The sequence below is a fragment of the Gymnoscopelus microlampas genome, assembly GCF_963454915.1.
Source record: "Gymnoscopelus microlampas genome assembly, chromosome: 21".
Lineage (NCBI taxonomy): Eukaryota > Metazoa > Chordata > Actinopteri > Myctophiformes > Myctophidae > Gymnoscopelus > Gymnoscopelus microlampas.
The window spans coordinates 46573181-46643275 of NC_139958.1; the positions used below are offsets into that span (position 1 = coordinate 46573181).

The 70095-nt window shown below is 41.9% G+C and overlaps 2 protein-coding genes across 2 annotated transcripts in view; one reads left to right on the plus strand and one right to left on the minus strand.

Annotated features, from left to right (window-relative positions):
* Nucleotides 1-34014: 34014 nt before the first annotated feature.
* On the minus strand, nt 34015-60327 carry bhmt (betaine-homocysteine methyltransferase). The gene is made up of 8 exons (XM_084047051.1): nt 60205-60327; nt 58615-58747; nt 54952-55064; nt 47704-47895; nt 47320-47467; nt 40256-40438; nt 36803-37031; nt 34015-34213 (listed from the first exon to the last, which is right to left on the minus strand). Exons 1-8 carry the CDS (start codon nt 60226-60228, stop codon nt 34033-34035), a joined length of 1203 nt encoding a protein of 400 aa, XP_083903177.1. The 5' UTR covers nt 60229-60327; the 3' UTR covers nt 34015-34032.
* A 7301-nt stretch (nt 60328-67628) lies between these two features.
* dmgdh (dimethylglycine dehydrogenase) overlaps nt 67629-70095 on the plus strand; it is a 65178-nt gene continuing 62711 nt past the window's right edge. The window contains exons 1-2 of the mRNA XM_084047049.1: nt 67629-67826; nt 69181-69346. Of these exons, the coding sequence (XP_083903175.1) occupies nt 67696-67826; nt 69181-69346 (297 nt within the window). The 5' untranslated portion in view covers nt 67629-67695. The remainder of the gene's footprint in view (nt 67827-69180; nt 69347-70095) is intronic.

Genomic DNA, 70095 nt, shown 5'->3' on the forward strand with positions numbered 1-70095 from the left:
GAACGCCAAGCCTGGCTGAGAAGGAGTGACTTTGTCAAGCCAGGATCGTTAAACCAGGCTGAATGTGAGTTCACCTATTCCTATAAAAGACCATGAAAGTCGATAGCAGAGTCCTTGAATTTGACCAATCATGGAGCCCAAAACCAGAGTGGCGTTCTTCTCTGTGGCTGAACAGCAGCACTGCAGCAGCTCATGGAATCATACAAGGAATTAAAATGTATAATAAGCAAGAAAGGAAACACGGCCGCAATGAATATAGATCCAGGGAAAGCGAATTAGCAAATTAAATGCAAAAGTTGTCCAAAAATATGCAACTAATTGATATACAAGTCAATAAATATATAATTCAGTTAGGCTTAAACATGAGGAGTTTATGTGAATATTGGAATTATAATTATAAACACTTTTCTAATTTTCTAATTTTTAATTTCTAAAATCGAAGATCTACAAGTGAAAAGCTTCCCTTTTGGTGGCCGGGGGTCCCCGGTCAACGGGGGTCAATGGGGGTCCAGGGGTACACAGGGCCGGGGGTCAACGGGGGTTCGGGAGTACCCGGCCCCCCGTGTACTCCCGGACCCCCGTTGACCCCCGACGGGGGGCCGGGGGTACACGGGGGTCCGTGGGTACACGGGGGGCCCCATGGTGGCCGGGGGTCCACGGGAACCCCGTGGACCCCCGGCCGCCACGGGGACCCCCGTGGACCCCCGGCCGCCATAAGACAATTTTTTTCCGAGCATGTAGATCTTCGATTTTCGCATAAGAATTGAATAAGTGTGGAAAAACTCATTGGTTTACGATTGGAGTCATTGGACTAACAGCTATTTCACAAAAAACTGAAGAACAAGGCACTGGATCAATAAAGCTTGGCTGTTAGCCTGGTCCGGACTAGGCAAACTTCACAGCTAAATTGCCATGGTAACTAAGGCAGGATTGCTTCAATTTTCTTTCGTGAAACTGGATCATGGATAAACATATCCAGGTTTACTGGCTAAATTAATCTGCCAAGCTAACTCAGCTTTTGTGAAACCGCTTCCTGGATAATTTAAACCAGGATAGCCGATTAAACCCGGGTTAAACCCGGCTTATCCCTAATCCAGGTTTCGTGGAACGGGCCCCAGGTCTAGGAAAACAAGCCCAAAAGAAGCACCGGGGGCCAGGGGTCTTCAAAGTTTTTTCAAACTGATGGGGAGATGCATGGAGCAGGGACCCCCTACCCTACCTCGACCCCATATATTGTATAATTATGTATACAATTGTGTTTCATAAACATACATGTTATTGTGCATCAATACAAAGCTATTAAAAATAATAGACAGCTTAATATATTCGTGCTTTTATATTAAACAAACATGTACAGGGTACAGTGAGTAGGGTGGCCGCACTGCCATTTATAAACATACCTTATTAACCGAGAACAACAATCTGTCAATTGCACAATAATCATGTATACAAGCTATTCAAAATGGACAGAATCATTTATAGATTTCATCATTTATTTAATACATAAATGTGGACAAATGGATGGATGGATATTTGAAAACATATATATATCAAATATTTGTATATATATGTATAGATAATTTATTTTTATTGTCTAATCAAGCAACAATTTCGCGGACCCCCTGCAGTACCTCGTGGACCCCCTAGGCGTTGCGGACCCCTGTTGAAGACTTGCACTAGGCCGTTATGAGCACTTTAAACCTTTACTGTATACATTGAAAATAGCCGATCTACAAGCTCACAACGCGTTGTGAGCTTGTAGATCTGCTATTTTAAAAAAATATCTTGAAGTAAAATGTGAAATATTGAAATATTTTTGAAACACTAACAACACAAATCTGGTACTTTCAGATGGGGGTTAGGGACAAATACATATTAATTTGAGGGTCCATGACATAAACATAATTAAGAACCACTGGTTAAAATAATTTTAAAATTGTGAAGCCCAAGTCCAAATAATCAACTACACTTTAGAAAAAAGCCCATAAAACCGCAACCCGCAACTACCAATATTTACAAGCAACTTCACAGAAAAATAAGCCCAAAGTCGCTTATAATAAGTGGACATGGCAACACTGGTTTCTGTCTCGGCAGTATTGCCTACTTTGTGCTCTTTAGATAGCTCAATAAACTTATACAGTGGACACATCAAAAAGTAACACAGCAGAAAACAATGTGTGATATGTCTTCTTTTATTTTCCAGAAGCAATTACTTTACAAAGGTCTCAGTCATTCAGAAATATATTTTGTTCATGAGCTGATCCACCGGGCTCTCATTAACTCCAATGCATTCCACTGAACTCACGGCTGCAGTCTGGCTCCCATGGTGCGACGAATCTGCCGGCTGGAATTGCATGATAGCGAAAATGACGTAGATGACCCTACCTTCTTTAAATATATCTTGAATCATACGAGGAAGTAAAATGTATAATAAGCAAGAAAGGAAACACGGCCGCAATAAATATAGATCCAGGGAGAAAGCGTGGCAAAGTATTGCCGACAAATTAAATGCACGTCGTCCAAAAATATATACAATTTATATACAAGTTCATAAATATATAATTCAGTTAGCCTTAAACATGAGGAGTTTAAGTGAATATTGGAATTATAAATATAAACACTTAGAAACATATTCTAATTTCAAATTTCTAAAATCGAAGATCTACAAGTGAAAAGCTTGCCTTTTGGCGGCCCGGGGGTCCCCGGTCCACGGGGGTCAACGGCCGCCACGGGGACCCGGTGGACCCCCGGCCGCCATAAGACACATTTCTTTCGGGCTTGTAGATCTTCGATTTTCACATAAGAATTGAAGAAGTGTGGAAAAACTCATTGGCTTGTGATCAGATTGACTGCTTAATGAACAGTAAAGGCAATAGGATTAGTTAAACCTGGCAGTTAGCCTGGTCCGGACCAGGCTAACTTCACAGCTACATTTCCATAGTAAGGTAGGATTGCTTCAATTTTCTTTTGTGAACTGGTTAAGCTAATCTGGCAAGATAATTCAGCATTCATGAAACCAACTCATGGCTAATCCTGGATAAATTAAGCCAGGATAGCTGTTAAATCCAGGCTTAACCCCTAATTCTGCTTTTGTGAAATAGGCCCCAGGATAACTACAACCCAGGATGAACAAAGTGCAATGAAACACATATTTCCAATGTGGTCCTGGTGTGTACTTATAATTGTCTCCTCCACCTAGGTCTATCAGAGATGATCCAAACACAGGATCCTGTAAGGACCATGGTGGGAGAGGACGCCCATTTCACCTGCCATCTCATTCAACCCAAGAATGTGTGACGAGGTCGAAATGGAGGTTTTCTTAATTTTTCCAATTTCTTTTATTGATGCTTAATGTATGTGTTTTTCTCACTAACCATCATCTTAACTCAATTCTGTACAACGTTTTGCACTGCATATTATATACAATGATTTCTTGTTTTAACCTGAGTCACATTCCACTGCCCCTGATGACTGAACAATTGCAGCCGTGTAATGACCGAGCAACCAGTGAGAGCGGAGCTGGGCGGAGCCTCCGTGTTATAAGAGTGAGCGCGGGCTCATTTGAGGAGAGACAGGGGAAGAGAGAACACACACAGAGGAGGTGTGCAGGGGCGAGGTGTGAATGAGCCACCGGAGCCAGACGTGTAGGAGCCAGCCAGCCAGGTGAAGGAGGGAACCACTGGAGCTAGAGTGTGTGTATACTGTAGGAACAGCAGAAAGCTTGTGCGAGCCAAGTGTGACGGATCCACTGGAGCCGCACAGCTGGGAGACGCAGAGCCCAAGAGAGAAGAGAGTGCCACTAGGGAGAAGGACAGCAGCGGGAGAGGTTGGGTACAGAGACACGGAGCAGTGAGACGAATACCTGAGCGTAGACACACCAGCCACCTGGGAGTTTGGAAGCCGAGGTGTGCCTACCTACGAGGAACCGAAGGAGAAGCGATTGAACCGAAGGGGAGGAAGAGAGCGAGACCAGACCACAAGCGGATGACCATATAAGGAGCGCTGAGACGGAGAGTGGCGATAACGTTGCACACGCAACCTACTCAGCGCCAGGTGTAAAAAGCCTGGCTGCTAGTAAGTACCGGTCCATGCAACGTATATCCTTGTATAAACCACTACCTGTGAACACGCGCATGTACGTTGTAAATGCACAGTAAACTGGTCCAAGTTTCCATTGATTGCAGGCGGAGAGAAGAAGAAAAGAAGACAAAGACGACTGGCCTCAAATCCTCTTCCCTTACCCCCATATATGGACATACAGAGTTTCCCCTGAACCAAACCCGTGTTGAGTATCCAAAAGCACTTTATTGGCACCGCACTTTACTTTTGAAGTAGTTGTTGCATAGAACCCCTGGTGACCCAACCTGTACATTTTGCACAACTTTATAATTCATTTTATAGTTGTTGTGTAAATTGTGGTTTTGTGTTTTAGATAGGTTTTATTAGTATAGTTGTTTATTTTGATTGTTTTTATGGCGCAGATGCCACCTGTTAGGGCTAATAAATGATTTACTTACCTTTGATCCATTGTATCCGTGTCCAGTTCCTCAAGGGATTTCTAAGTGTGTGTTCTCAAAACCAAAGTATTGAACTTACCAGTAACTCGAACCTGTGAAGCCTGTGAAATAAGTAAAGCGTATTCAAAAGGGGACTGTCCCTCTATAACAAAAGTGGCGTACTCGACAAACAAACAATTTCAGATTGGACTCACAATAATTACGCACCCAGCACTTTATTGTGTATTTATCTTTTATTGTTGTGAGTTTGATTCTAATTATTTATTAAGGAGAAGAGTGCAATAGCGCAAGCTGATTGCAAGTCAAATGTGATACAATTACGGCCTTGTTCACAAATGTCCTTCAAGTTACATGGCAGAAAATAATACCAGGAGGAACACAAGATGTTGCCACCTGTAATAAACGCTTTGGCACCAAGATCAACCCTCCCTTTCAGTGGAAAGTGGACTTTGAAGACACAGGACTGCAGAATAGTACCATAGTGGTTAGGAACATAACCAAAGCAGATGAGTGTTGTTACAGATGTTTATTTAATGCCTACCCTGAAGGAGCCATCTATAGGAAAACCTGCCTCATAGTTTATGGTAAGAAAATAAAGACCGAGGCGATTATATCTCCACACTGGCACAAGATAACATTTTGCAACATGTTCTGTTAATTGGGCACATGGACACATTATGTTAATTGGACAAAATGTACACAGGGACCCCTCCAGTGTTACTGTAAGTTACCGGTGTTAATTTAACTCTGGGAGTGTAACCAAATGGGCCTGTGACAGCCGTGTGGGTCCATTTTGTGCTTCCTTGGGGTCAGAAAACACCTAAAACGTCTCTTTTAAGAGCCACCCACTATTTAGTGTTCAAACACAATTCCTGCTATATAATTTATGAGCAGCAAAATCAGTTCATACAGTATGGATCTACAATGTGCGTTGCCTTTCCCGTGTTGCTGCTGGTTCCCGAAATGTTTCTCTCACTCTCCCGCTATCTTGTTGTCATTTTGGTATGACCCACTGTGGTTATACGACCCTGGGTTAAACCATTGCCATGGGGTGAAAGAACATGAAAGCAGCCGCTGGTTCGCAATGAAATAAACGTGGAGTTTGAAGAGGCATGTGTGTTTCCTGTACAGACTGTGAAGAATATGAGCCTGGGACAGACGTTAACCCATGTGGGTATTGTGGATGCCCACCGGGGGCACATCTCCGTTCTGCCAATGAGTCCCTCGCACCAGCCTCTACTTAGTCCGGCAGGAGTGATGCATTTGACACGGTATAATAGCTAGTGCTGCCTGGTGATCTCCTCTCAGCAAACGCCATTTTCTTCCAGGTTTTTGTCCCGTGGTTCACTGCGTCCAATGAATGAACCGTTTGGTGGGACGATAACATTAGATAAAAATGTGTGAAATTCGATCCCATGACGTTGAGCCTGGAAGTCTGATGCTTATGAGAGAGAGAGAGAGAGAGAGAGAGAGAGAGAGAGAGAGAGAGAGAGAGAGAGAGAGAGAGAGAGAGAGAGAGAGAGAGAGAGAGAGAGAGAGAGAGAGAGAGAGAGAGAGAGAGAGAGAGAGAGAGAGAGAGAGAGAGAGAGAGAGAGAGAGAGAGAGAGAGAGAGAGAGAGAGAGAGAGAGAGAGAGAGAGAGAGGTGTAAAGTGGTGTCACAAGGGAGAACACAGATGAGTGGGTGCCTAATAACGCAGCCACACCCACACACAGTTGATTTAATTATTATTTGTCTTTCAGATCAACCTAAACCCATATTACGCATCACCAAACCCAACGGCACAGAGCTGATGGCAGTGTCCTGCTCCATTGTGTCTCAACCTGCTCTCATGGTGACTCTGGAGGTCGCCAAACATGTAGGGTCTTCTAACTACAGCACCGTCCATACAGTCAACACTGACGGTACCGTCACTGTCACCAGTACTGTCACTCTGGAAAGACTCTGTTCCAACAGCACGGTGGTCTGCTGTGTGGTGCGTCTCCACTCTGGGGCTGAAAAGAAGGTGTCCAGGGTTCTTCATTCTGAAAAACGAGACCCATTTTGTGGTGAGAATTTCTGAGAAATGTTTTTCAGTTCCATTGAGTGATTACATTGTCATGATCAAAAACATAGATTGAAGGTTAGTAACCTTCACAAGTGGTGGATAAAGTACTCAAGTAAAAGTATCAATACTGCAATGTAGAAATACTCTGTACAAGTTAAAGTCCGGTAATCAAAACTGACTTGAGTAAAAGTATTGGTATCAAAATGTAGTATTGGTATCAAAATGTAGTATTGGTATCAAAAGTACAAAAGTACTCATTTCACAAGTTTTGAAATCACAGATCTACAAGCTCACAATGCGTCACATCGTGACGAATTGTGAGCTTGTAGATCTGCTATTTTCAAAATTGCCAAATGTATTAAGGGCTGGAGGGGTTAATGTATGTTTTGTAATAATAATTCAAATATACAAAGTAACTAAATTTTTCAAATCATTGTAGTGGAGTAAAAGTACAATATTTGCCACTGAGATGTAGTGGAGTAGAAGTGAAAGTACTGAAAATTGGAAATACTCCAGTAAAGTTATATGTTATAAAATGCTTGCTCAGTGTGTGACTGTCGGGTCTCTTCTCTACATGTAAACTGTCTTGAGACAACTTGTTGTGATTTGACACTTTAATAAAATTTAATTGAAAGTAAAAGTACCTCAAAATTCTAGTAAATATACTTAGTTACTTTACACCACTGACCTTCACATACGGTATATGTAGGTGGATGGATAGTTGGATGGATACATGATGTTACTAACTACTCTGGATGCTTTATTTTCCCAGATATATTTATAAAACCTGAAGCAGAACACAGTCGTTGCAGAAGTAAGTTTGTGTTCATCAATGTGCCTGTTTGAGTGTTTTCGTTGTATGACATGTGTATTCATGTGTATTTCTCATCTTTTCCTCACAGTTCTGGCTAGTTGTGTGGCTGCTGTGTTTGGTGCTGTGTTAACAGTCCTGGGGCCTGTTCCTCAAAAGGTGAATAAACTAAGCCTGGACTTAAGCCGGGGCGGCAGTGGCTCAGGGGTAGAGTGGCCGGGTAGAGTGAACTGGAAAACCGCAAGGTTCCCAGTTCGATCCCGGGCTGGGGCGCTCCCCCAGAGTTAGTGTCGAAGTGTCCTTGAGCAAGACGCTGAACCCCTAATTGCTCCCGATGAGCAGGTTGGTGCCTTGCATGGTTTCCTCCACCATCGGTGTATGAATGTGTGTGTGAATGGGTTAATGGCACAATCAATGTAAAGCGCTTCGGATAGAAGCGCTATATAAATGCACCATTTACCATTTACCATTTTAAGCCAAATCCAGACTTGACAAAGTCGGGTCCATACAAGCCTCGTTTATTCCGTTCCTCAAAGCAAAGCCAGGCTGAAAAGGAGCGACTTTGTCGAGCTAGGCCTTGTCAAGCCAGGCTGTGTCGAGCCAGGATAATGAAGCCAAGCTTAACGTATTTCTATAAAAGACCATGAAAGTCGATAGCAGAATCCTTGAACTTGACCAATCATGGAGTCCAAAACCAGAGCGGCGTTCCTCTCTGTGGCTGAACAGCAGCATTGCAGCAGCTCATGGAATCATACAAGGAAGTGAAATGTATTATAAGCAAGAAAGGAAACGCGACCGCAATAAATAGATCCAGGGAGAAAGCGTGGCAAAGTAGTGCAAGCACACACACTGTGTGTGTGTGTGTGTGTGTGTGTGTGTGTGTGTGTGTGTGTGTGTGTGTGTGCGTGCGTGCGTGTGCGCGCGCGCGCGACGGGGGGGGGGGTGTACCGCGACTGGGGGCCGCGACGGGATGAGCGGGGGGGGGGGGTACGGGGGTACGAGGGGGGGGGGGGGGGGGGGGGGGGCGGGACACGCAATAACCCCACATTTGCAAGACCACTTTGGTAGAGGTTTGGGTTGTGTAGTTCATGATGTAACTCCAAAGGTGGACAAGAAATACAAAATCATTTCTCCATTGACTAGAAATTGATAATTTAAAATATGCTCCTCATTGACTTACATTCAGTGAAGAAGCTATTTTAAACCCGTAAAAAATAATAATTATATATATATATATATATATATATATATATATAGCCATTTTTTTTATAATATAAAAACAAATCTGTAATAAATTATCAAACATCTAACAACAATATGAACTATAGTGTTAACAGAGTGACAATGACATATCACAAGTCATTGTGAAACAATTATGATTCATGGTCACACTATTTCAGTAATATAATTAATTTGATTATATCTTATTGTATTTATTTCATTTTATTTGAATGCAAGGTCATTAAAATGAGTCCATATTCAAACACATGTGTTGAATTAACTGTGGAAAAACTTGAAGAACAAGGCACTGGATTAAGTAAGCTTGGCTGTTAGCCTGCTCCTGACCAGGCTAACTTCACAGCTAAATTGCCATGGTAACTAAGGTAGGATTGCTTCAATTCTCTTTTGAGGAATCGGGTCATGGCTAAACTTAGCCAGGGTGAACTGGCTAAACTAATCTTCAAGCTAATTCAGCTTTTGAGGAACCGATTCAGCCCTAATCCTGGCTAAATTAAGCCAGGATAGGTGTTAAAGCCAGGCTTAAACTCTAATTCCCTTTTGAGGAACAGGCCCCTGGTTGGGTTAGTCTTCATACTTCATCAACAAGGAAAGAGCAGGAAACAACAACAAAGCTCTTTGACTTTTACCTCAGCTGAACCTGATGGGACTTTTATTCACAAAGTAGCCTAGAGGAACTTCCTGTCAGGCCCCTCCTTTAGTAACAAGCTTCCTAAAGGGCATTTTTAATACAGCGTACACATCACCAGTGGTGGAAAAAGTACTCACGTTATTTACTCAAGTAAAAGGAAGGAATACTGCAATATAGAAGTACTCTGTTACAAGTAAAATTCTGGAATTCAAAATTCACTTGAGTAAAAGTACAAAAGTATTGGTATAAAAATGTACTTAAAGTACCAAAAGTAGAAAGTACTGATTAGCCTATGCTTAGTTTTCAAATGTATAAAAAATCTTTTGAAAATAGCAGATCTAGAAGCTCACAATGCGTCGCATCGCAACACATTGTGTACAGTATATCGCTATTTTCAAATGGCCGAAATGTATACTGTAGGGCTGAAGTGGTTAATGTATGCTTTGTTATAATAATCAAAATCTACAAAGTAACTAGTAACTAAAGTTTTCAAATAATTGTAGTGGAGTAAAAGTACAATATTTGCCTCTGAGATGTAGTAGAGTAGAAGTAAAAGTATTGAAAATAGGAAATACTCCAGGTAAAGGAATGTTTTTTTTAAAACCAGTTGTTCCCACTTTTGTCATGTCAAGGAATTATTTGTCCGGACACCTATCTGAAAATATTGGGCAAAACATCCAGACAACTTATACAGAGGTTCAGTGAACATAAAAGTTCCATTCAAAGAACGATTGGGACTATCCCGTCGCATTCCTCTTTAATGGTTTTAAACATGTTTCTAGTGTTTGTTTGGTTCACTGTCATAGAACAAGTCCACCCTTTAACCTCAAAGGGACTAAATGATGAGCTTTTGCTCAATGTGATGATGTAGCCTTATTTTATATTTCTGATGCTGTTCTGTTGATTTTTGTGATTTCTCCACTCCCAAGCACTACAATTAATCCTCTGCCTGGCCTGATGGACAATTTATTTTTGTATTTTTGTAATACTTTTTAAAGTTGTATTGTTGTAGTGTGTGTTAATTTAGTAATTTTGTTACACTATGTGTTGAGCTGGGGCCTGTTCCTCAAAAGGTGAATAAACTAAGCCTGGACTTAAGCCAAATCCAGACTTGACAAAGTCGGGTCCATATAAGCCTCGTTTATTCCGTTCCTCGAAGCCAAGCCAGGCTGAAAAGGAGCGACTTTGTCGAGCTAGACCTTGTCAAGCCAGGCTGTGTCGAGCCAGGATAATGAAGCCAGGCTTCACGTATTTCTATAAAAGACCATGAAAGTCGATAGCAGAATCCTTGAACTTGACCAATCATGGAGCCCAAAACCAGAGCGGCACGGGACGGGACGGGGGGTGTACCGCGACTCGGGGCCGCGACGTGTCGGGGGACACGCAATAACCCCACATTTGCAAGACCACTTTGGTAGAGGTTTGGGTTGTGTAGTTCATGATGTAACTCCAAAGGTGGACAAGAAATAAAAAAGAATTTCTCCATTGACTAGAAATTGATAATTTAAAATATGCTCCTCATTGACTTACATTCAGTGAAGAGGCTCTTTTAAACCCGTAATATATATATATATATATATATATATATATATATATATATATATATATATATATATATATATATATATATATATATATATATATATATATATATAAATAAATATATAGACATTTTTATATAATATTAAAAAAAAATCTGTAATATATTATCAAACATCTAACAACAATATGAACTATAGTGTTAACAGAGTGACAATGACATATCACGAGTCATTGTGAAACAATTATGATTCATGGTCACACTATTTCAGTAAAATAATTAATTTGATTATATCTTATTGTATTTATGTCATTTTATTTGGATGCAAGGTCATTAAAATGAGTCCATATTCAAACACATGTGTTGAATTAACTGTGGAAAAACTTGAAGAACAAGGCACTGGATTAAGTAAGCTTGGCTGTTAGCCTGCTCCTGACCAGGCTAACTTCACAGCTAAATTGCCATGGTAACTAAGGTAGGATTGCTTCAATTCTCTTTTGAGGAATCGGGTCATGGCTAAACTTATCCAGGGTGAACTGGCTAAACTAATCTTCAAGCTAATTCACCTTTTGAGGAACCGATTCAGCCCTAATCCTGGCTAAATTAAGCCAGGATAGGTGTTAAAGCCAGGCTTAAGCTCTAATTCCCTTTTGAGGAACAGGCCCCAGGTTGTAGTCTTCATAACTCTCTATGACATAACGCCATAACAAAGGACAAGCTACTGTAAGTTGGTAGTCCATGAAATGATCGTCGGGAGTCGCGAAAATGCGCTCGCATGAAGCGCTGTATATTTTGAAAATAGCCAATGCAACCGAATGACTGTTAAAGCAGTTTGTTAACATTATTTTATAAAATGTTATATTTTCACAGGGATTATTTATTAGTGTAGATATACATTTTGGAGTGGATATATGTGTCCAGATGCCTGTCAGACCGTCAGACAATGCTGCTCCGCAGGTCTAGAATGGAATAAACGGGCGCAGCCAACGTCAACAACTGGTCTTGACCAGACGTGAGATCTCAGCGTAAAGTAGGATGAAGCCCACGTCAGGATATATTGATAAATGACAAAAGGTGCGGTGATCTCGCCGTACGCTCATTATTCGGGCTGCACCGCGTTGATAAATGAGGGCCACTGTGTACCGATTTGCGTGATGTTTGGACAAAATCTGTAGGAGTAATGATAAAAAATCACACCCTGTGTGATTTTTTACACAGGGTGGCGCCTTTGATACATTTTGTCATCGATATGTGTTTATAATGTGTTTATAGCTTGACCAATCACTTTGTTGACGGGTCTGACCAATCAGAGCGTTGACGGGTCTGACCAATCAGAGCGTTGACGGGTCTGACCAATCAGAGCGTTGACGGTGAACACGGACAAAGTCAGGTATAGAGCAGGATCCGCTCTATACCAAAAGGTATAGAGCGGCTAGCGCCACTAAAAATCTGTTTTAGGAAAAGCGGCCTACTAGTGGCGCTATAACAGGCCCATGTGAATAATTTGAGGCAAAGGTTTTGAATTGGCATCCAGGGAGTGTGTGTGCACAGTTTCGCTGTGATCAAGCCAATGGTGTCGGAGATTAGCTTTTCACAGACACACACGCACGCACGCACGCACGCACGCACGCACACACACACACACACACACACACACACACACACACACACACACACACACACATTTATAAGTTATAAGGCATTTATAAGACATAGTTATAAATAATCAGCATACAGTTAATAAGTCAGTTATCTAATACTCTGTAGTGATCAATTAGCTATCTGTAAGGCATATTTATAAATCCTTAACATACTATTAAAACATATTTAACAAGTCATTGATAACTCTTTAACTAATAGTTTGTTAGTTATTGACAAACTATCTGACATAAACTATCTATAAGGCATGGCTACAACTCCTTAACTAGCTGTTAACAAACATTTAACAAGACATTAATAACTCATTAACTAATGGTTTATAAATGATCTATTAAGCATTTATAACGTATTGTTATTAATCCTTAACTAACTATCAACAAATGATTAACAAGTCATTAATAACTCATTAACTAACTGTTTATGAATGATCTATTGACTACTTATAACGAATAGTTATTCTAAAGTGTTACCTGTGAATGTGCCTGCAAAAGGCTATTTTGACCCATGATTTTTTAAAGAAAGTGAGTGTCAGTCTGGTCATAAGGAAGGCATTTGGGCTCATGTATTGTGCATTGGGCTTCTCGCGTAGCCAGACAACTATTCCACAATCTCTGAATGCTATATAGAGTCAATGGAACTATAACTCCAAACATCCGAGAGAGGAAACTGGCACTTCCGTTCACGAAAATATCTTTTAAAATATCTTTACACTTTACTTTTTAATTTCCATTTCTGCTAATCAGCAAGCTAAATATACTTAGATGATTTGTATTTATATTAGGATACATTTTCGCGACTGTAAAGACGAAACGGAAATGGAGAGGAGGCTCCATATCCGCTTTATATTCTAATCATGATCAGAGCTTCCGAGTCCCAGACTGTATGCCGGAAACATTTGACAATTGTGGGAGGCAACAGTCTGGTAACGCGAGACTAGCTTCTCGTTGACCACTTTTAAATACCCTACACAGTCAGCTTCCACTTAGAACACACTGGGAGCAAGCTACAGGCAAATGTCAAAAAAGTGCTTCTCTCAGCCTGAAAAGGCTATTTTGACCCATGATTTTGAAAAGAAAGTGAGTGTCAGTCTGGTCATAAGGAAGGCATTTGGGCTCATGTGCATTGGGCTTCTCGTTGACCACTTTTAAACACCCTACACAGTCAGCTTCCACTTAGAATACACTGGGAGCAAGTTACAGGCAAATGTCAAAAGATTGCTTCTCTCAGCCTGAAAAGGCTATTTTGACCGATGATTTTTTTTTTTAAAGTGAGTGTCGGTCTGGTCATAAGGATGGCATTGGGGCTCAAGCATTGTGCATTGGGCATCTCGTTGACCACTTTTAAACACCCTACACAGTCAGCTTCCACTTAGAATACACTGGGAGCAAGTTACAGGCAAATGTCAAAAGAGTGCTTCCCTCAGCCTGAAAAGGCTATTTTGATCCATGATTTTTTTCAGAAAGTGAGTGTCAGGGGGCACGGTGGCGCAGTCGGTAGCGCTGTCGCCGCACAGCTAAAAGGTCCTGGGTTCGATTCCCGCAGGGGCAGTGGGTATCAGTTTGGTCGTAAGGGAAGCATTTGGGCTCATGCATTGTGCATTTGGCTTCTCGTTGACCACTTTTAAACACCCTACACAGTCAGCTTCCACTTAGAATACACTGGGAGCAAGTTACAGGCAAATGTCAAAAAAGTGCTTCTCTCAGGCTGAAAAGGCTATTTTGACCCATGATTTTTTAAAGAAAGGTAGTGTCATTTTGGTTATAAGGAAGGCATTTAGGCTAATGTATTGTGCATTGGGCTTCTCGTTGACCACCTTTAAACACCCGACACAGTCATCTTCCACTTGGAATACACTGGGAGCAAGTTACAGGCAAATGTCAAAAAAGTGCTTCTCTCAGCCTGAAAAGGCCATTTTGACCCATGATTTTTTTAAAGAAAGTGAGTGTCAGTCTGGTCAAAAGGAAGGCATGTGGGCTCAAGTATTGTGCATGGGCGTACATTTTTCCAGTTTTAGACTGCATACAGTGATCAGTTTGCATCTAAAACACACTTGGAGGCAGTTTCAGTGAGAAGTAAACCACGCCCCTAAGCCAATAGGCCACGCCCAAAGCTTGAAACCACAACCCCAAGGTGATATGCCCACCCACAGCTTCCAAAAAAAGTGTCCTTTGGGCTCATGTATTTGGCTTCTCATGTACCACTTTTAGACTTGTAGATAGCCGATAGCATATCTTCAAGCTCAAAGATCTATGATCTACGAGCCATGCGCGCGGCTTTAAACCACAATCCAAAGTGATAAGCCACACGCACAGCTTCAAACTACACCCCCCAAGCTGAGAGGTCAAGCTTCAAAACACACACCCCTGGGTGATAGGCCACGCCCAACCCCAGCCGATAGCAAATCTACAAGCTCATAGAGCTATGATCTACGAGCTTGTAGATCTGCTATTTTTGAGGCCCACAGCTGTAAACCACGCCACCAAGCCGATAGGCCATGCCCAAAGCTTGAAACCAAACCCCTAAGGAAGCCACACCCAAAGCTTCAAACTACGCCCCCAAGGTGATATGCCACGCCCACAGCTTCAAACCACACCCCAAAGTTGATAGGCCACGCCCCAAGCTTTAAACCACACACCCCTAGCCGATAAGCCATGCGCGCGGCTTTAAACCACAATCCAAGGTGACAGGCCACGCCCACAGCTTTAAACCAGACACCCCAAGGTGAGAGGACACGCCCCCAGCTTCAAACCATACCCCCTGGGTGATAGGCCATGCCCACCCCCAGCCGATGATCTACGAGCTTGTAGATCTGCTATTTGTGAGGGCCAAAGCTGTAAACAACTTCGCCAAGCCAATAGGCACAGCCCAAAGCTTGTAACCACACCCCCAAGGTGATAAGCCACACCCAAAGCTTTAAAAAAAAATCACACCCTGTGTGAAGGTAGCGGCGCCTTTGATACATTTTGTCATCGATATGTGTTTATAATGTGTTTATAGCCATGTGTCACGTGAAGCTTGACCAATCACTTTGTTGACGGGTCTGACCAATCAGAGCGTTGACGGGTCTGACCAATCAGAGCGGTGACGGGTCTGACCAATCAGAGCGTTGACGGGTCTGACCAATCAGAGCGTTGACGGTGAACACGGACAAAGTCAGGTATAGAGCAGGATAGAGCGGCTAGCGCCGCTAAAAACTTACCTAGAAGGAGACTTTAGCCAAATGAATAATAAAATGAAATTACTAAATATTTCTAGATATTACTCATTGTTTATTTAGTCATTGTTTATATAGACATCTAATTCTATATTCATGACATCATCGCTCTATACATAGTATAGAGCGCCGCTCTATACTATGTATAGAGCGGCGCCAGCGCCGCTAAAATCACACCCAGTGTGAAGTGGGCGGTGTGGTCACAGTGGTCATCACAGTGATGGAAGTGATTCACTTTAAAAAATCACACCCAGTGTGAAGTGGGCGGTGTGTGGTCATCACAACATGACTCACTTTAAAAAAAGTCATTTATCCTTCATTTATCCTTCAAACTACGCCCCCAAGGTGATAGGCCACGCCCACAGCTTCAAACCACACCCCAAAGTTGATAGGCCACGCCCCAAGCTTTAAACCACACACCCCTAGCCGATAAGCCATGCGCGCGGCTTTAAACCACAATCCAAGGTGACAGGCCACGCCCACAGCTTTAAACCAGACACCCCAAGGTGAGAGGACACGCCCCCAGCTAGCCAATCACAGTCCTGAATTTGCAAAGTCAGCCAATCACATTACAGTTAGTGGTGATGACACTAGCTGTAATGTGATTGGCTGATATGAAAAAGGTATCGATTTGCATTAACAATGGAAGGGTTAGGGGGTACACAAATGTTTTGGTCGGTGTCCAAAACTCACTTATAGGGGGCGGCTACACCGCCCCAAAAAAACATAAAAGTGTTTTTTTTAAGTGCATAGTCCTATTTATAGGATAGAGTCATGGTGGCCAATCACGGTGCAGGGTTAGGGGGGTACAATGGTGGCCAATCACAGCGCAGGGTTGGGGGGGTGCAATTGGGTCGATGTCCAAACCTCACATATAGGGGCGGTTGCACCGCCCAAAAAGTGTCATTTGGGCTCATGTATGGTGCATTTGGAATCTCGTGTACCACTTTCAGACACCCTACACAGTCAGCTTCCACTTAGAATACACTGGGAGCACATTAAAGGCAAATGTCAAAAAAGTCTATTTTTTAGCCCCACAGCTATAAACCACGCCCCCAAGCTGTTGAGCCATGCCCAACGCTTCATGCCCCCCCCCTCCCCCTCCAAGGTGAGAGGACACGCCCCCAGCTTCAAGCAAGAGGACTTCATCCAGAGAAATAAGCATGTGTTTATCAGTTGTGGAAACAGTAATAGTACTGTTGAGTAAAATTCCGGAATAAATAATTGAGTAAAAGTAGAAAAGCATTGGTATGATATCAGAATGTACTTAAATACCAAAAGTAGAAAGTACTCATTATGGGCACACGGTGGCACAGTCGGTAGCGCTGTCGCCTCACAGCTAGAAGGTCCTGGTTTCGATTCCCGCCGGGGACGCTGTGGGCACTGGGGGTGTGTCTTCTCCTCCGCGTCACCACCGCCCATACCCTAGGTGGGGTTGGCGAAAGGGCCTACTCTGTGTGGAGTTTGCATGTTCTCCCCGTGTCTCCTAGGTAGGGGGATGAGCCGTACCGTAGTGCATTCTGTGAGGCCAGCGATTGGCTGAGGTTTCTCCAGTCAATGTGGGAGGGATCAGATTAGCATTAGGGTATGTCCCTGTTTGGACCATTTGCATGTCATTTACACATGACATGGTCAAAAGGTCCTGGGTTCGATCCCGGGCTTGTGCAAGGCCTACTTTACTTTAAACATAACACCAAGCAGTACACGTTGTAATCACAAACATCTTAATAGTTTGTTGTACTGTAGACCGACATGGTCTACAGTACATGCTCTGTAGACCATGTACTGTACGACATGGTCCGATCTACAATCTACACTGTATGACATAATGCTCATACCCCATTCATTAACACAGAGATGTTATTAGACACAAAGCTATCCATGTCAACACGTCTTAATGTTCTAGGAGTAAGTGACTGCCGTTTGATCTAGCTGAAGAGGCAATTCATTGACACAGTTTTGCACAACTTTAACATCCCAGATCGATCGAAATATTAATCCACTGTGCTGACTAATACACCATGACATTGGAGTACAAAAACGTTGCATTGTGAATAAGAACGTAATCACATTGTGGTTGCACTGTAATGCAACCATGTGCTATAAAGATGTAATCACAGGGCTACCTGCTTGATGTACTATAATTAAAAGTGCATTCAGGTATTATGAATCTATGAATTGAGTGCTAACATTTTATGTAAACATATAACAGGACAACGGTGAAACAGTAAGCGCAGCGCTGCAGGGACTCGAACCCTGTTCCCAGCAGAAACCAGGAGTACCTACTACCAGTGCTTTTTTTGCCATGTTCACACCATGCCCTTACTTGCATGAAAATGTATGAAAAGATATGAATAACCTGCCTTTACCCACACAGCTTTCCTTTAGTAAAGCTGTAATCACACTATAACATAGCATAGTGATTCTCAGATTTTATATAGTATAAAAATCAGCTAGCCACTATAAACCCTATATACATCATCTATTTGAAAATAGCCGATCTACAAGCTCACAACCCCTCACAGGTGGTTAAATGTCTGAAAATACCCATAAACATGAATGCAATATATCAATAGAAAAAAATCATCTGTAAACAAAAAACATGAATTAAGGAAACACTGATGATAGTGAAAATCTGAAAGACACGTTTTGTTTAATGACTATATACTGTGTACAGATTAACGTGACGTTTGGACAAAATCTGTAGGAGTACTGTAAAAAAAAAAGTTTTGCAAAAAGCGGCCTCCTGGTGGCGCTATAACAGGCCCATGTGTTTCGTTGCGATCATGCCAACGGTCCTGGAGATTAGCTGGTCACAGACAGACGGATGGACGGACGGACAGGGTGCAAAACATATTCTCTGGCGGAGACAATAATATGAACGCATATCCCCTATCACAGTGGTTCTCAAACCTTTTCATTTCAAGGACCCCTATTTGAACATTTTCTACCTCTGGGACAGCAATCTATACTTTAAAATCCTAACTCTAAGAGTGTATAAATGGAACCAAATGGACCTGTGAGGGTCCATTTGGTTCCATTTGTACACCCTCTGTTTGAGAACCACTGCCCTATCATGTACACTAAACAAGAGCATAGGAGCCTAGACATAAATAAATATCTCAGATACAGTAATTTGGTTAGAATCAACATATCTGCAATGCAATATTGTCTAAAACAGTCAATCACTCATTTGATTTCTCACCATTTCCTCTGCTCTATCCTTTGGCCTATAATCCATGTTACACATCGTCGCCTTGCTAATGGCCTATGTAATTTTTAAACGTTTTTCAGGAAAAATAAAAAACTGATCCAAAACAAAACTATATGATATTTCTTAATAATTTCACCCAAAATGTTTATAACAAATTATGACTATTTAAATAGAAATAACACTGTCTGTCAGTTATGTAACATAAGAGATTTAAATAGGTTTAAATAGGTTTAAATCGGCCAAAAGAAGAAAAAAAATCACACCCGGTGTGAAGTGGGCGGTGTGTGGTCATCACAACATGACTCACTTTAAAAAAAAGGATAAATGACTTTTTTTTAAAGTCCATACTGCTATTCATATGGCTGCACATGTGTCATGTGTTTCGCTAGCCAATCACAGTCCTGAATTTGCAAAGTCAGCCAATCACATTACAGTTAGTGGTGATGACACTAGCTGTAATGTGATTGGCTGACTTTGCAAAAGTATCGATTTGCATTAACAATGGAAGGGTTAGGTGTATACAATGCGTTCTAGACTATTGGCCAATCACAGTGCAGGATTGGTCAGTGTCCAAAACTCACTTATAGGGGGCGGCTACACCGCCCCAAAAATGTCCGAAATCAGTAAATAATTTGGCCTCACAAAACCATGTGACTTAGGCCAAAAAAAGGCCTACTTTGTCCTAAGTCACACTAGGGAGTTAGGCCATTATACTAAAAGGGGAGTGAACAGCATGATCCTTTTCAATTAGGAGATGGGTGATTTTACCAGAGGTGGCCAGTGTCATGAGGAGCTGACTTAGGCAAAAATATAATTTTCCTCAAAAAATTACTTAGGCCATTAGTTTAGCAAGGTGACGACATTATAGCCACTTTAAACCTTTTATCACCTGGTTGAAAATAGCCGATCTACAAGCTTGTACATTGGCTATTTCAAAAAATCTTCAAATGGTCAAAAACATATTCATTTTGAGTCCTTGACATGAAAAGGTCGGAGAACCACTGCAACAGCACACAGGATGAACATGTATTGAACAGCTTTCTGCCTGTCTCTGTCAGTCCAAAGCCAATAGACCTGCTGCCTGCATATCATTTAATATCTAAAATAATATGAACACACACCAGGGGATATCACAGTGGTCCTCTAAGAGCTGGATTTCCACTGCAGCTTTAGCACCACACTGTCATGTTAAATAACTGTACTGATGAACATGAAACTACATGAAAAACGTGTTAATATCTATAGCATACATGGGCAATTGGCGGCCCGGGGCCACATGCGGTCTGCAGGTTAATATCGGAATACTGATATATTATTGATTTCAGCTGTTTACAATTACAAACATGCAAACATGACGCGCTTTAATTACTTCAGTCTATATTAGTAGCTTAATGACTGGTATTAAAATACTATTGTCTTTTTTATGTCCAATGTATTTGTATTTAAGTTCATAAAGTTGACATAAGTATAAATAAATGCATTTGGAATTCAATAAAAATGTTACTTTTCAGGATTCCAATTCAAAAGTAGCCGATCTACAAGCTCAAAACGTGTTGCGGTGCGACACATTTTGAGCTTGTAGATCGGCTACTTTTGCTACTTTAGTTTGACATAGAATGGCGAAGTACAGCATTCATTTACTAAAAAAGTTAAAATACGGAGATAAGAGGTGTCTGCCTGACAGTATATGCAATGTGGCCCTCTGGAGTGAGTGTGGAAATATAGTGGCCCCCTACATCATCAAAGTTGCCCACCCATGATCTATAGCATCAAAACCAGCAAGCTACTATAGACCCTATATACATCAGCTATTTGAAAATAGCCAATCTACAAGCTTGTAGATCGGTTATTTAAAAACATTAATGAAGTGAAAAGTGAAAGTGGAATATTTGCATAAATAACTGTTTCAAATATGAACACACAGTATCCCCTGTCACAGTGGTTCTCAAACCTTTTAATTTCAAGGACCCCCAGTTTGATATGCATTAGACCACGGACCCCCATTTGATAACATTTTATTTTTTAACATATCTCTGGGACCACAATCTATACTATAAAATCCTGACTCACAAATGCACAAATGGAACCAAATGTGTTAACTGGACAGTGTGACAACTAATTGAGTGATAACATTTCATGTTAACATACAGGACAAAGGTGAGACAGTCAGCAGGGTACAGCACTGCAGGGAGTTGCACCCTGAAGCCAGCATAAGCTAGAAGTACTTGCTACCAGTGCTTGTTTGCTTTGTGACACCACCATGTGCCTACTTGCATGTGGATACAGAAAATATTAAAAAGGCCTGTGGTCAGGGGACCCCCAGGGGTCCCGGGGGTCTCCAGAAAAATGTGTTAATATCTATAGCATCAAAATCAGCAAGCTTCTATAGACCCTATACACATCAGCCATTTGAAAATAGCCAATCTACAAGCTTGCAGATCGGCTATTTAAAAACATTAATGAAGGGAACGTTTTGGAATATTTGCATATCTGTCTCAAATAGGAACACACAGTATCCCCTGTCAGTGGTTCTCAAACCTTTTAATTTCAAGGACCCCCAGTTTGATATGCATTAGACCACGGACCCCCTTTTGATAACATTTTATATCTCTGGGACCTCAATCTATATTATAATCTCTGGGACCTCAATCTATATTATAACATCCTATCTCTCAGAGTGTACAAATGGAACCAAATGGACCCCTAGAGGGTACAATTGATTAATTTGTACACCCTCAGTGCCCTATAATGTACAATAAACAGTAGGGTAAACATGTGTTGACCAACAACACACATTGACCCATGACCACAAAACATATTGTCATGTTAAATAACAGTACAAAAACGGAGCTAGAGCTCTTCCCCTCAAACTGCTATATAATAACCAAGCTAAAAATATTTTAAATAATATGGAATGTAAAATCAAGGCTTCAATGGTGATCACAGTGATGTTCTATGAATAATGATATGTGTCTAGTATGGACTGTTATCTTTAAACTGCAGGTTACATACAGCTCAATACACACTTATAGCATCCCAGATTGATCCAATAATGAATCCACTGTAAATCCACCAACTCACCAGGTTATCTGAGCACACAATCGTTTGCTTTAGCATGTTATAAACTGTCCCCTAGAGCCTTTAAACGGTGTTCACTCTCCATTCCGACATCTCACCACTCCGACTAGTGGCTTCCGCGTGCGGTTAGGGTTAGGGTTAGGGTTAGGTATAGGGTTCGTCAACGTCGGAAAGGCGACATGTCGGAAAGGAGAAATGCACCCCCTTTAAACCCCTCTTTAAATAGCCGCTAATGCTAACGCGCTAATCTCGCTAGCATCTCCTCCTTTCAACAAATAAGACCCTTAAAACTAAGCTAAATATATTTAAAATCATATTAAATATAAAATCGTCTTCCTTAGGGACTAGGGAGTATATGCTGATCAATGATTATGTCCTATTAGCACAATTGGAGCCATTAAAATGTCTGTTTACAACGTTAGCACAGCATTGTAAACAGTAGGTTTAAAAGGCCAGGCGCTCGTTTCTCTCCCAAACCTGGCAACGCTGATGTAAAAATCCACGGCTTGATGTCATCAAAAGCATATTACACATATAAAACATCAAATCTGAACGTTATTGGGTCCCAACCAGCACAAAGAGACCACCCGTGGGGGCTCCAGTGGCCCATATAGTCCCTTCTTTTGGGTTTTGTTTTCCCAGACCAGGTCGCTCGATTCTCTCCCACAGTCTGGCAACGCTGGCTGGGAGAGAGACGTCCAAATCCAGGCCTTAACGTCATCAAAAACATATAAAACATAAAATCGAAATGTTATTGGGTCCCAACCAGCACCAAGGGACCATCATTGTTTGGTGGTGGGGGTCTATAATTAATTAAAAAGAATAGATTGCTCCTGTCCATCTATATGTAAACAAAGATGGCTGCCTTTGAGAAACTCAGAGAGAATGAAGGGGGCGGGGACAGGAAAACGAGAGAAGTTTTCAGGAGGGTGGGGGCCTCTGGAGACTGGAGAGTGAATGGAGGTCTATGAGGGGGGCGACTGGAGACAAGGGGGCCCCCCCCCCCCCCGACGCCTGGAGACCGACTGGAGACATGGCTGGAGACTGTCTCCAGTCACTTGCACCTCTGTAGACTCAAGCCCTGCGGGTGGGGGTCAGTCGTACCGTAGTGCTTTCCGTCCTGCGAAGCCATTGGCCGAGCCCTGTCACGTGATCAAAACGGGGAGGGTCCCTCCTTTGCATGTCTCTTGCATATTTGCATGTGATTTGCATGTCTAGTAGCCATGTGTTTCTGTTATGCCACTGGTCGCAGGTTCGATCCCGGGCTCCGTCAACCAACAATGAACAACTCTCAGACAACTGTAGCTGATCTGAAAACACAGCCTCTTTGCTAGCGGCTCTTTGGTAACGGCTTGCATCCAGTTTAAAACCCTGGTGCTAGCCTATAGGGCAGTGAAAGGAACAGCTCCTTCTTACCTCCGGGTTATGGTCGATGCTTACACCCCTGCCCGACCACTTCGGTCGGCCACCTCGGGGCGACTGATTGCCTCGTCGCTCAAGGGTCCTGATGGGACTGATGTCAGGACAGCAGAGTCACTGCCCATCTTTCGCCGCAGGCTGAAAACCCACCTCTTCAGGAAACACTACCCTTCCTCATTGTCTGGCTTACTTGTTGTTAACTAGTTGTACGAACTCTTGTTTTATTGGATCTTGTTTATTCAATACACTTCTTTGTTTTAGCTCTTGCTCATTTGATTTTCCTATTTTGTCTCATCGGTTTATGAAAGTAGGTAGCTGATATATTGCACTTTTACTTTAGCGCTAGGTATACTCTTGGTTGCTTGTTTTAGAAGAGAATGCACAATGCTTCTGGTGATTAGTAGTTTCGTTCCCTACCTATGTTGAATGCACTTATTGTAAGTCACTTTGGATAAAAGCGTCTGCTAAATGACTGTAATGTAATGTATAACATTTCATGTAAACATACAACAGGACAAAGGTGAGAGAGTCAGCAGGGCACAGCGCTGCAGGGAGTTGCACCCTGGATCCAGCATAAGCTAGAAGTACTTACTACCAGTGCTTGTTTGCTTTGTGACACCACCATGTCCTTACTTGCATGTGAATACAGAAAATATTAAAAAGGCCTGAATAACGTGTGTTGCAGTGGCTTGATAAAGAACCAATACAGCTCTCCTTCATACTGATATGATTGACCTGTAATCACAGTAGAAAATAGCACAGTGATTCTCAGATTGGGGTCAGGGGACCCCCAGGGGTCCTTAAGGGGGTCCCCAGGAAAATGTGTTAATATAGCATCTAAATCAGCAAGCCGCTATAAACCCTATACATCAATTATTTGAAATAGACGATCCACAAGCTTGCAGATCGGCTATCTAAAAAATACAATTAAGTGAACATTTTGCCGCAGCAAGACAGAATACATGTATGTGAATGAGAGGAACCCAAGGGGAACTAGAAAAAGTGCTCCTCGGAGCACATGTCTCCGCCAGGTCAGGTAGGTTATTTTGGCATCCTGGTGGCGCTATAATAGGCCAATGTGAAAAGGGCGCCATTTCTTCCTAGGCCATGCACGGCAATCAGACGCTGTCATGTTAAATAACTTTACTGATTAACTGTACAGGGTCCCCAGAAAAATGTGTTAATATCTATAGCATCCACATAGACCCTATATACATCAGCCATTTGAAAATAGCCAATCTACAAGCTTGTAGATCGGCTATTTAAAAACATTAATGAAGTGAACGTTTTGGAATATTTGCATACATAACTGTCTCAAATAGGAACACACAGTATCCCCTGTCACAGTGGTTCTCAAACCTTTTAATTTCAAGGACCCCCAGTTTGATATGCACTATACCACGGACCCCCATTTGATAACATTTTCTATCTCTGGGACCACAATCTATACTATAAAATCCTAAGAAAGTGTACAAATGGAACCAAATGTGTTAAATGGACAGTGTGACAACTAATTGAGTGATAACATTTCATGTAAACATAGATTAAAGCAAAATAAAAGCTCACGACTGAAAATGTGTATGGCCAAACCCTATTATTATGAGACTGTGAAACAGTGTTAAAATGAGTGATACATACAATTATGATGTTTAGTAATATTGTTCCTGCCGTTTTACATACTGCCAACCAGGCAAAGAAAACAGACTCTGGCTTTAAATACTCGACAATAGCCAATCTACAAGACACATTGAGAGCTTGTAGATCGGCTATTTTTGTACGCCACCCGTGTACAACAAAGCATAATACAGGGTGAAATAGTCAGACTAATTGATTTGATTATTTACAAATAAAATCATGTTAATGTCGATTCATTGATATAAAAGATTCAACCCTGCAGCTATTTAATTAAACTACATGAGCCAGACTAAGTCGGTTATTGTTTTTTCTAAATGTCGGGTTTCGAAAAACATTCTCGTCCACAACCCAGCCCCACATATTCCTGCAAGTCCCCAGTTTTTGTTTTCTTACCTGGGTCATCTTCTCCCTGTTGGCCTTGGGGTTGAGGGGGGCCTCAGTGAGCAGGACGGGGTGCTCCTCGGGGGCCACACGCAGCTCGTTGTAGAAGGTGTGATGCCAGATCTTCTCCATGTCGTCCCAGTTGGTGACGATGCCTTGCTCGATGGGGTACTTCAGGGTCAGGATGCCTGTCTTGCTCTGGGCCTCGTCGCCCACGTAGCTGTCCTTCTGGCCCATGCCCACCATCACACCCTGGAGAGGAAGAAGAAACACAAAGGTTAACAAACAGCAGGGGGGGGGGGGGGACACCTAATCTCCATATTTTCACTTTTGTAAATTAACGCCCTACTTGAGCATGCTACAGCGCCACAAAAGTGGCATATCTGCAAGCTTTTTGCCATTTTTGAATCCTGAAAACCAATTTACTTAACATGCAAGCTTGTAGATTGGCTAATTTAACATACAGGACAAAGGTGAGACAGTCAGCAGGGTACAGCACCCAGGGGTCCTTAAGGGGGTTCCCGGGGGTCTCCAGAAAAATGTGTTATTATAACATCAAAATCATCAATAAACCCTATAGTAAAATGCATATTAATTTGGGGGTCCTTCACATGAAAACGTTTGAGAACTACTGTAATAGCACATGTATTGGATGAACATTTTATTCACATAAACAGCTTTGAGTCTCTCTCTGTCCAAAGCCTCAACTCTATTTGGGAGCATAATGCACACACAACATCCACAATCATGTAGACTATACATAACGGCCTACACATAATTAAATGTACATAATTAAAAATACATAATTGAACAGCTTTCTGTCTCTGTCAGTCCTAAGCCAATAGGCCTGCACATAATTTAATATCTCGAATAATGTGAACACACACCAGGGGAGTGGTTCTCTAAGAGCTGGATTTCAACTTCAGCTTTAGCACTACACTGTCATGTTAAATAACTGTACTGATTAACTGTACAGGGTCCCCAGAAAAAAACGTGTTAATATCTATAACATCAAAATCAGCAAGCCACACCAGCCATTTGAAAATAGCCAATCTACAAGCTTGTAGATCGGCTATTTAAAAACATGAAGTGAACGTTTTGGAATATTTGCATACGTTCTGTCTCAAATAGGAACACACAGTATCCCCTGTCAGTGGTTCTCAAACCTTTTAATTTCAAGGACCCCCAGTTTGATATGCATTAGACCACGGACCCCCATTTGATAACATTTTATTTTTTAACATATCTCTGGGACCACAATCTATACTATAAAATCCTGACTCTGAGAGTGCACAAATGGAACCAAATGTGTTAACTGGACAGTGTGACAACTAATTGAGTGATAACATTTCATGTTATTATGTTAACATACAGGACAAAGTTGAGACAGTCAGCAGGGAGGGTACAGCACTGCAGGGAGTTGCACCCTGAAGCCAGCATAAGCTAGAAGTACTTGCTACCAGTGCTTGTTTGCTTTGTGACACCACCATGTCCTTACTTGCATGTGGATACAAAAAATATTAAAAAGGCCTGTGGTCAGGGGACCCCCAGGGGTCCCGGGGGTCTCCAGAAAAATGTTTTAATATCTATAGCATCAAAATCAGCAAGCTTCTATACACATCAGCCATTTGAAAATAGCCAATCTACAAGCTTGTAGATCGGCTATTTAAAAACATTAATGAAGGGAACGTTTTGGAATATTTGCATATCTGTCTCAAATAGGAACACACAGTATCCCCTGTCAGTGGTTCTCAAACCTTTTAATTTCAAGGACCCCCAGTTTGATATGCATTAGACCACGGACCCCCTTTTGATAACATTTTATATCTCTGGGACCTCAATCTATATTATAATCTCTGGGACCTCAATCTATATTATAACATCCTATCTCTCAGAGTGTACAAATGGAACCAAATGGACCCCTGAGGGTACATTTGATTCCTTTTGTACACCCTCAGTGCCCTATAATGTACAATAAACAAGACCATAGGGTAAACATGTGTTGACCAACAACACACATTGACCCATGACCACAAAACATATTGTCATGTTAAATAACAGTACAAAAACGGAGCTAGAGCTCTTTCCCTCAAACTGCTATATAATAACCAAGCTAAAAATATTTTAAATAATATGAAATGTAAAATCGAGGCTTCAATGGTGATCACAGTGATGTTCTATGAATAATGATATCATATGTGTCTAATATGGACTGTTATCTTTAAACTGCAGGTTACATACAGCCCAATACACACTTATAGCATCCCAGATTGATCCAATAATGAATCCACTGTAAATCCACCAACTCATCAGGTTATCTGAGCATACATTTGTTTGCTTTACTATGTTATAAACTGTCCCATAGAGCATTTAAACCCCTCTTTAAATGGTCACCAGACTTGTCGACCCAAGACAGCTCAACCAGCCGCGATTTTGAGACAGCTCGACCCAGATCGACCGGGTCTGGTTGTCTGAAGTAGTAGCTCTGTGTAACCCCTAGAGGGTAGTAGAGTACAAGGTACAAGGTGACGGTGAGGGAGGTCCTGAGTATATTTATAGTATATTTAAGAGTGAATATTGTAAGCATGCTCCCCCAGTTGCATACTTTTTTTTAAGAAGTGTTATAGTATATTTAAGAGTAAATATTGTAAGCCTGTTTTGTCCTCCTCTCCTCTAAAATCATTTGAAAGTAGCAGATCTACACTAGTTGCCATCATTAAACACAACACAAGAGGTGAAATGAATTAAAGTAACTGTTATTTTATTTGACAAAACAGGGCAGTGTGAAACAATTTTAATGATTGAAAAAAAGGTCAAAATAGTAGTATATACAAAAAAATGTGCTGTCTTGGGTCGACAGGTCTGGTGACCCATACCAATGACCCCCCCACCTCTCCCCCCTCTCCCCCCTCCAACAGCATGTATACAAGTCTTACATCCATCAAGCTATGGGGATGAATGATGGTGCTGATGATGGGTGCTAGCCTTAGGAATGTGATTGATGTTGTTGATGGCCAGTGTCTCTGTGTTTCTCTGCATATATCTGCATTCTATATACAGTTTTAACTTTAAAGGGACATTAAGCATGTATACAAGTCTTACATCCATCAGTGTTTGAGGTGATGAAAAGGAAATAGGCTGAAGCTAAACATTTATGATAGCCTATCCTTCCTTAAACAAGGACACGGTCATATGCTGTGTAGCATACATATTCACCTTGTAAACAAAATGTAAGTAAGATGAAATATGCAATATAAATGAAATCCCAATTATAATATTTGCATCTCATATACGACAACACTGACTGAGCTGCTGCTAATGTGTAGACTGAACGTCACTTTATGATGTTCTGTAAACGGCCTCTGGGTGGCTCCCTTTAGCTTCCATTAGCCTCCATTAGCTTTGTAACGAGTGCAACAAAAACACCAACACAGTCCCACACCAATACAGTTTTGAAGCTAAAGCATTCATAGAAACTTATTATAACATGGCAACTTTGCACTTTACCTGAAAAGGGGAGAATAAAGTGAGTGCAAGAATAATTGTCAGACAACACAGATTGAGGATCGCCAGGCTGAACCAATTGATAATAGACACACTGTAAGGATTTAGAGCTGAGGTAAGGAGGTGTCTAATGGCTGTGCTTGAAAGCCTTATCACATCAAGAAGACAATAGGGCTTGAGGTAAGGAGGTCTATCTCAATGGCTGTGCTTGCTTGAAAGCCTTTGGGCTTGTTTCACCCTGACAGACAAATAATAATTCTTTGGTAAATCAATGTACATATTATTATTATTATGTCTCTCTCTCTCTCTCCCTCTCTCTCTCCCTCTCCCCCTCTCTCTCTCTCTCTCTCTCTCTCTCTCTCTCTCTCTCTCTCTCTCTCGCGGTCCGGGTCGAATTTGGGTCGAGTTGTCGGGTCCAAGCGGGTCGACAGCGGGTCGACCGGTCCGGGTCGAGCTGTCTTGGGTCGACAGGTCTGGTGACCCTTTAAATAGACGATGCTAACGCGCTAATCTCGCTAGCATCTCCTCCTTTCAACAAATAAGCCCCTTAAACTAAGCTAAATATATTTAAAATCATATTAAATACCAAATCGGGGACTAGATATGTGTCTAGCATGGACTGTTTGTTAGATTTAATCAGCTTTCAGCCCACTATAATAAAGCCTGCATCAGCTATATGAAAATAGCCCTTAAACTGCAGGTTACATACAGCCAAATACACACTTATAACATCCCAGATTGATCTCATAATGAATCCACTGTAAATCCACCAACTCACCAGGTTATCTGAGCACACAATCGTTTGCTTTAGCATGTTATAAACTGTCCCCTAGAGCCTTTAAACCCCTCTTTAAATAGACACTAATGCTAACGCGCTAATCTCGCTAGCATCTCCTCCTTTCTACAAATAAGACCCTTAAAACTAAGCTAAATATATTTAAAATCATATTAAATATAAAATCGTCTTCCTTAGGGACCAGGGAGTATATGCTGATCAATGATTATGTCCTATTAGCACAATTGGAGGCATTAAAACGTCTGTTTACAACGTTAGCACAGCATTGTAAACAGTAGGTTTAAAAGGCCAGGCGCTCGTTTCTCTCCCAAACCTGGCAACGCTGATGTAAAAATCCACGGCTTGATGTCATCAAAAGCATATTACACATATAAAACATCAAATCTGATATCTGAACGTTATTGGGTCCCAACCAGCACAAAGAGACCATCCGTTGGGGCTCGTGTGGCCCATATAGTCCATATAGTAGCTTCTTTTGGGCTTTGTTTTCCCAGACCGGGTCGCTCGATTCTCTCCCACAGTCGCGCAACGCTGGCCGACAGAAAGACGTCCAAACCCAGGCCTTAACGTCATCAAAAACACATAAAACATAGAACGGAACGTTATTGGGTCCCGACCGGCACCGAGGGACCGTCAGTGTTTGGTCGCGGGGGTCTGTAACGAATTAAAAAGCGCAGAGCCTCCCTGTCCGTCTAAAGGTAAACAAAGATGGCGGCCGTCGAGAGACTGAGAGAGCCTCGGAGGGGGCGGGGATAGTCAAAGGGAGGGGGCGGGGACAGTCAAAGGAGGACGCGTAGGGTGGGGGCGACGGTAAGAGCCTAAACGCATGGAAGTCAATGGGGAGCGACGGTAGAACGACTGTACAACGTTTGCACGACGGTAAACTCGATCCCTGCGGGTAATACCCTCACAAAAACATGTAGTAATCCTGGTCACTATACTGCCTCCCCCTGGTCAGCCGGGGCGCCTGATGGAGGGGAAGGGAACTGGTTGGAATAACGGTGTTCCTTCCACGCGCTACGTCCTCCAGTTAAACTCCCCCCTGTCAGGTGACAAGAAGGTCAGTTGGCTCTCATGCATTGAAGGAGGCATGAGCTTGGCCCTGGCCTCCCCTAGGCTGGTGGGGGGAGTGTAGGGTCCAGGATCACTTAGCAAATTGGCACCGGCCACCGGGTGAAAAAAGGGTTACAAAATCGTGGGATAAAAATTATTTAAAAAAAAAATAAAAAAAATAAAGTACTCATTATGCAGAATGTCCCATTTCGCAAGTTTTATAAAATGTATAAAAATCTTCTTAAAATAGCAGACCTACAAGACCTACAAGTGAGCTTGTAGATCGGCTATTTTCAAATGGCCAAAATGTATAGGGCTGAAGTGGTTAATGTATGTTTTGTAATAATAATCTAAATCTACAAAGTAACTAGTAACTAAGTTTTCAAAAAACTGTAGTGGAGTAAAAGTACAATATTTGCCTCTGAGGCGTAGTGGAGTAGAAGTAAGAGTAGGCTACTGAAAATTGGAAATAAGTACAGTACTTACTTTCCACCACTGGTGTTTATTAACTCATTCACTGCCAGATTTATTTCTGGCTGTGTTTGCCCACTGCCAGCAATTTCGTATTTTTTTTTACTTTCAACAGGTCACAAAAAAATCATATTCATTATGATCGCAAGTCCAATCGTTTGTAAACAGACAGGCTATCCGCGCACGTCGCCCCGACAACAAACATTCCGATCGGCTCAGAGTCCATGCAGCCTTGTGTAAACACACCATTTATCGTCAAAATGGCACGGTTCACTTACTTTTTCAGCTCACCACAGAAAATGTACATGATGTAACATCCTTATTCTGAGGGGAACATTTGCAAAAAATAGCAGATCTACAAGCTACCTATTTTCGGCAAAGAGATTTGGTGTACAGTACAAAAAAAAAGACAAGTACAAAGGTCAAGTTTACAAAGTACTAAGTTGAGGGTTTAAGTGGTACATTTCTGAAAATCAACATATTAAAAGAAAATATAATGTGTAAACAAACAAACAAACATCATGAATGTACACATCACTGATGATAGTGCTGTCAAATAAGTCTATGAAGCTATCTATGAAAATGTTTAATCTGCAATACGTTATACAATAATGATGTCACACACACACACACACACACACACACACACACACACACACACACACACACACACACACACACACACACACGCTCTACGTTGTAGAACAGCCTTCAGTCGACAGAACCAGTATTGTCGCTGCTGAGCCTTTTTCCTCACGTGCGTCGTGTGTGCGTCTCATTTGAGCTCCTCCTGGATGTGTACACCGAGGAACTTGAACTCACTGATCCTGCACTGACCCTGCATCTCCATCAATGAAGATAGGCGCATGCTCTCTCCTCGGCCTCCTGAGGTCCACCATTTAAAGTACTATTCAATATTTTTACTCAATTTAAGTACTCTTAAGTATTTTTTTATTTACTTTTAAATATTTTTACTCACTTTATTTACTTTTAAATACTTTTACTCACATTGTACATCGTCATTTTAGTGTGTGTGTGTGTGTGTGTGTGTGTGTGTGTGTGTGTGTGTGTGTGTGTGTGTGTGTGTGTGTGTGTGTGTGTGTGTGTGTGTGCGTGCATGTCTTTAAGTGCCGCATGCGTTGCACTGTGTCCTGTGTGTGTTTAATTAGTGTAATTGTTTGCATCTTTGTGTTGCAAACAGCTGCAGCTGTTGAGGCCATGCTCGGACGGAGGGACAAACACACACGGTCAAATGTAGCCTGGGACCAGACGAATCTGCGAGTGCAAAAGAAAATTGATAGTCTGGCTATGCGAGGCTAGGTCAAATATAGAGCGGCTGGCACCACAAAAAATCAGTGCATAGGGCCTATTGGATGTGTTCCTTAGTAACTGACGTCTACATAATGAAATTGTAGAATATTAAACCAATGGATTCCAGACCATCTATGACAGTGATTCTTAACCTATGGACCGGGGCCCACTGGTGGGCCATGCGGTTATGGCAAGTGGACCCCCAAATAATTTACAAAACACAAAGATATTGTTTATAATAAGAATTATGTAAAAATAAAATAAAAAGGTTATCTTTTCTTTAAAACCTTGAACTTTTTCAAGGTTTATAGAAAATATATCATTTTTTTATTTTTTTATTTTAGTTTGCGTTCACTGAATGTGCCTTAAAAGTATATTGAAATCGATTGATTGATCATTATAATAAACCTGCTAAAAATGAGATTTTCAAGTGGGCCCCGATCTAGAAAAGGTTGAGAAGCACCAATCTACAGACAAGAATGAACCATGTTGATTTAGACAATGCATTCACACAAATGAACCAGAACTCAAGAACTTTATTGCCAGTATGTACTGCTGTACCACTCACAGTACAGGACATGTTGTTGCACCTGCAATGACAGTGAAGGAATTTAATATTTGTCACTTGGAGTGTTACAATAAGGCGTTGGAGTGTTACAATAAGGTCCTAGAAAGACAACAAAGACTTCCGCACTTTGGTTTGTAAACATTAAGGGAATGTGGGAGACATTGGATATATAACCTCAAACTCTACCCCTTGTCATTAAGTCAATATGTCAAGACAATATGTAGCCAGTTTTTATAACCCCTATTAACCACTTAAATCCTATGTAGATTGAGTCTGACGTTCACCAGGGGTCTGCACTAGGCCCCCTACTTTGTTGCTGGAAATAGACGATCTACTTGCGCACGACTTGAGCTTGTAGGCCGGCTATTTTCTGTGAATGTTCGCCACGGAATCATGGCGCTTAAAATAAAATAATAACATATTTGTTTGTTTGTTGACAGAAGTAATGGAGTTGTTTATAATTGAGATCACATCAAAATGTAAACTAAGATTTTAATAAATTTGATACAAACATTAAAGAGCCATACACACCTAGCACTGTGAATATAATTTGAACTGTTATTGTTCTTGGTATTGATGGCCCTTAGAGATGTCTCCAGTAGTGACACTTGTCCAATTGAAGTTTCAGTCAAAAATGCTCTACCTCCTTTTGGTTTAAAGGTTACAACATGAGGGTAAAAAAGTTACAAACTTGTCCTCAAATCCCCTAAAACTCTATAGTTTAACTTTGATGCTTTAGATTTTTGAAGGGGCGATTTTTTGTAACAGTCGTGACTTTCATTTATAAACTAAGCCATTCAGTATCTATTGGCTCCATGCTTTTTGTGTGAGCAATGTGATACATTTTATTCCACCAGTCAAACCTTACTACTCCCAGCCACTAGCCCCCCCCCCCCCCCCCCCCCCCCCCCCCCCCCCCTCCCTCTCCATACCCAGGAGAAGTGCTCATTGGCTGCCCTTGGCTTTTTCAAAGAGCTGCTTCAGCTGATCTTCGGTGGTGGCCTCCTTTTGCTGCATCAGGTCACCGTGACCCTTAGTGACACCCCAGCCATCGGGGGTGGACATGGAGGGACACAGGGGACGTCCTGACGCTGGCTTGAGTTTCTCCCAGTAGTCACGACGGGCCCTGGTCACAAGAACAACATGGAGGGATTGATTGTGATACAACATCTGTAAGGCATTACAAGCCTGGACAACAATCCACAAATCCCTGACTCTCCTCCCTTCCCTAAAACACTCCGGACAATGCTCCACACGTCCTAGACTCTTCTCCCTTCCCTAAAACACCCTGGACAAGGCTCCATGTGCCCGAGTCTCCTAGACTCTACTCCCTTCCCTAAAACACCCTGGGCAACACTCCAAACATCCTAGACTCTTCTCCCTTCTCTAAAACACCCCAGACAACGCTCCACGTGTCCTAGACTCTTCTCCCTTCTCTAAAACACCTTGGACAACACTCCACACGTCTTAGACTCTTCTCTCTCTCTCCAAAACACCTTGGACAACGCTTCACGTGTCTTAGACTCTTCTCCGTCCCCTAAAACACCCTGGGCAACAATCCATGCGTACTAGACTCCTCTCTCTTCCCTAAAACACCCTGGGCAACGTTCCACACGTCCTACCCTCCTCTCCCTTGTCTAAAACACCCTGGACAACAATCCACGCATCTTAGACTCCTCTCTCTTCCCTAAAACACCCTGGGCAATGCTCCACACGTCCTAGACTCCTCTCTCTTCCCTAAAACACCTTGGAAAATGCTCCACGCATCCTAGACTCTTTTCCCTTCTCTAAAACCCTGGACAACGCTCCACGCGTCCTAGACCCTTCTCCCTTCCCTAAACCACCATGGACAAAGCTCCACATGTCCTAGACTCTTCTCCCTTCTCTAAAACACCCTGGACAACGCTCCACACGTCCTAGACTCTTCTCCCTTCTCTAAAACACCCTGGACAACGCTCCACAAGTCCTAGACTCTTCCACCTTTTCTAAAACACCCTGGACAACGCTCCACACGTCCTAGACTCTTAGGATAGTACCTGGCACTCAATGTGTTAATTTGTATTTTTCTTGACCACAAATGTACAGAATGTTATTTTGATAGCAAGTTGTTTAGACATAATCTAGGTTCATTGTTGGAATCCTGGAATCCTAGTTTCTTTGAGGCCACTACACTCTGCACTCTACTTATGTGAGTATTAACCTTGTTGTTTGTGAACAAGAGTTCATGTTTACTCTGCTTATTCCGATGTTGTACTCGTAAGTCCCTCTGTACAAGAGCATTTGCTGAATTGTAAATTGTAAATTGCAACTAGACGCGTCGCAATTCCGGGGAAATTGCAGAGTGTGGTTGCGCCGACGCCGGTCGCGGGTCGCGGCCGCCGGGACTCGAGGAATAGGCCGGGAGGAATAACGTCGGAGGCTGCGCCAATTACATTGTCACGTCTCTCATGAGATCGCTTGCGTTTCATTTTGAAAGGATCGATCCACCCCGAAATAATGTTTTTGCATCAAACGGTTACATTTTGCGCATTTGTGGCGCCCCCTATGGGTCAAAGTGGAAATGCTTTTGGGAATTTGTTGAGTAAACCACCCTCGACATGTGATTTGAATTTGGGATTGACCGGACGTTTCGTTCGTGATTTCTGGCATTTTTGGTAAAACGGGCCCCTCCCGCTAACTTTGGAAGCCATTTACGGACGAACGGTAAGGACTATGAAAATGCCGTTTGGATATGTTTACCGCATGGGCTCAGAGATCATGTGTACCGATTTGTGTGAGATTTGGAAAAAAATTGTAGGAAAAGGAGCAAAAAGTGTGTTTTGAAGAAAATTCAAAATGGCGGAAAATCTATCCTGACGCAAATGGTCGTGGCCTATATGGGGAGATGCGTAATGACCCAAGGAATCCAGGGAAAAAGAAATTTTGATTTTACGACATACGGTTCAAGAGTTATAGGCCAAAAGGTAAAGTGGGCTGTTATAGCGCCACCATGTGGCCGACTGGTGTGATTATTTTCATAATAATTTCGCAAAAAACTATTAACCTCCCCTCAAAATCTTGTAACTGTAGCCCTTACGGTTTCCGAGAAAAAAATACTTGAATGGGAGTTTTTGCAATTCCCATTAAAGTGGATGGGGAAATTTAATGCAGAAATAAATCAATATCAAAAAATCTATCCTGACGCAAATGGGCGTGGCCTATATGGGGAGATGCGTAGTGACCCAAGGAATCCAGGTGAAAAGAAATTTTGATTTTCGGACCTACGGTTCAAGAGTTACAGGCCAAAACGTAAAGGGGGCTGTTATAGCGCCACCATGAGGCCGAATGGTGTGATATTCTTTTCAATAATTTCGGACAATATTATGAATTATCCCTCCAAATCTGATAACTCTAGCTCTTACGGTTTCTGAGAAAAAAATACTTGAATTTGAGTTTTTTCACTTTTCCATTAAAGTGGATGGGGACATTTAATGGCACTAATAAATTAATATCAATTAAACTATTCTTAGCCCTATACAAGCGCACGATTCCCGTTCAAGACGGTCATTTTGATATATGGCACAACATTAGGGGATAAAAACTGTGGGAGGAGATGCGTCTGAAAAAAAGTTTATCTATAAATAAAGAAATAAAGTGTATAGAGTACTATAGTCTGGTTGCCCTGTTGGGCAACCACACTAATGAAGGAAAAGGTAAGGGTAGCCTGTCTGTTTACCTGGCTCTAACCCATGGTTTGGTGTGCATCTCCAGGCCGGCGCCCCAGTTGCCATGCTTCTCGGAGGCAGCGGGTAGGAAGCCCCTCTCAGGTGCCAGCTCCTCGGCCACGGCGCGGATGTGGTAAGGCTCGAACCCGCAGCAGCCTCCGATGTAGCGGATGCCGGCGGTGTAGGCCTCGCGCGCATACCTGTGCATGTCCCATCTGCTCAGGATCCTGGGCTCCAGAGCTGTAGGAGAGGAAGACTCATGACTTAAGACCAGCTAAAGGCATGTGTACCTTTATTTTAACACTCTTTATGGGAAAGGTGATGGACACACTTCTAAGTTTAATTCAAACATTTGTGGGGTGCTTATTTTTAGGGCTGGGAGATATGGACAAAATCAAAGAGGGCATTGCAGTAAATGTATTATTTATGGCTCACCAGGATAGTCATCTGAAATTCAGTGTTTTGAAATAAACATTTATTAATGAATAAATTAGCAATTTCTCAGTAGAATTTGTGACCGTTCTTATCTGCTTGTTCCTCGTGTTGTTTCATTGTCAATGTGAAATAAATGTTTTATTTTTTGCAGAGACCCTTTCACATCTGGTTACATTTGGCTACACTGTCATAAACAAAATACAATTTATTTGGACTGGAAATATAATAGCAATATAGTGCATGTGAAGGTATTTTCATATTTTCAAATATGGCCCCCTTTGAAAACAAGTTTTGGACAACCCTGACTTTAAATTGTAATCTTTAAAGATTAAAACTAGGGAAAGACCACACTTATGTCATATCACAAGATTAGTATTTCGATCCAAAATGCCAGACGATATCTAGTCACACATCACGATATCGAAATAATATACACAAGGAACCAAATGGACCCTTACAGGTCTGTAACTCTGAGAGTGTACAGTACACATCAAACTTATTGGACCCTTACAAGTCTGTAACTCTGAGAGTGTACAAATGGAACCAAATGGACCCTTACAGGTCTGCTGTAACTCTGAGATGGTGCAAATAGAACCAATTGGACCCGTAAGGTTCCATTTGGTTCCATGTGTACACTCTCAGAGTAAAATAAACACTGAGGATATTACTTTGTAATCTAGAGATATAAACCTTATCAAATGGGGTCCGTGGCCTAATGCATATCAAACCAGGGGTCCTGGAAATTCATAAATACATAAATCACTAAATGCATACAGATGTGACATTCTAAAGTTTCAAAGAGCCCTGCCATTGGCACTGCAGTGGAACGTCAGTGGATAGTAGGGCTCCTTGAATTCGACCACATCTCCTTGAGGACTCCTTGATATATATTGTTATTGTCTCCGCCAGTTATTGTCTTTAATAACATGAACGCAGCGTCCGATTGCAGTGAAACTTTGCTTGCACATTCGCACTACGTTGAAGAACAAATGCCACCATTTTAACATTGCCCTATTATAGCGCCACCTAGAGGCAATTTTTTTGCAACAGTTTTCTTTTTTATATTACTCCTACAAATTGTGTCCAAACATCATGCAAATCGGTACCCATTATCTCTATAGTCAAGTGGTCAAGATGTTTCCGTCCGATTTTTCATATTACATCCTGATTGCCGAATTCCGAACATTGCTGCCCCACAATAACTTACCTGACCTGGCGGAGACCTGTGCTCCGAGGAGCACTTTTTCTACAGTAGTTTCTACTTGATTTCTCCTTGATTTGGTATCAAACTCTCAGAATTCACCAGAACACAGGAAATTACATCCACTGTGTTAAAAGGTTGTACTCAGTGCATGCAATCATATAGATATATTCACTTTCAAGTAATGCTCAGCCTGTCATAACGCCACCATGAGGCTGATTTTTGCAAAACACGTTTTTTCATATTACTCCTAAAGATTTTGTCCAAAAATCACGCAAATCGGTACACAGTATCTCTATGGTCATGTGATTAACACATATCTGTCCGATATTTCAGATTCCATCCTAATTGGCTAAACAATGGCTTAAAAGTTTGCAGGATTGCTCCGTTTTCAACAAAATGCCTCAAATCATGAACGCAGCGTGCAATTTCCGTGACATTTTGCGCACACATTCCCACAATGCTGAGGAAGAAGTGCTACTTGAAAAAATTCAAATCAGTCTCATGGTGGCACTATAACAGCCAATTTGTGTTTTTACCTATAACTGCACCGATCTGTGTAAAACTTTGTATGTGCACTCCCTACAGGTCAAGGAAAAACCTTTGCCCTGGATTTTTCACATTTGCCTTTTATAGCGCCACCAGGAGGCAGACTTATGTAAAACATTGATTTTTATATTACTCCTTCCGACACATGATCTCTATAGTCATGTGATCAAGACGGATCTGTTTGATTTTTCATATTCCATCCTGATTGGCTAAGATTCACATCTAAAGTTTGCAGTAGTGGCTTGTTTTGAACAAATTGCCGCAAATCATGAATGCAGGTCCAATTGTGGTCAAACTTTGCACGCACATTCACACTATGTTGAGGAACTTATGCCACCCTTTTAACATTGGCCTGTTATAGTGCCACCAGCAGGTCTAATTTAGCAAAACTATTTTTTGGCACAAAATGCTTCAAATCATGAATACAGTGTCCGATTGCCGTGCAAGGCTTAAGAAGAAATGGCACCCTTTTCACATTGGCCTATTATAGCGCCACCAGGAGGCCACAATAACCCTACATGACCTGGCGGGGACCTGTGCTCCGAGGAGCACTTTTTCTTGTTAAAGATGGGTCTTACATTGCTTCAGTCATCAAATAAATGTCTGTTGGCCTACTTTTTGCGTTTTAATGGATGAAATTTTACCCATTTTCCAATGCTATAGTAAAACAAGCCTGAGAAAAGTATTAAACTCACAAAATTCACCAGAACATAGGAAATTATATCTACTCTGTCAAATAGTTTTGGGGGGAGGACTCCCAGACTTGGGGAGTCCCCCCGCCCCCCTGAAGAAAAAAAATCCTTGATTCTTACAGTCGAAATGGTCTCATTTCACACCTGGCAAGTCAGGCACGACAATGTGTGTGTGTGTGTGTGTGTGTGTGTGTGTGTGTGTGTGTGTGTGTGTGTGTGTGTGTGTGTGTGTGTGTGTGTGTGTGTGTGTGTGTGTGTGTGGGGGGGGGGGGGGGGGGGTGGGGGGGGGGGGAGTACTTTACAGGGAAAGATCAGGGAAAGTTGTGAAGAGGTCAGATGTCAAGTTCGTTTTATCAGTGGTGTAAAGAAACTAAGTACATTTACTCGATGTGTGTCGATTGTGAGCCTGTAGATCTGCTATTTTCAAAAGATTTGCATACTTTTTTACTTGTGAAATGGGACATTCTGCACAATGAGTACTTTTGCTGTTGGTACTTTAAGTATATTTTAATACTTTTGTACTTTTACTCTTTTCTACAACTTTTTAAGATGTGAGTACTTTTTCCACCACTGTCTATAATACGTACAGAAGGGGAATTCGGGCAGGTCGATGAAGCCCTGGCAGTTGCAGTCGGGCGTGTGGTAGGCCAAGGGTTGGATCATGTAGTGAGCCTTCAGTCCGGCCTTCTCCACCCCTTCCTTCATCAGCTTCACCGTCTGCACGCACGTCATAGGGTCAAAGTGGCAGTTCACTCCCACGATCTGGGCACCTACGGGTGGCAGAGGAGTGTGAGACATTTGACACCCCAAAATAAGAGGTACATACACGTTAGCAAAAACGTTGTAGTGGAAGTGGTCAAGTGTGTGTGTGCGTGCGTGCGCGCGCGCGCGCGCGTGCGTGTGTGCGTGCGCGTGCGTGCGTGCGTGCGTGCGTGCGTGCGTGCGTGCGAATATGGAACCAATCTAACAAGAGCTTGTGGTTAAATAATAACTGCATTATATCCAAGTACACCTTTTACCCAACTACATTTTGAAGAAGAAAAAAATGATGCCATAAATTAATTATTTTGAAGTTAAAATAACATTTCAAATAACATTACATTACATCATAGAATTACAATTAAGACTTGTAGTGAAAGAGTTGCATTTTGTCCCTCCTGAGAATTTTTGTTTTAAGCTGTGGCCATAACATTTCAGTAATAAGTCCAGTGTCTCCACTAGCTAGTAGGCCTACACCCTGTAGTACCTATGTGCACCCCTAGGGGTCCACATTCCCCTATTTGAGAACCACTGGTATTTCCAACTGAAAAGCCAACATGAACATTTTCTGTTCATTAGGTGATTACGGGGCCAGAGCTCAGCTCTGGACCTGTTTTGTTATTGGCAGTATTCTGTCACTTCTTCTTCTTCTTCTTCTTCTTCTTCTTCTTCTTCTTCTTCTTCTTCTTCTTCTTCTTCTTCTTCTTCTTCTTCTTCTTCTGCCACTTTTCGCAGTTCTGGCTGAACCGTGCAGTCGCTTTTTACGAAACTCGGCCATATGGTACCAGATGTGCCACTTCAAAACTTCACACGTTACTGTTCTTTCCCTGAAAGTGCCCTGAAAAGGCATGTTTTCCTCCCTGTTCTGCCCTTAAAAACGCACTGTTTTGCCCCTGAAAAGACGTTGTCACTCCTCGACACTACCAGCAGAGGTGCTCACGTTCAGAGAATGGGTGAACACTAACTAAAAGAGAGAGAGGGAGAGATAGAGAGAGAGAGATGTGGGGACAGACCAGATAGACAGACAGAGACAGACAGACAGACAGACAGACAGACAGACAGACAGACAGACAGACAGACAGACAGACAGACAGACAGACAGACAGACAGGGATTGAGAGAGAAAGGGAGACAGACAGAGAGAGGGGGGGGCAGACAGACAGACAGACAGACAGACAGACAGACAGACAGACAGACAGACAGACAGACAGACAGACAGACAGACAGGGATTGAGAGAGAAAGGGAGACAGACAGAGAGAGGGGGGGCAGACAGACACAGACACAGACAGACAGACAGACAGACAGACAGACAGACAGACAGACAGACAGACAGACAGACAGGGATTGAGAGAGAAAGGGAGACACAGGGAGAGAGGGGGGGGGGTCAGACAGACAGACAGACAGACAGGCAGACAGACAGACAGACAGACAGACAGAGAGGCAGACAGAGAGGGGAGATTTACCTTTTAGATTTATAATGTAAAATCTATGTCAATTTAACTCTGAGAGTGTACAAATGGAACCAAATGGACCCCAACGGGTCCATTTGGTTCCATTTGTACACTCTCAGAGTTACAGACCCATAAGGGTCCATTTGGTGCCTAATCTATCATTTAGCTGGGGACCCCCTGGAACTCCCTCAAGGACCCCTGGGGGTCCCCGGACACTTTGAGAACCAATGATATAGAGGAGAGAAGAGGAGAAGAGAGGAGAGGAACACTGTTCTTCTCCTGACATGCAAATTAACTGGTTTAACACCTTGGCCAGGGTCTTTTGTTTGTCTCTAGCCAAACTTCACGTCATCACAATGGACTCAGGAGCGGAGTTGTGCCTTCCCCCCACACACACCCAAGAACACTTTTATTTTGCAGTTTGTTTTCATTAGATTTTTAAGTGGATTTGCTAGTTTCGTTTTTAGTTTGTGAAAAGGCCTAGTTTTAGTTGAGTTTTTAAAATTAGTTTCAGTGTTAATTTTACTTGTATTATTGTGAGGGTATTCAGGGGCAATATTCAACAAACTCAGAATAGTGAAAATGGCAGATCTACAAGCTCACAACACGTTGCATTGCTACAACTGCTGTTGTAATTGGCTGCAGAGAGAGAGAGAGAGAGAGAGAGAGAGAGAGAGAGAGAGAGAGAGAGAGAGAGAGAGAGAGAGTGAATGACTTAAATCAGGGGTCTTCGGCAGGAGGTCCGAGACCCCTAGAGGGTCCTCAGAGTTACTGCCAGGGGTCCAGCAGTAACGTGTGGTTCCACAGAGGTACTGTAGGGGGGAAGGGAACCTGATAGCAGAGTTCCTCTGAATACCGTAGTGTAGGCTACACAGTATATCATTAACATAACCGGTTTTGCTAGCAGGTTCCCCTCCCCCTTACAGTCTGTCTGTCACACACACACACACACACACACACACACACACACACACACACACACACACACACACACACACACACACACACACACACACACACACACGCGGGATGTGCAGTGTTTGAAAACTTGAGTTACTTTGTAGATTTTGATTATTATTACAAAACATACATTAACCATTAACCTTATATAAACGTTGTCTATTTATCTGTTATTTACTATATATTTTTAGGGGCATGTCATGTGGTCTACCTGCACAGCCTTTGTGATCTACTGGCAGCAGCTAAGCTAGTGTCCCTTAACAAAGAGAAGAGAGTACATTTCTCTTAACAATGTTACCAGTTAGGTGAAATGTTCTTCTCTTTAATGGGGAAAACCACCCATTTTAACTTTGAACTATGTCATTAATATACCTTAGAGTTGTTGTGTAGAGTTGTATTGTATTTGTATTGTTGATGTTTTGTCAATGAAGAAAAATAAATACAAATAAGGAGAAGATTCTCTTTGGCTCAGAGTACATCTTAATGGTGTCACTGTGATGTGATGACCCCACAATACATTTTTATTTCCACACAACAACTCTAAGGTATATTAATGACATAGTTCAAAGTTTGTCTGTCTACCCTGTCTTGTCTGTCTGTCTGTCTGCCCCTCTGTCTGCCTGCCCCCTCTTGTCTGCCCCGTCTGTCTGTCTGTCTGTCTGTCTGTCTGTCTGTCTGTCTGTCTGTCTGTCTGTCTGTCTGTCTGTCTGTCTGTCTGTCTGTCTGTCTGTCTGTCTGTCTGTCTGCTTGCCCCTGTCTGTCTGTCTGTCTGTCTGTCTGTCTGTCTGTCTGTCTGTCTGTCTGTCTGTCTGTCTGTCTGTCTGTCTGTCTGTCTGTCGGTCTGTCGGTCTGTCTGCTTGGCCTGTCTGTCTGTCTGTCTGTCGGTCTGTCTGCTTGCCCCCTCTGATTGGATTGTGTCCCTGTCCCCCTCTCTCCCCCTCTCTCACTCCCTCTCCCTCTCTTTCTCTCTCATTAAAATCAAATATGCTTTATAGGCATGACAAGCATTCTTATATAGCCAAAGCGTTACATACAGTATGACACTAAATAATAATACATATTCAGAATAAGAAAAATAATACAAGGGAACAAGGAAAAAATGATCAAAATGAATATTATAGAGAGAGAGAGAGAACTTGTAAACTTGCTACCCCTTGTGGCAGCAAAGGGAATCATAGATTTCAAAATAATTCAGCATTTTAAATGCCCTTCTTTGTCCCTCTTATTGCCCTGGGAATCCCCTGAAAATTGACTGTCTTGCCGATGGCAGGACATGTGAAGTTTTGAAGTGGCACATCTGTAGATGGTCATGAAAAACTATCAAGAAATAATTCTCACAATCTTTCGTCCAAAGGTGGCGCTATAGCACTCAATTGAAAATGGCAACTTTGAACAGGTACAACTCATGCCCTGTTTGACCTACAGCCATGAAACTTGGATACACATATGCGTCTCCTCATGCTGAACAACTTTCACCCTCTGACTTTTGACCTCTGACCTTTAGATCTCCCACCATTTTGAATTATATGAAAAACAGTCATTGGCTCCTAACTTCTGCATTTTTTCACTTATGGAAAATCCGTTGGAAATTTGTGTAGGCAGAGGTCCAAAGTTGAAGTGTTAAACGTTTCGTGCAGATTGATCAAAAATCCCAGGAGGAGATAGATTTTAACTATTACAGTTTTATGAAAATTATTCATCTGCACCTAAAACATACATGCAGACTCACATTTCTTTGAAACTTTGCAGAAATGTACAGGGTCATTCCAAATATCACTGAAACCAATCTTACTCCAATTGGCCAAAGGGGGGCGCTATAGCAATTCTTTGAAAATGCAAACTTTAAACAGGCATAAGTCATGCCTCGTTTGGCCGAAAGTCGTGAAACTTGCTTAAACTTGTGCCTTGACTCATGAGGAACACATGTATCGCTTTGACCAGTAAGCTCCGCCCTTAGATTGTCCGCAATTTTGAGCAGTTTGATACTTGTTTTTGGCAATTCTGGCTTAACCGTGCATACGCTTTTTACGAAACTCGGCCATATGGTAGATGCACATGAAAAACTATCAAGAAATAATTCTCACACTCATTCGTCAAAGGGTGGCGCTATAGCACTCAATTGAAAGTGCCAAATTTGAACAGGTACAACTCATGCCCTGTTTGACCTACAACCATGAAACTTTGATACACACATGCGTCTCTTCATGCCCGACAACTTTCGTGGTCTGACTTTTGACCTCTGACCTTTAGATCGCCCACCATTTTGAATTATATGAAAAACAGCCATTGGCTCATAACTTCTGCATTTTTTCACTTATGGAAAATCCACCGCTTTTGTTTTGTCGGCAAAGGTCCTAAGTTCATGTGTAAAATGTTTCGTGCAGATTACTCAAAAATCCCAGGAGGAAATAGATTTTAACTATTGCAGTTTTATGAAAATTATTCATCTGCCCCTAACACATACATGCAAGACTCACATTTCTTTGAAACGTTGCAGTAATGTAGAGAGTCATTCCAAATATCACTGAAACCAATCTCACTCCAATTGGCCAAAGGGGGCGCAATAGCAGTTTTTTGAAAATGCAAACTTTAAACAGGCAAAAGTCATGCCTCGTTTGGCTGAAAGTCGTGAAACTTGCTTACACATGACTCATGAGGAACACATCTATCGCTTTGACCAGTAAGCTCCGCCCTTAGATTGTCCGCAATTTTGAGCAGTTTGAAAAACACTTAAACCCAGGATTTTTCAGCTATTTGCGTGAAACTGTATCATCTTTGTGGTCTCCTTTTTCACAGTTCCTTGTCTGTTGGTCCAATGGCGTCTCCCTTAAATGAGTGCCTCACAATCTCAAGGTCGCCAGTTCAAGCCTCACTTGATGCAGACTTAATTTAAGTTGAATTGCAAACAACATGACTGTATCAATGAATACATGTGCAAATGGTAAAGATAACCTGAAATGCTTATTTGAGAGTACGCTTTTTCAATGTATGACATACTTCATTCTGAAAATAGCCGATCTACAATCTCAAAACTTTTCAGATAGCAACGTGTTTCTGAGCTTGTAGATCAGCTGCTTTCACTGTTTTCGGTTGCGAGGAGACATACAATTTCTCTATTGGTAAATGGTTTGTGAACGAGTGATCTTAGTGTTGGCTTGGTTCATGACAGAAGGCAAGGGTTTATGATCTTCAACAGACAACATCAGCCTGGACAAAGCTATAGCACTATAGGTAATGTTGAAGCCTATTAGTCCGAAGGTTGAGAATTCGATTCCTGTCAATGGCAATAGGTTGAGATGTCCAATCAATCCATTCTGTTTCCATCTCTCTCTCTCTCATCAATCTATTCCGTTTCCATGTCTCTTTTCAATCTATTCCGTTTCCATGTTTCTCTCTCTCTCTCTCTCTCTCTCTCTCTCTCTCTCTCTCTCTCTCTCTCTCTCTCTCTCTCTCTCTCTCTCCCCAGTTTCCATCTCTCTCTCTCTCTCTCCATTTTCCACGTCTCTCTCTCTCTCTCTCTCTCTCTCTCCAGTTTCCATCTCTCTCTCTCTCTCTCTCTCTTTCTCTCTCGCTCCCCAGTTTCCATCTCTCTCTCTCTCTCTCTCTCTCTCTCTCTCTCTCTCTCCAGTTTCCACGTCTCTCTCTCTCTCTCTCCAGTTTCCATCTCTCTCTCTCTCTCTCTCTCTCTCTCTCTCTCTCTCTCTCTCTCTCTCTCTCTCTCTCTCTCTCTCTCTCTCTCTCTCTCTCTGTCTCTCTCTCCAGTTTCCACTCTCTCTCTCTCTCTCTCTCTCTCTCTCTCTCTCTCTCTCTCTCTCTCTCTCTCTCTCTCTCTCTCTCTCTCTCCCCCAGTTTACATTACTCTCTCTCTCTCTCCAGTTTCCATTTCTGTCTGTCTCTCTCTCACTGGCCCCGTATTATCGCTGCTTGCAGCTATATTTTGATATTATTTTTGTTAAAATAAGTGATAAATAGTTCTTTATTGTGATAGTAATCATTGTTATAGATAGAATGTTTGTTCACAGGGGTCTCCCGGTCTCTCCAGCCCTTTAGTAAACAGAAAATAAATGTTGAGGCTGGGATACAAATGTTATCCAATCAGGAGAGATTGGATGACATTACTAATTGTAGTGGAGTAAAAGTACAATATTTCCCTCTGAGATGTAGTAGAGTAGAAGTAAACGTATTTAAAATTGGAAATACTCGAGTAAAGTAAAAAATACCTTACAATTGTACTTAAGTACAGTACTAAAGTCAATTACTTTAGTACTGTACTTTACACCACTGGATATCGGTTCGATACTAATATTCATGTGTGCGTGCGTGCGTGCGTGTGTGCGTGTGCCTGTGTGTGCTGTGTGTGTGTGTGTGTGTGTGTGTGTGTGTGTGTGTGTGTGTGGGTGTGTGTGTGCGTTTGTTTGTTTGTGCATGTGTGCGAGTGTGTGCGCACGCGCGCCCGCGAGAGTGTGTGTGTGGGTGTGTACCAGCTTTGACCAGCCTGACAGCACAGTCTCCAGGGGTCACTCCGTTCAGGTCTCCCTGGGGGCCGATGCACAGAGTGGCCGCCACTGGCTTCCCCGTGGTCCTCAAAGCCTGCACCGCCCACTCTGCCTCCTCCACGTGCTCAAAGTACTGCCACCACACACACACACACACACACACACACACACACACACACACACACACACACACACACACACACACACACACACACACACACACACACACACACACACACACACACCAGGTTTCCCAGGTAAACAACCAAACAAGGCTCGTAAAACAAGCTCATTTATGCTAAAAGTGATGGTATCTTTTAACTGTATCTGTTGGCTTAGAAAATAGAAAAATGATGTGTATACTGTTACCTCTGCGATCATGAAGTCGACGTTCTTCTGGACGAACACGTCCATCTGCTTCTTGAAGATGGCCTTGACCTCGTCCTCGCTCTTACAGGACAGGTAGGAGGGGGTCTGGGACACGCCCCCCGCCACCAGGGCGTCCCCTTCCTCTGCCACCTCCCTGGCCAGGTCACATGCCGCCTCGTTGATCTGCTTTCCCTGGGAAATGTAGTATTTTCACCCATTAAGACCTGAGGCCCATTCGACTAAATGCTTTCTAAACCAGTTACAGTTCTCACACTTTTTTGTGCCGCGGACCCCCCCAAATTAATATGTATTTGAAATATCTGAAAATGTTTTGTGCCAGGGACCCCCAGAAGAGAAGATTTGTGTAAAAGATGCTTTTTTTGCTCCGCGAAACTGATGTGGAAGCTTGCATTGACTTGATAAGGTTTTAAAAAAAAAACGTATTATTCGCATGAAAAAAATCGCCCCGGTGTGTAAGGACCTTTACCCTGGAGTATTTCCAATTGTCTATACTTTTACTTTTACTCCATTACATCTCAGAGGCAAATATTGTACTTTTATTCATCTACAATTATTTGAAAACTTAGTTACTACTAGTGACTTTTCAGATATAAATTATTACATTATAAAACATACATTAACCACTTTAGCCCTGTTTTATACCTCGATCTAAAAGCTCACAACGAGTCGCATCTCGACGTGTTGTGAGCTTGTAGATCTGCTATTTTCAAACGTTTTAGTACTTTTACTAAAACTTTTACTGGTACTTTTACTGGCGGCAGCGGTGGCCTAGTGGTTAGAGGGGCGGCCTTGATACCGGAAGGTCCCTAGTTCGATTCCCCAATTCATCACATAAATCATGAATCACCGCTGAATAGCCCTTGAGCAAGGCTTCCATGCAGGGTCTGGCTGTAAATAAGTTCCGCACTTAGTCCAACACCCTGGGTAAACAACAAACTTTGCTTTGCTTACTTTTGGTACTTTAAGTACATTTTGATACCAATACTTTTGTACTTTTACTCAAGTAAATTTAGAATTTGGAACTTTTACTTGTAACAGAGTACTTCTACATTGCAGTATTGATACTTTTACTTTTTTGGCAAATCTCTTTGCCAAAAATAGCCGATCCACAAGCTCACAACGCATTGCAATGCTGACGCTTTGTTAGCTTCTAGATCTGCTATTTCTGGCTATTGTTACCCCACAGAATATGGATACTGGGGTTCAAGTGGTTAATATCCTATCTTACATTAGAAACCTCAGCCCTTCCGACACCATTTCATTGTTTCGGTATCAACACAACAACAACATATCACATGTCACTACAACACCAGCCACAATGTGCGCGATTCATTTATGCATTGTTTCGTCTACTTTTCAGTGCTCACTACACATTTGCCTCCTCAGAGCATAATTAATCATTCGTCCAACACAAATTCCCCACATTACCGACCACACCGGAAGGGGAAACCCTTTAGCACCGTTTAGCGTTAGCCAAAAATGTCTAATAGTACTTACACATGTTGTCGCAGTCACCGCGGTCATGTCCCTATTCCCACCACACTCACACTAATGTATGTCCGTCATTTTCGTGCCATGCACATCCCAAACAAAAGATTATTACCCACGCTAGCGTCTAAACACAGGCTCTAAGCTGATGGATTCGCCTCTAATCAGGATTGCCAGTGCTCGGGAACAGTGTTGCCAGATTGTGCGTGAGAAAACAAGCAACCAGATCAGTGTTGCCAGATTGTGCGCGAGAAACAAGCAACCAGGTTTATGAAAAAACAAGAGAGAGAGGGAGAGAGACGGCGGATCTATATAAATAATATACATATGAATATGGATATTATCCACTGGCTAAGAGAAACGATCCACAGATCGTATAAAACAATTAAAAGAACGCTTTTTGAAACGCTTCCGTCTTCCGGTGAAAACGAATGGAATTCTGGGTAACGCAGTAATAAACGAACGGCCTGCAGTGACGGTAATGACCAGTAGAGGCTGCTAAAAATCTTTTTTTTTTAAGTTTGCACTGTACAACTTTAAGCTTTTCAATGAATGAAATAAAAAAATGTACCCATTATTTTCCAATGCTGGTAAAGCAAGTCTGATAAAAGTATCAAACTCACAACATTCACCAGAACACAGGAAATTTTTTTCACTTCTAGGATACAGGCAAAATGAACAGCTGTAAACCGTTATTTTATTTATATTCATATTTCATTGATTTAATGAAGGAATAAGTCTTTGAAATACATGCTAAATTGTGAGGGGAACATAAACATAGACACTTAAATATGCTGGCAAGACCTGGTCCTAACCACGTCTTCACACTATGCGGTGAGTCTTGTTAAGTCAAGGGGCAAAATAGCACATACCGCATAGCGCCCTTAATTAACATATAAACACTCCCCCAGGTGTTAAATATGCTGGCAAGTCTTAAGACTTAAGTGTTTGCGTTCAGCGTGACTTGCAATAGCAATTGCGCATAAGATGGTGGCGGTACTTGATTACCGCCTAAGACCTGGAAATAGGGCCCAGAGTGAGTAGACAGAAATGGTGCCATCTCATAATGAGCATTAGTGAGAGTCAATTATATGAAGAGAAGGTTGAAAATGAGTGCTCCTTTAGGGCGCTATTCCAGGTTTGAGTTGAACAAGCCACTAATTACTGATTTAAAAAAAAAATCCACTAGGCAAGAGGCGTTCCCCCGCAAACTTTGGTATTCTGTGGCACCCCCCTCACCCGCCAAACACCTGAGCTACCCCTTACATTATGCATGGGTGTGGTTTGGGCGTTACAATGATAAAACCAATCACCATGCCAGAAGCCATTGCCTTTAAGAGAAGACTGCGCTAGCCGCCATCCCCTATCTCCCTGTCTGCACTGTTGCCTGGTCTGATTATTATAAGCCACATTGGGCTTGTTTTCCTTCTTTTTTTTAAATGATATCCAAATACATTTATATATATTTTTTATTTTATATTTATATTAATTTGTAGCCTATTGTGTTCACAATAAGCAACTTGTCATATTAGTCATATTAGTCAGATCCGGAATAGTATATGACAGCCATTTAAAATATTTATACTATTGGTACATACCGGCTGCTCCCAAATAATTAATTACATCATGTTGCGACAACGTTCCTACAGGCAGCCATGGACCTCCAGCTGGACGACCACAGGGCTGGGCGGTGGTACAAGTACATACAGTAGCACATGGGTATAATAAATTGGACAGTTTTAGGAAAGGTCTATATGTACTCACGTTGGCTGTTATTGTTCTATTTCCACAGTGACGCAGTTAACTTACATCCATATTGTCCCCGTTATCTTTCATCATCCACCTTTGTTCAATAATCCCGAACAGAGCTACACTTTAAGTTTACATCAATCATAGCCTCTCAAACCCAGATACATTGCTGTGATGCGTATGTGCGTCGACTACCTACCCAAAATAACAGACATACAAGCTATCAACGCACTGCGTCATGTCGTGTCGACAGCTTACAGATCTGTTATTTTGGGCATCAATGAGGCGCATGAGGCGTGCGCGCGCCACAGAGTAGCCTAACACTAAACCAAAAACATTACATTACGTGGTCAACAACATACTAGACATGTAACTTGCTTGGAGCTTTTAATGCAGTGGTTCTCAACCTGTGGGTCGAGACCACAATGGAGCTCCCAACGCCTGGCGAGCTTGTAGATCTGCTATTTTCACAATATTTATCTGTGGAACCGAGTCAAACAAAATAAACTGAAAAGATTGAGAACCCCTGCTTTAATGCAATAAACATGAACGTAGCGTTTACGTGGGGAAATTGGAATATAATAATAATATAATATAATATATATAATATATAATATAATATTCACCCCCAGCTGGGTTTAACGAGACAGCAGCCAAAATGAAAATCACAGATGATCCGATCATCTTATAAAAAAATCACACCTGTGTGAAGGTAGCGGCGCCTGTGATACATTTTGTCATCAATATGTGTTTATAATGTGTTTATAGCCATGTTCTGACCAATCAGAACGTTGACAGACCTGACCATATATATTTGATATTTGAACATCACGTTCATTCAATTCGAACTTATAGGACATCATTATTTCTGTGATATCCTTTGAAATTATAGGGTCAATGACTTCGCTTGTTTCCTCTGGGATCCTAATTTTTGGTTCGATGACTGCGTTTTTCGGCTCCTGAAAGAAAGGACTCTTGGATTCTTGATCGTCTTTATCAAACCATTCTCTCATAACGGACGACGGGATCCCCGAGCTCAAACTTTCTACTACAAGCGAGGTCATAGGGTCAATAACATTGTTTGTGTCCCTACCTCCTCTTGTGTCCCCCGGGATAACATCACTCTTTGAGCTCATTTTTGGGTCAATGACTGCGTTTTTCGGCTGCCGAATGAAAGGACTCTTGGACACTAGATCTCCTTCGTCAAACATTCTCGCATAACGGATGACTGGATTTCCTCATGAACATGACGTTCTTGTATCTTTCTCTTTCTATTGGTCATATTGGGAGGAATCTTGGACAGATCCCAAGATTCCCAAGATAAGGTTAAATTGAGGATCTAACTTTAAATAACTTACCTAGAAGGAGACTTTAGCCAAATGAATAATAAAATGAAATTAATAAATATTTCTGTTTATATAGAGATCTAATTCTATATTCATGACATCATAGTGATGTCATGAATAGTAACATAGTGATGTCATGAATAGTGACCAATCCCAACGTTGATGGACCTGACCAATCAGAACGTTGGCGAGCCTGACCAATCAGAACGTTGGTTGACGGACCTGACCAATCAGAACGTTGGCGAGCCTGACCAATCAGAACGTTGACGGACCTGACCAATCAGAACGTTGGCGAGCCTGACCAATCAGAACGTTGACGGACCTGACCAATCAGAACGTTGGCGAGCCTGACCAATCAGAACGTTGACGGACCTGACCAATCAGAACATTGGCGAGCCTGACCAATCAGAACGTTGGCGAGCCTGACCAATCAGAACGTTGACGCAAAAGCCAGGTATAGAGGGCTACTATCCGCTAGCGCCGCTAAAAATGTAAGTGGTTAAGATTTTAGCCCAACCCCAACGGGACCCGACCCTGCCCGTCGGCACCGGCTGGGCCGGGTCGACGTTTTTTTAAAATCCAAATAAATTCATATATTAATTAATTTGTAGCGTATTGTGTTCACAATAAGCAACTTGTCATATTAGTCAGATCCCCAAGAGTGTATGAAAGCCTTTTAAAATAGTTATATTCTTACACAGCTGCTGGCAAATAATGAATCATCAGCGCGCAGCGCAAAAGTAGGTCAAATCAATCACTGTCAGTTGTCACGGCAGAGCCCCCTTTAAAGTTTAAACCATGACATGACATATAGAATGGATCTTCAGACAAACTATTGATTGAAAAGCTTTCTTCATGTCTTCCTCACCTCAAAGTATTCCTAAATGTTGGATTATTTCTTCAAATGAGAGCACAGGCAGCAGGCAGTAGCCTACAAGGTATTGGATGTGATTTCTCCATCGCAACTTTTTCCCATCAAACAAAGTAATGCAAACTATGGAAAAAAAACGAAAATATCTCAATTAAAAATATATTTCATATAATAACCGAATATCATTCTTAAAATGGTTATGGGGCAGTGTATGTACTTATATAGCCCTATTTGCTCCAAGCTGTTTTTTGGGCTGGGCCTAATTTGTCAATTATTAGTCGAGCCGGGCTGAAATATTTAGGGGATATGAAAGCTCTAGTTTGAAGTGCTCATGTGGCCTTATAGTTGCTTCTTTTTTTTTCATAGACCTGCGGTTGCTTATTTCTCGCCAAGGCTGGCAACACGGCTCATGGTCCAAGGCACAAAGCCATTGCAGTGTCTGTGTGCACTTGGCGGGTGCTTTTAGAACCCACAATCCCCCCTCCCAAAGCCGTACCCATGTGTGTCTGCAGAATGGCAATGTGGGGGATATAGCAACAACACGCCCATGGGCACGACTCCACGCGCAAATAACGGTGTCGGCATAATGGGTGACGGGTAGAGCAGCTGCTAGAATAACATATTGGGGCAGCGCAGCTCCATTATCAGTATTTAACAGGTTTAGGGTAGGGTTGAGGCTGGTGGAGGTGCCACAGAATAGGGCCCTTAGTGTCTTGCTCAGAGACACTTAAGACACAATGACCAGGGGTGGGGGGTTGAACCAGGAATCTTCTTTTTCCCAGAAGGCCTCTCTCTACCCACTCAGCCATGGCCACTTGCAGCCATGGTTAACTCTTATAAGTCTTGGCAAGAGACACTCTCTTTGGGTCAGAGAGTTCAACACATGTGTTATAAAACCAAGGAGGATGTGCTTTCCTGTTGCCAAGAGTGGGAGAGCTGAATGAATGGCATGCATGAAGGTCACACACACACACACACACACACACACACACACACACACACACACACACACACACACACACACACACACACACACACACACACACACACACACACACACACACACACACACACACACACACACACATCACATTATCTGCACAATGTCTTCCCCCCATCTCGCAACAGCTGTGGAAGATCACCATTTGTAGCTGTCGGGTATTTTCTTTTTTTAATTAATGTCCTACAATGCAGGACCTTACATATGTGCCTGTGAAAGCAGCAAAAATAGCCGATCTACAAGCTCACAACGCGTCACATCGCGACGCATTGTGAGCTTGTAGATTGGCTATTTTTTTTAAACCTTTTGAAAGTGAAAGTGGTCAAGTGTGTCTGTGGGTTTTATGAATATTGAACCAATGAAATGTATGAACAAGAGCCTGTGACTAAATCAGGGGTCTTCAACAGGGGCCCGGGACCCTAGGGGTCCCCAGAGTTACTACAGGGCGGCCGCCAAATCTTTGTTTGATATGATATTTTTTACATTAACCACTTGAAGTTCTTTTCTGAGGAGAACTTTAGCCAAAAATAGCAGATCTACAAGCTTTTTGGCAAAGTGGTTTGGTGTAGGGGAAAAAAGAGCAGACCAAGTTTAAAAAACAAGTTTAATCTGTAGAATATAGAGGGGCTCTCGGGGGTCCTTATCCTGAAAAACGTTGAAGACCCTGGACTAAATAATAACAAGATTGGATCTTTTTCTTTTTGACCCTTTCCTGAAGAGCAACAATATTGGACATACAAGGTTTCCACCTGACAGACGATAGCTCTACTCACAGTGAATCGCGGAGCGTTGCCTCTGTTCTCCAGCTTATCGTCGCTGGCATAAAACGTAAACGTCTGCATGACGTTCGCTCCGGCCCGCAGGAACTCGCGATGCAGCTGACGAACTGAAACAAGCAAATATTTAACAGTTTGTGTTTAGCAGTGCAGGAGTGAGTGGCTTTACAGGTTTGCAGTGTGCAAATAAAGACAAAAAAAGGTTTGCAGTGTGCAAATAAAGAAAAAAAAAGGTTTGCAGTGTGCAAAAAAAAAAAAGGTTTGCGGTGTGTAAATAAAAAAATAAAAGGTTAGCAGTGTGCAAAAAAAAGAAAAAAAGGTTTGCAGTGTGCAAATAAAGAAAATAAAAGGTTTGCAGTGTTTAAATAAAGAAAATAAAAGGTTTGCAGTGTACAAATAAAGAAAATAAAAGGTTTGCAGTGTGCAAATAAAGAAAAAAAAAAAGTTTTCAGTGTGTAAATAAAAAAAAAGGTTTGCGGTGTGTAAATAAAAAAAAGTTTGCGGTGTGTAAATAAAAAAAAAGGTTTGCGGTGTGTAAATTTAAAAAATAAAAGGTTAGCAGTGTGCAAAAAAAAAGAAAAAAGTTTGCAGTGTGTAAATAAAGAAAATAAAAGGTTTGCAGTGTGCAAAAAAATAAAATAAAAGGTTTGCAGTGTGCAAATAAAGAAAGGTTTGCAGTGTGTAAATAAAGAGAATAAAAGGTTTGCAGTGTGCAAATAAAGAAAATAAAAGGTTTTCAGTGTGCAAATAAAGAAAATAAAAGGTTTGCAGTGTGCAAATAAAGAAAATAAAAGGTTTGCAGTGTGCAAATAAAGAAAAATAAAAGGTTTGCAGTGTGCAAATAAAGAAAATAAAAGGTTTGCAGTGTGCAAAAAAAAAGAGTTTGCGGTGTGTAAATAAAAAAAAAGTTTTGGGTGTGTAAATAAAAAAAAAGGTTTGCAGTGTGTAAAAAAAAAAAAAGGTTTGCTGTGTGTAAATAAAAAAAAGTTTGCAGTGTGCAAAAAAAAGAAAAAAAGGTTTGCAGTGTGCAAATATATATAAATTTTTTTAAACAGTAAAATAGTAAAAGCTCCACAGTGAATGTATCCATAGACCCCTTAACAGACGACGTCACACTGGCTGCACGCAGCCAGTATGCGCGCAACGAAACCCATTATATCAGGTCTCGTTAGGACGCGTCTCACTAGCCAACACACACAAGAGGGGGTTGGGGTGTGCTGAAACCAGTGCACCCCGAAACAGGTTGGGAATTGATTGCGTGAAACAATCACCTGTGCGTCCAGGCTCAATGTTAGTAAACAAATAATTGGTCTATTGTAACTCAAAGGAGCACTACACTCATTTACATCTTCATAAACTTGCTCCTCACTAATGCTCATTATAAGATGACACCATACTCACTCTGTGTCTCATTGGTGGGCAGTGGACAGTTCAGAAACCTGCCTACCAGTGACATCATTGCTCATTTCAAACATTTCAAACAAGATTTTTTTTTGTGGTGCAAGAACAATGGCTTCTATTTCAGTATAGTTTCTTTTTAGCCTGGTTCCAGACGAATCTGCCTTTGCAAAATTGCATTGCACTTTAGCCCGTGTTGTGTGATATTGTCTGGCCACGCGAGGCTAGTTTCTTTTAGCTTGGAATCCCCACCAATGATGTAACTGGAGGCAGGTTTCTTAACTGTCCACAGCCCACAATGAGACACAGAGTGAGTAGACAGTATAGTGGCATCTTATAATGAGCATTTAGTGAGGACCAATTATATGAAGATAAGGATGAAAGTGGGTGAAGTGCCCCTTTAAAAGATGTCAAATGGAGGAACAAGCAGTGTTTTTGTTCCCTATTTCATCATAGCCCTTAAAATCCACTGCAAAATTAAAGCTGCGATCTCTAGCGTTTATGCGTTATACTATATGGAAGAGTGAGGAGACCAAATACAACCACTGCACAGGTAGCCTAAGGTGGCTGCATACTCCAGTAGAACAGCCGAACAGCTAGGCTGAATGAATGCAAAAACGATGGCAAACGTAGCCAAACTCCGTTGGGGTAGTTATAGCCTCGATCTCTAGGCTTTTATTTATTAGTTTTGCTCAAAAATAAGAGCCTGGACCAGCCTGTTGACGTTCCTGGAATAGGAAGTGTTTCATTTCCCCAACCAACCAGAGTGCAGTGGGCGTCGCTCCAACTGTGGTGATGTCAGGGCTCTCAATGCTGCACATTGGGGGAGGAGGAGGGGCATGGGGCGGGGCGGGGGCTGACGGACAGATCAGTGAACCAATGGGATCTCACAGATTTTTTTTCCCGGAGATTTTGAACCCGCCCCTCTAGATCAGATATCAGACACGTTAGGGCAGCCTAGGGTAGTTACAACAGCTCGGAGGCAGGGAACAGCCGTATTTAGTTCGGGTCCCGCACACCCGACCCCCTGAATGATGTCATATTGTGGTCTGAACCGAGCCGAACCAAACTTTTTTCGGCTGTCCTTGTGGAGTATGCATTGGGCTTAATACTGTGTTAACACACTCTACCGTACAGATTGGCTCAAATGAACCTTTATTCATTCAAATAAGTCCCGGATCACAGCTTTTTTAAATGAATGCGTGTGTGTCTAAAACTTTAATGAATGAATGAAGGTTTAATGGACACTAACCAGCTTCAGGGTAATTATTAATTAATTAATGAAGGTTTAATTAATACTAACCTTCAGGGTAATGAATGAGTGAATGAATGAATGAACACTAACCAGCTTCAGGGTAATGAATGAATGAACACTAACCAGCTTCAGGGTAATGAATGAGTGAATGAATGAATGAACACTAACCAGCTTCAGGGTAATGAATGAATGAATGAATGAGTGAACACTAACCAGCTTCAGGGTAATGAATGAATGAGTGAGTGAGTGAGTGAGTGAGTGAGTGAGTGAGTGAGTGAGTGAGTGAGTGAGTGAACACTAACCAGCTTCAGGGTGATGCATGAGTGAATGAGTGAGTGAGTGAGTGAGTGAGTGAGTGAGTGAGTGAGTGAGTGAGTGAGTGAGTGAGTGAGTGAGTGAGTGAGTGAACACTAACCAGCTTCAGGGTGATGCATGAGTGAATGACTGAATGAGTGAGTGAACACTAACCAGCTTCAGGGTAATGAATGAGTGAACAACACTAACCAGCTTCAGGGTAATGAATGAGTGAATGACTGAATGAGTGAATGAATGAACACTAACCAGCTTCAGGGTAATGCATGAGTGAATGACTGACTGACTGACTGAATGAGTAAGTGAACACTAAGCAGCTTCAGGGTAATGCATGAGTGAATGACTGAATGAGTGAGTGAACACTAACCAGCTTCAGGGTAATGCATGAGTGAATGAATGAGTGAACAACACAAACCAGCTTCAGTGTAATGAATGAGTGAATGACTGAATGAGTGAATGAACACTAACCAGCTTCAGTGTAAAGCATGAGTGAATGACTGAATGAGTGAATGAACACTAACCAGCTTCAGGGTAATGAATGAGTGAACAACACTAACCAGCTTCAGGGTAATGAATGAGTGAATGAGTGAATGAACACTAACCAGCTTCAGGGTAATGAATGAGTGAATGAATGAGTGAACAACACTAACCAGCTTCAGGGTAATAAATGAGTGAATGAGTGAATGAACACTAACCAGCTTCAGGGTACTCTGCAGCAGCCTCAGGGGTCCAGGGTCCTGCCTTCACGTAACCTCTCTTCTCCAGAGCGAAGACGAACCCTCCGTCCCCGATGACCACCTCCCCTGCATCCAACCGCTCCAAAACATTCTGGAAATATAGGAGAATATATTAAAATACGCATTTAGTTATTCCGTAAAAATATATAAAATATACGTTTTAAACCTATAGTTTATTCTCCAAAACGTTCTGTAATAGTATAGTGTAAAATGTTTAGGGTTAAAAAGGTTGCATCGCTTATTTAGTCGTTATGCCAATTCATTCCTCCCCACACACCTTTATGTGTTGTCACTGCATGCTGTTGTAGCCTATCCGACTGGCTCACCTGCCAGTGAGGAGCCCCCACCGGGAGGACGTAGAGCCTCCTCCCATGCCCAACATTGATAGAATACACCCCTAGCCCGTAGGAATCAGTGGAGTAAAAAGTACTGAAATTGTTTACTTAAGTAAAAGTATCAATACTGCAATGTAGAAATACTCTGTTAAAAGTAATCCTTGAGTAAAAGTACAAAAGTATTGGTATCAAAATGTACTTAAAGTACCAAAAGTAGAAAGTACTCATTATGCAGAATGTCCCATTTCAAGTAAAATGTATACACATCTTTTGAAAATAGCAGATCTACAAGCTCACAATGCGTCACATCGCGACGCATTGTGAGCTTATAGATCGGCTATTTTCAAATGAACAAAATGTATATAGGGCTGAAGTGGGTAATATTGTAATAATAATCAAAAAGTAACTAGTAACTAAAGTTTTAAAATAATTGTAGTGGAGTAAAAGTATACTATTTGCCTCTGAGATGTAGTGGAGTAGAAGTAAAGAAAATTAGAAATACTCCAGTAAAGTAAAGTAAAGTAAAAAAATACCTCAAAATTGTACTTAAGTACAGTACTTGAGTAAATGTACTTAGTTACTTTCTACCACTGGTAGGAATACATGCAATGACAAATATCACCCTCCCCGCCCGGCTTCCCTCCCCCAACCACAACCCATTGTGTTCGTATAGACGCTTGACAAAGCTGGGTGCATCACGGTGGATTCGAACCCCGAGACTCCACTGCAGTGGTGTGCAACTATACTTTACCGCTGCACCACCCACTAAAAGTACAGATTTAATGATAACTAGCTCTCCTGCATCCAAGCGTTTAACACATTCTGCAAAGTCACTTTTTATTGACAAAACGTGCACCAGTGCATCGCAAACTTTTTCATGTCAAGGACCCCCAAATTAATATTTGGCCACAGACCCCCGTCTGAAAAATGTTTGTGCCACGGGCACACCCCCATACAAGATTTTTCTTCACATCTCTTTTTAAGATTATCTTCAAGTGAGCTTGTAGATCTATTCTTTTTTGGACGTTCCCTGGGGAAGTATTTTGTTAAAATGACCCATGCATATTTGTGATTGTGACTTTAGCAAACATGTTCTATCTCTCTATCTATCTATCTATCTATCTATCTGTCTATCTATCTATCTATCTATCTATCTATTTGCAAAGTGGTTTTGTTTTGTTTTAAAGTGATGTTTAGTTTTAAATGGACTCACCCTCTTGGATCCTGCTGGTGCCATGGTCTCTGCAGAGTGTTGCAGAACTTCTCGTTCTTGTCTTTAAACGGCAGAAAACAGCCTGTTCCTCCTGTGAGAGTGGAGAGAATGGAGACTGAGGGGGTTGTTCATACACGTCCCAAAGCTTTTATAATTAGAGGATAGAGCAGAGGGGTGTGGTCATGGAGGAAAGTAAGTACTTTTACTCAAGTACTGTACTTAAGTACAATTTTGAGATACTTTTACTTTACTGGAGTATTGCCAATTGTCTATACTTTTACTTTTACTCCAGGACATCTCAGAGGCAAATATTGTACTTTTACTCCACTACAATTATTTGAACACTTTAGTTACTAGTTACTTTGCAGATATAAATTATTACATTATTACAGTATAACATAATGGTTATAGCTCAAATCTAAAATGACATAGATGCGTTCCCGTTCTAAACCCCAGCATCCGTATTCCAGGGAAAACGTGCGCAGAACATAGCAGATAATACAAGCTTACAACTACCACCAGTGGTTGTAAGAAGTACTCATTTGTTAAAGTAAAAGCAACAATTCCACAGTTCAGATATACTCTATTATGTAACTCGAGTAAAAGTAAATAAGTATGGGGAGCAAATATATAGGCTACTTAAGTTTATCCAGTTTGAAACACAAAAGCTACAGACTAAAATACAGTGAGTTCATTTACTATTGAGCATAAAAATTGACCCAGGAGGTTAATTTGGATACATTTTTACACTCAAAGAGTTAGATTATTAACACTCATGATTTCACCGTGTGTATACACATAAGTCTGTGGTGTATTTCAAAGTTGAGTGCACACAGTTAAAACCAGAATAACTTGTTCTGTTTTAAATGAGCTCCTTTCGGTTTTGCAACATTGTTACTGAAAGTCTCTTCAGTTCAGTGCCGCTCAGATTGTTATATTTAATATTTTGGAAAGGAGTTTGACCCTCAAAATTACTTATTTAAATAAATGACAACATGGTAACACATCTGTTTAACTGCATACTGTGACATCAGAACACTTGCATCATTTCAATTCAATTCACTTTGAAAAGATCAATTCTGACAGGGTGCTGTCATCTGATGGATTTACCAAACAACATAGAGAGAGAGGGAGAGAGGACGGACAGACAGACAGACAGACTTTTTATTGATTGAATTTTTTATTAGGCAAAAAAATTAAAATAGCACAGTTACATTTAAAATACTTTGTCTAACAGGTCCGTTCATGAAAGACCTTGCGGTCTTGTTTCCAAGACAGACAGACAGACAAACAGACAGACAGACAGACAGACAGACAGACAGACAGAGCGAGAGAGAGAGAGACCTTGTGTATGTCTCACGTACCTGCTGCTGTGTGGACATTCCAATGTGTTACCATATTATGCTTTAGGTACTACATTTAGATATCTTGATTTTTTTTATGTTCTCTTTGACATGTTTATTTGATGCTTGATTTTTTTCCCCCACCATTATTGTTTCACCATTGTGCGTAGTAGCAACAAGCACACTTGCTGCTACTACTCTGACAGGTTTGTGCGAACCTCACGCAAATCAGTCTCTGTGGTCAGGTGATCACGATGTACGATTCGGCTTTTTCAGATTTCCTTCTGATTGGCCCGCACAAAATGCCACACATCATGAACGCAGCGTCCGATTGCACACACACTGCCAGTAGGCCAAGGAACAACCTCCACCCTATATTTTTCAAATCTGCCTCATGGTACCGCTATAACAGCCCGCTTCACGTTTTGGCCTACAGTATCACTCTTGAACTGTTCGTACAATCACTTTTCCATTTGTGCCAGACTAGATTTTCCTCTTCTTGCTGATGACTGTCGAGTTAACCCTCTTCTCCCTGAAGTCCACGACTCCTTGGTATTTCAGGAAGAGGTTGTCCGGACACCTCTGCTCCAAGCAGGGTGCTCGCCTCATCTCTGTAAGGGACAAGGGAGGCCACATTAAAAAGAGGCGAGGCCGTTAAAAACATTAAAAAGTTAAAAGAGCAGACAACATTGGTAAAAACATTAAGTGCTGATGCATTCAAAGTGCAATATAGGTGAGGTGCTATTTATCCCTCAGGATGTTCGTTTAGGGGGCAATATGTGGCGAGTTCAGGATTCTGATGGTTTGGGGGAAGAAGCTGTTGGATAACCTGCTGGTGCTTCCCCCTAAGCTCTTGAACCGCCTACCAGATGGCAGGAGTTCAAATAAATGGTGGGAAGGGTGGGAGGAGTTAGACATTATTTTCATGGCCTTCCCGACACATCTATCTGTGTATAAGTCAGATATGGGGGGAGAGGGACACCTGTGATCTTCTTCTTCTCTGCTGCTCTCACTATCCTCTGCAGGGACTTGCGGTCGGCATCCGTACAGTTCCCATACCAGACAGTGATGGAGTACGTCAGAATGCTCTCACGGGTTCCTCTATAGAAGGATGTCATAATAGAGGAGGGGGAATTCACTTTTTTCAGTCTCCACAGAACGTACAGGCGCTTCTGGGCTTTCTTGGTGAGAGCTGAGGTGTTAGAGGACCATTTGAGGTCATCAGCAATATGCACCCAGCACCCCCAGAAACGTAGTGCTTTGGACTTTTTCCACAGCAGCGCCGTTGATGGTAAGTGGGGCATGCACACTAGGGCCTCTAATGACCATCTCCTTGGTTTTATCCACGTTTAGGGACAAGTTGTTGTTTTTACACCAAATGGCCAGTTTCTCTAGCCTGGTAAACCCTCCCTCCGGAAATCTCATTTCCATTTGATTTCAGAAAGGAGTCTGGTCTGAAACGCCTTTCTCCAATAATCGCTCTGCTCGCCGAGCCGACGAGCCTATCAGCGTCGTCGCTCATTGTTCTGTGATTGACAGCGACAGTTGGCCAATCAGGTGGCGAGTTCGAGTGAGTCCGAATGAACCCGAGTGCAGCCTGAGAGCCGCCGAAAAAAGACGAACGGCAGCCATTGTTGTTTGTGCGAGTGCCTTCACTTCTTACTTTCAGTTTTATAACGCTTTCAAACTTCTTTTTTGAGGCACGGAATTTACTTATAAGATATCGTTTGGATAGAATGTAGTTGTTTAACTTCATATATGTGGTCAATTAATCATGACAGAGCCTATTTAAAAATATAAATTTAGAGAACCGGCAGGGGCGGGGAGTGACACGCATGTATCCCAATAAGGCAACCTATTTTCGGCATGGCCGTCCCAAAAGTCCCGTTGCGTCACATAGTCTGGAGCTCGTCAAAATTGAACTGCTCATTGGCTGAAGGGGAAAACGATCATTGGTTGAAGGGGTTGTCGGTCAACGGTATTACTCCCGCCCAACTCCAGCCCACAGCGATTATTGCAGAAAGGCGTTTCAGACCAGACTCCTTTCTGAAATCAAATGGAAATGAGATTTCCGGAGGGAGGGTTTACCAGGCTACAGTTTCTCCACCTCCTCTCTGTACTGCGTCTCATCACCATTCGTGACTAGACCCACCACTGTCGTGTCGTCAGCGAATTTGATGATGTGATTTGAACTGGACCTGGCAGAGCAGTCTTGGGTCAGCAAGGTGAACAGGAGTGGACTGAGCACGCAGCCCTGGGGGGAGCCGGTGCTCAGTGTGATGGTGCTGGAGCTATTTACTCCTATTCTAACTGACTGTGGCCTGCAGGTGAGAAAGTCCAGAATCCTGTTACAGAGAGGCGTGTTGAGACCCAGTGTGCACAGCTTCCCTATCAGCTGTTGGGGAATGATGGTGTTAAAAGCGGAGCTGAAAGCAATGAACAGCATTCGGACGTACGTGTTCCTCTTGTCCAGGTGTGTTAGGGCCAAGTGCAGGGCAGTAGACACGGCATCATCAGTGGACCTATTGGCCCGATATGCGTACTGATGGGGGTCCATATTGGGGGGCAAGGCACTTTTGATGTGCTCCATGACCAGCCTCTCAAAGCACTTCATAATGATGGGTGTCAGTGCTATGGGGCGATAGTCATTTAGGCAGGATACTGGGCACTTCTTTGGTACTGGAATGATGGTGGCAGATTTGAGGCATTTTGGTACAACAGACTGATGCAGGGATGTGTTAAAAATGTCTGTAAGAACATCCTTCAACTGCTCCGCACAGTCTCGAAGTACCCGCCCAGATATATTGCAACAGCTACGTTGTGAATCCATTTCCTGCTCCCGAAGTCTGGGCTGACCAATCAGGGCCCAGTATTCAAATATGGGAGACTGTAATTGGTAGTTGGTTGTAGGTCTAACCAATTGCGTCCAGCGCCATGCTTTTGATCCCGCCCCTTGGGGGGAAAAATCCTCACAGAAGCACCAGACTCATATCCACGCAGTGATATAGTCTGGCCATGTGAGGCTATATGACTCCCACTACGTTACATTCCAAATAGAAATGTTGTACTTTTGACTCCACCAACATTTCTAGGAAGGGACTATATATAACAGCTTGTAAATCTGCTATTTGCACTATTTATTTACATTTCTGAAATTCCAGTGGGGTTGGGAGAGGATCTGGCAATGGAGGAGCTAAAGTCATCTGGGAAAGTGGGTGTTATGCGTGGGGCTTGGTGGAGAGAGGGAGGGGGGAGACATTTTACCAATTGTGCATTTTTGTTTTGAAATGTTAATAAAGAACCTCTCTCTCTCTCTCTCTCTCTCTCTCTCTCTCTCTCTCTCTCTCTCTCTCTCTCTCTCTCTCTCTCACACACACACACACACACACACACACACACACACACACACACACACACACACACACACACACACACACACACACACACACACACACACACAGTGAAAGCAGGTGCAGTCATTCAGGTGTTTTTTCCGAGAGGTTGTGTGTTTGTGATAAATAGTTCAAGGCCTCTGTGTGTGTGTGTGTGTGTGTGTGTGTGTGTGTGTGTGTGTGTGTGTGTGTGTGTGTGTGTGTGTGTGTGTGTGTGTGTGTGTGTCACTCTGATCTGTTGCCACTTGCCAGGTTGTTCAGACTGGATCAAACAGGAACTGATAAACACTGACCACTGTACAGACAGACAGACAGACAGACAGACAGACACGCGTTGTGAGCTTGTAGATCTGCTAGATCGGCTACAAGTATCTTCACTACCTCTTAAACTTTTTTTAAATTATTATTTATGGGAATTATTAGATTAAAGTTAAGTTAAACGTTTAGATTTTTTTGTTTAAATTGTTTTAAATCTTTTAAAATATTTGTTTTTATTTTTTATGTAGGAAACGGAAAAAAGAAGGTATTTACCCGCGACCTATAAAAACTGGTCCGCGACCCAAAGATGCCTCCTGACCCACCCTTTGGGAAACCAAAGAGTGGTTAGATCAGTGTTTCCCAGACAGTGGGTCGAGACCCATTTTTGGGTTGAGGACCAATTTTTATGGGTCGCAACTACGTAAATATATATATTTTTGCATTTCCTTCACATTTGTTTCATTATTACAAAAACATTAAAAAATAATTTCAGGAAAACAATTTATTTTATTTACAATTTATTTTGCCTTGTGACAATAGCAAATATTCTCGTTCAAAGTTGTTGAGTCTGTAGATACAGCTATTTTCACTTTTAAATAGTTGTGAATTTATAGCGTTTAAGTTGTTGTTGTTGTAACGTTTGGAAACCCCTGCATTAAACATGGACCCAGCTGGATACTTCCACTGACAATGTGTAAACTACAGTTCACCCTCAGTTGATTTCAGTGTTATGTAACCACACATTTAAGGAAGACAACTAACAACAAAATAAAGCAACTTACACGCTCTACATTTCATCAGTGGTGGAAAAAGTACTCACATCTTTTGCTTCAGTAAAAGTATCAATACTGCAATATAGAAATGCTCTGTTACAAGTAAAAGTCAGGAATTCAAAATGTACTTGAGTAAAAGTACAGAAGTACTGGCATCAAAATGTTCTTAAAGTACCAACAGTAGTGTAAAAGTAGTCATTATGCAGAATGTCCCATTTCAAGTTTTCAAATGTATTAAAATCTTTTGAAAATAGCAGATCTACAAGCTCATTATGTGTCGCATCGCGACGCACTGTGAGCTTGTAGATCGAACTGTATAGAGCTGAAGTGGTTAATGTATGTTTTGTAATAATAATCAAAATCTACAGTAACTAGTGACTAAAATGTTCAAATAATTGTAGTGGAGTAAAAGTACAATATTTGCCTATGAGATGTTGTGGAGTAGAAGTAAAAGTTATTAAGCTACCATTTAACTGCAATTATTGAAATGTCTCCGGCTGTATAATTATAGCTTAGGTGTGCCCTGTTTTCAGTGGTGGACAATATAACACATTCAGTACTTGAGTAGGCTACTATATGTACTCAAGTAAGGATATGTACTTTTTGAACTTTTGACTCCACTTCATTTCTAGGAAGGGACCCCCATGACGCAAACATAGGATACAAAAATACATTTGGAATGAAGCAATTAAGCCCTAGCAGCGAAAATGGCTGATACACAAGCTCACACTGTGTAGCATTGTGACAGGTTGTACGCTTGTAGATCGGCTATTTTCACAATTTTTTAAAGTCTATGAAAAATTCAAATGCACAATTTGAATACTTAAGCATCTTATTTTATACTTATTGCAAGTATTTTTTAAAAAGCAAGTAGGCCCTATTCCATTAGGCTATACTTTATAACTCGGAACTCCAGTAACATTTTACTTTACTTGTGGTTGAGTAATAATTTAACCAAAAAGCTACTGGGGTTGAGTAGCCCAGTGGTTCTCAAATTTGTTCAAGTCAAGGACCCCCAAATTGAAAAATATTTGGCTGCGAACCCCCATCTGAAAATATGTTGTGACAGAGACCCCCAAAAGCAAAGATTTGTTAAAAATGTTCACTAATGTTCAAGATTTTTGGAGAATAGCAGATCTACAAGCTCGTAGCGCTGCCCTCGGTAATGCGCTATGAGCTTGTAGATCTGCTATTTTTTGAATAGCCAACGTATAAAAGGTTAAAGTGGTTAAAATGATTGTTATGCTATGGAGTAGCTCTCAACTACTTTGGGGACCCCCTGGAACCCGCCCCCCCCCCCCCCCCCCCCCCCCCCCCCCAAGGACCCCTGGGGGTCCCTGGACCCCACTTTGAGAACCAATGGAGTAGGCCACTACTTTACACTCTGACCTATATTTGGACACTTGGCAGTGACGGGGTTAAAAAAGGGTGGATCGGGGTAAAGTTTCTCCGTGTGTGTGTGTGTGTGTGTGTGTGTGTGTGTGTGTGTGTGTGTGTGTGTGTGTGTGTGTGTGCGTGCGTGCGTGCGCGCGCGCGCGAGAGTGTGCGTGCGTGCGACAGCCAGGATAAAGTTTCAGTCGGCTCATTCATTTGCTAGTGTAGTTGTGGGCGTGTTTCGTGTCAGTGTTTGTGTCAAATTGAGTGTGTGTGTTCAGCGCTGCGTCTGGGCTCGATCAGCAGAGCGTGCATTTGTGTGCGTTATTAAAATAGTTATATTATTGTATTATGTCAATGATGTCCGGCATATTGAGCCTCATTAACGGTCATCTGCGCAGAGATCTGGTGAGATCTGGTGGCATCTCAGGCATTCCTCTGCGCTCTCTATGCACAGCAAGAACACACACAGCGGATGACAGGTGAGACATGCGGTTATTTAGGACTATTTTACCATTCCATACATACATCTTCACCATTGGGTTTGGTTATAAAACACGTTCACATCACGTTATGGTTGGGTTGGAATCAACAGATCTGACTGTTATAGCCTGTAACGATCAAATTCAATGTAAATACAATGTTGTTTACATGTAATCTATCTACACATACAAGCATTATGTTCATCATTGGTTTGCTTATTATAAGAATATATATATATATATATATATATATATATATATATATATATATATATATATATATATATATATATATATATATATATATATGTGTGTGTGTGTGTGTGTGTGTGTGTGTGTGTGTGTGTGTGTGTGTGTGTGTGTGTGTGTGTGTGTGTGTGTGTGTGTGTGTGTGTGTGTGTGTGTGTGTGTGTGTGTGTGTGTGTGTATATGTATATATATATATATATATATATATATATATATATATATATATATATATATATAGATATATATATGGTCACTGCATCTGGAAATAAGGAAATATGCTATGTCAGAGACATGTTGTTAAAGTGTTTCATTTGTTCAATTATTTAAATAGCCAAACAGGCATTGCTTGTAGATCTGCTATTTTAAAATAGCCAGATGTATATAGGGTTAAAGTGGTTAAACATAGTTTAAGGGAGACCCCTGTTACTGAACAAACACACTACAACAGGACCCCGATGGGTCCTTGAGGGGGTTCCAGGGGGTCCCCAGCTAAATGAGTATGATGTAGCATCAAAATAATTACCTCTTTAAACCTTATATCAGCTATTTGAAAATAGAATTTAAAAAGCATTTACATTTTTTTTTTTTAAACATTTTAGCAACACAAATCTTGTATGGGGGTCTCTTCCTGGTGCTAAATATTTACAGATGGGGGTCCACGACCCAAATATACATTAATTTTTAGGGTCCTTGACATTGAGAACCAGTATAATTACTAGTTCCCTCCTGTCTCTCCCCAGAGATGGCTCATCCTCTGTGCTGGGGAAGCGATGGAAGTGGGGTCCGCGGCCCCCCAGGGGTTCAAGGGGGTCTCCAGCAAAATGAGATAATATACAGTAGAATCAAAATCAGTTTAACCTTTAACCCTATGGCCATTTGACAATAGCCGATCTACAGCTAGGTACAGCTAGGTAGGTCTGCTATTTTTCAAAACAATCTTGAAATATTTTGAATCATTTTGAAACATTTCAACAACACAAATCTTGTAGGCTATAGGGGTCCCTGGCGCAAAATATTTTCAGATGGGGGTCCGCGGCCCAAATACATATTCATTTGGGGGTCCTTGACATGAAAATATATATAATTCCCTCCTGTCTCTCTCCAGCTCCTCATCGGTGCTGGGGAAGCGATGGAAAGACTCGGCTGACACGGTGATCATCGGTGGGGGGTGCGTGGGGGTCAGCCTGGCCTACCACCTGGCCAAGGCCGGCATGAAGGACGTGGTGCTGCTGGAGAAGTCTGAGCTGACCGCCGGCTCCACCTGGCACGCTGTGAGTAGACCTGTCCACCATCAATGACATTTTACTGGACCATCCAATGGAACCAATGCACACAAATGAAAATGCGATCAACAATTTCATTGTGTTTTTTTGGCCACAGTCTAATACTGTTGGTCACCGGGAGCTGACCAGTACAACCACGGTCTGATGCTGTTGGTCACTGGGAGCTGACCAGTACAATCACAGTTTGATGCTGTTGTACTGGGAGCTGACCAGTACAACCACAGTCTGATGCTGTTGTACTGGGAGCTGACCAGTACAACTTCAAGGGGTTCCAATTAGTTAATAATGATCAAAATCAGTTCAACCAGTTGAACCCTATACATCGGCTATTTAAACATAGCCGAGCTTGTAGATCTGCTATTTTTGCTATCTTTGAAGGTTTTGACAAAGACTGCATTTAAGGACATTTTCTTACTACTTCTTAAAAGGTTTTTGTTTTTGAAATAATAATAATAGCAATGCGACGCGTTGTGAGCTTGTACATCTTCTATTTTCAAATAACTGAAGTATATAGATTTAAAGTAAGTGGTAAAACTGATTTTGATGCTATGTTAACATGTGTGTGTGTGTGTGTGTGTGTGTGTGTGTGTGTGTGTGTGTGTGTGTGTGTGTGTGTGTGTGTGTGTGTGTGTGTGTGTGTGTGTGTGTGTGTGTGTGTGTGTGTGTGTGTGTGTGTGTGTGTGTGTGTGTGTGTGTGTGTGATCATGCGGCCTAGTCGCTTCTTTTGAGCCTGCTTA

Bases quoted from the DNA above. Each gene is read 5' to 3' on its own strand.
- bhmt (XM_084047051.1), bottom strand. From the start codon at position 60,228: ATGGCACCAGCAGGATCCAAGAGG. The intron at 55,065-58,614 runs GTTAGTGTTCAT...TGCTTGTTTCAG, and splicing joins TGCAGAGTACCCTGAAGCTG to TTCGTCAGCTGCATCGCGAG. The intron at 47,896-54,951 runs GTGAGTAGAGCT...TACATTTCCCAG, and splicing joins GCAACGCTCCGCGATTCACT to GGAAAGCAGATCAACGAGGC.